Raw genomic sequence first — 72,089 nt, 5'->3', positions numbered from 1 at the left:
ATTTATTTATTTAAAAAATAAAAATAAACCCGTTTCTCTATAAAATATCAGCTCTTTATGACTTTCTTCCCTTATAAGAAAAGAGTATTCATTTTGCCATAAACAAATTTGTTTATTAAATAAAATAAAAATAAACTCTTTTTTCAATAAAAAACTAGTTCTTTATGACTTTCCTCCATTATAAGTTTTGATCTTAATCCCTAACTTTTGATGATTACAAAACAAATGAATGTTACTAATATCTTCTCAAAAGTTTTTTCAGAAATGAAACAAATCAGGTTCAGAGATTAAGCACATTTGGAAGGGACAAAGTATGCTGAAACTGTCGGACGCACAAAAGGACCATATCGGACGGCCGACAACCATTGAGTAACTTCGGACGCATGAAGAACTCACACTCAGACGTTCGAAGATAATAAGCTAAGTCTTCTATGATCACTGACCTCGATCGGACGCTGAATATGTCTCCACCGGACGTCCGATAGAAACAAGATGATTTCTCAAATCTCTTTGTTTGCTGTCGGACGCACAAAAAGCTTGCACCGGACGTCCGATAGAATTGAAGAAAATTTCTCAAACTCACTGCCTGCTGTCGGACGCAAAAAACAGGAGCACCGGACGTCCGATACTCCAACGGCTAGTTGACTTTTTAGCTACTTTCTATCCGTTGGAAGTGTTAATGAGGCACTTTCTTGGTCCTATATAAATAGTGGTTGGTCAGATATATCAAACAACTTTTGCACACTGAAGATATAAAAGATCTAGAGTGATTTTAGTGAGAAAATACTCTTCAAGGAAGATTTGTAATCTTAGTGGTGTGAGGTTCATTGTAAGCTTTTCATTCGTGAGTAAATACTTCATGAGTGTAGCTCTGTGAGGGTTGTCCTGAGGGATAGTAAAACGTCCTAACTTGACCGAGTGGAGTTCGGGGCAAGGAAGAGGTGAATCTTCCTTTGTACACAAAAGTGATTGTAATTCATCAATTTGAAGAAGTTTGTTTGAATTAATCTACAAGCTCAAGAGGAGTTGGGTAGTTAATTGGTTTGTAATTCTTTCCTTTTTATTTACTTATTGTTACATTTGTGATCTGTACATTGTTTATCTCTTCTACTTGGTTGTTTTCGATTCTTACAATTGGTATTAGAATTTGATCTCCTAGAGATTAAGCTCAAGCGGCTTAGGAGTAAAGATGACAACCAATAATGCCATATTTTTTAAAGTACATTCTATGATTAGACCACCTATGTTTAATTGGTCAAATTATTTGAGTTGGAAAGAAAGAATGATTATCTTTTTGCAATCTATTGATATTGAATTATGGTTTATTATTAGTGAAGGTCCATATGATGCCTCTCTTATAGATGAAAATACTCGTACATCTAGACCAAAAATAAGAAGTGAACTGACTGCTGCAGATAAAATTCATCTCACCTTAAATGCAAAGGCCATGAATATATTATTTTGTACTTTAGACTCAAATGAATCTATTAGAGTCAAGGGTTGCAAGTCAGCTAAAGAAATTTGGGACAAATTGAAAGATATTCATGAAGGTAGTGAGAATGTTAGAGAACAGAAAAAATCTATCTTGATTACTAAATATGAGTCGTTTAAGATGGAATCTCATGAAAATATTGATCAAATGTATTGTAGATTCAATGATCTTATTAAAGATTTAGAGGTTCTGGAAAAAGAATATACCTTAGGAGAGAAAAACAGAAAAATCTTGAATGCTCTGTCTAAAGATTGGGAAAGTAAAGTTACTGCCATTAAAGAAACTAAAGATCTAAATTCCTTACCCATTGAATCTCTTATTAATTCTCTAACATCTTATGAGCTGAACCTTAAGTCCAAAATGCAAGAGGAAGAGGATGCGAAAGTAAGAAGGAACATTGCTCTAAAGACATCTCATGATGAAGATAATTCAGCCTCCTTAAATGAAGATGACATGGAAGGTGATGACAGTGATATTGCACTCATCACGAAAAGTTTGAAGAGAATTCTCAACAAGAGGAGATTCAAAAAAGGAGGACCTAGTAAATCATTCCCAAATCAGTTCAACAACTCAATAAACAAAGGGAAGCTAGAGTTCAACAAAAAGCAAACTGATAATTGCTTTGAATGCGGTCAATCTGGACACAATGCAAGTGAGTGTCCAATGAAGAAGAGAAAAGGTGAAAGAAAACCCAGATTTAATAACTTCCAGTTCACCTGGAATGAATGCAACTCCGATGGTGAAATTGAAGAGGAAGAAGAATCTGCTCAATTGGATTTCATGACTATTGGAGATAATGAGGTAACATCTTCTAACTCTCAATTTGAAAGTGATGATGAAACTAATGATGATTTTGAATCTTTCATTATAAAATTGCATGATAGTTTGAAAGAATCTTATGCTAGAAACAAGGAATTAAAACATAAAATTAGTTTTCTTCTTTAAGACAATGCAAATCTTTTTCAACAAAACAAAAAGTTGAAAACTGAAAATGATTACTTCAAAAAGAGTGATACTGTTTTACACTTAGAGCTTGATAAAAAAACAAAGCTTTGTGAATTGTTCAAAAAGGAACAAGGTGATTTGAAAAGAAGAATGGATGGTCTAAATGAGTTGCTTAAACACAAGAAACAAGTCTGTTTTCAAAAGAATAGGTTGAATTCTAATTCCAATGAATTTGCTATTTATAAGAGAAGACAAATAAGATTTATTAAACCTGTTTATATAAATAATTCTTTGATTATGTGTAATTTTTGTTGTCAAAAAGGTCACATGAAAAATGATTGTTATGTGAGAAAAAACATGAGAAGATGCATGAAATGCATGTGGATAGTTAGACATGATGCTAACTCTAACAAGTAGGAAATATTGGTAAAATTGGTGAGATTCCTGTTTATAATGCTTTTCTGTAATTCTTATGAAGTTTCTGATGCTTTGAACTGAGTTTTTCTTGATATTTTTGAATATTACTAAATTTGTATGATGTCAAAAAGGGGAGAAAAGAACAATTCTGATCTAATGATGATTTGCTTTGTTAAACTCTCTGTGATATATTGACATATTGGTAATTGCTGAACTCTGGTATCATTTCTCTATTTTTTTTTGTTTGAAATATTAGATTTTCTGTTATTGTTGCTAGATTACGATATGATATTTTTACTCTCATTTTATGATGACAAAAAGGGGGAGAAATATGGATGCTATGTGTAAGGGGGAGTTATTTTGAGATTATAAATTTGGATGCAATGAGTGAGGGGGAGTTTATGCTCAATCTTTTTCTTTCTTCCATCCATTGTGTTTTGTCATCATCAAAAAGGGAGAGAATGTTGACCTTGATCCCTAACTTTTGATGATTACAAAACAAATAGATGTTACTAATATCTTCTTAAAGGTTTTTTCAGAAATGAAACAAATCAGGTTCAGATATTAAGCACATTTGGAAGGGACAAAGTATGCTGAAACTGTCGGACGCACAAAAGGACCATATCGGACGGCCGACAACCATTGAGTAATTTCGGACGCATGAAGAACTCACACTCAGACATCCAAAGATAATAAGCCAAGTCTTTTATGATCACTGACCTCGATCGGACGCTGAATATGTCTCCACCGGACGTCCGATAAAAACAAGATGATTTTTCAAATCTCTTTGTTTGCTGTCGGACGCACAAAAAACTTGCACCGGACGTCCGATAGAATTGAAAAAAATTTCTCAAACTCACTGTCTGCTGTCGGACGCAAAAAACAGGAGCACCGGAAGTCCGATACTCCAACGGCTAGTTGACTTTTCAATTACTTTCTATCCGTTGGAAGTGTTAATGAGGCACTTTTTTGGTCCTATATAAATAGTGGTTGGTCAGATACATCAAACAACTTTTGCACACTGAAGATACAAAAGATCTAGAGTGATTTTAGTGAGAAAATACTCTTCAAGGAAGATTTGTAGTCTTAGTGGTGTGAGGTTCATTGTAAACTTTTCATTTGTGAGTGAATACTTCATGAGTGTAACTCTGTGAGGGTTGTCCTAAGGGATAGTAAAACGTCCTACCTTGACCGAGTGGAGTTCGGGGCAAGGAGGAGGTGAACCTTCCTTTGTACACAAGAGTGATTGTAATTCATCAATTTGAAGAAACTTGTTTGAATTAATCTACAAGCTCAAGAGGAGTTGGGTAGTTAATTGGTTTGCAATTCTTTCTTTTTATTTACTTATTGTTACATTTGTGATCTGTACATTGTTTATCTCTTCTATTTGGTTGTTTTCGATCCTTACAATAAGAATATAGTACCCATTTTTCTAAAAAAATATTATTTATCGAATAAAATAAAAGTGAACCCGTTTTTTCAATAAAACACCAACTCTTTATAGTTTTCTTCTATTAGAAGAACAAAGTACCCATTTTTTCATAAATAAATTTATTTATTGGATGAAAAAATAAATATATTTTTCAATAAAATACCAATTCTTTATAGTTTTCCTCCGTTCACTACAACAAAAAAGGGTATTAGCGACAACAACTTTAGCAAGAAGTAGAGAGGTTGACGCTATTAAGAGGCTTATAGCAAGGAAAATGACAATACTTCACCAAAAATTGGAGCCATCATATACTCTGTGAGGACAAGAACTTTTTTCGGTTAAAATTCTGGCCAAAAGAAGTGCGGGAAAGCTTCCCTCCAAATACTGATTCTAGTGGGCCAAAGTTTCTATGTTATTGGTGAGAAATCATGGGTTTTTTTTGTGAAAATTTCAAAATTTTGCTCATTTCCAATTTTTAGCAGAGCCGCGCATTGAAAATTTTTTAACCATTCCCGGCACAGTACTTGTCAAGCCTAGCACCACATGAATTCCAAGTCTTCCATACTTGCAAGGCTACTTTCCCATATATTGTTCTCAAATCAGAGCCCTCGAAAGTTCAATCGCAACCTCCCCTACACCTTTCTCCTTTTATCTCTCTTTCCCTCTCTATCAATTTTCAGTTTTCCGTAGACATATGGTTCCTCTCTTCCTCTCTAGCATCTAGATCTAAATTTATACAATCATGGACACACTTTAAAGACCCTTCCGATGCAATGGCAGACTTCAAGGAAAAGCGATGGTGCAGGTTTTTTAAGCAGATATGTTATTTTCATCTCTGTTTTGTCAATTGCTTGTTTCTTGCATTTTTTGTCAATTTAACAATCGCAAGATAAACTTTTTAAAATTGTAGGCTTCTACCTCAGTGGATTAGAGTGAATGGGCATCTCAGTTGGAGTAGAGAAGGGGGTCTTACTGGAAGGCAAAATGAAAACGGCCCGTCAAAATTTCAGATCTAAGATTTTAGGTAGTCTCCAACATATTTTCATACTAGAATTCTTCCTTCCACGATTTGATTTTTTCCCTGCTTTGTTGTATTGTTCAATCTCCTCTCTTTACCACTCTCGTTTTCATTCCTCTGTACCTCTCATTGCCCAGCCCTAATTGTCCCCTTTTGTTGTCCCAAACCCCCTTTTGTTGTCCCAAACCCCCTAATTCTCTTACGCTGCAATGAAGAATGAATTAAATTCTAGCACTTGGAATTAATTTTTGCTATTTAGCTTTTAAGTTGCTATACTGAGTGATATTGGCTTGTGCTTCAGAGAACGACAAAGGCATTTTTTATGAAATCCTAGCGGGGCGCCTTGATTTCCAAAGCTCTCCCTGGCCTTCAATATCGTCTGGTGCAAAGGATCTTGTTAGGAAAATGTTAACAATGGATCCTCGGAAAAGGATCACCGCTGCTGAAGCCCTTGGTAAATAGTAAAAACTTTTGACCTTCAATATTATTATTTTCTATCCTTCTCAAGTCATTTGGCTCTGTTTACCTGTTGCTGTAAAGAAACTATTATATATTGTACAGAGAGTAAATAGCGTATGGAGTATAACACTCCATGTAGTGGCAGTAGTTAACACTGTGTGTATTGCGCTTCTTGGAAAGAAAATAGTATATAATGTTTACATCCTCCAAATAATTGCATACCTATAATTCAGATCATCATCTAAATTTGGCTAAACATATATGAACCAGAACATCAATGGCTCAAGGAAGGTGGTGAAGCATCAGATACGCCTATTGACAGTGTTGTGCAAATAAGGATGAAGCAATTTAGAGCAATGAACAAGCTGAAAAAGCTGGCTTTAAAGGTAATGAATCGATATGTAAATTTCTTTGGACAACGCGGTTTCCATAATGAACTAGTGAATACATTTGACAGTCATTCATAAGAGTACTTTCCCTTCTACAGTTGCTTTATGATTCCTCTTTCTAGAGTTATTGATAGCTGAAACATGAAATTACTGGAAGGTTATTGCAGAAAACCTTTCAGAAGAAGAAATCAAGGGGTTGAGACAAATGTTCAACAACATGGACATGGATAGAAGTGGTACCATTACTTATGAAGAGCTCAAAATTGGGTTATCTAGTTTGGGATCCAAGCTTTCAGAAGAAGAAATACAAGAATTGATGGAAGCTGTAAGCAACCCGCGACTATGGAGGAGGTTCCTTGTGTTAACTCACACATGGGGAACCAAAGGCTAATTTTCCATTTACTAAAATAATAGATGAATGTTGACTTGAACTCTAAGTGAGTGAATCTTTTAAAGCAATTAAAACATAACGTCTTTGATATATGTAGGCTAATGCAAGTTTAATTTATCTAACTACCAATGTAAATTTCTGTTTAATAATTTTTTTTCCATTGGACTTTGTAGGTTGATGGTGGATTGTAGTAAACCTGGCTATGAAGCTCTTACAAGCTACTTCGATTATGGACTTCACCAATTAATGCAAACATGATACTCATTGTATATCGGCACAGGGTCTATCTTAGCATTTGTTATCCTTGACAATTTTGGTTGTACATATTAAAGCCTAATTAGGATTTGATTTGAGTATCTTTGTGCTTTGTACTGTTGATAGTATTGGTTATAATATATTGTTGCTCGTTTTGTATTTGTAATGACAAATTGGTTTGTTATTTCATATAAAATTTTTGATATATCTCAATATTGACATTAATGATAACTCTTGCTAAAAAAATGGTTGAAAAAAAAAGTAGCAACTACAGCCACAAAACTGCTTTTGGCAACTTTCTTGCAAAAAAATCATCTAGCTGCATTTGATCGTCTTTGGTAAGGGGTCGATAGTTTCTAATTAAAGAAGTTACTTGTTTATGACAAAATGGGCACTCTTTTCTTATAATGGAGAAAAGTCATAAAGAGTTGATGTTTTATTGAAAAATGAGTTTATTTTTATTTTATCCGATAAACAAATTCCTTTTTGCCTTCAAAATGGGTACTCTGTTCTTATAATGGAGGAAAGTCATAAAGAGCCGGTGTTTTATTGAAAAAATGGGTTTATTTTTATTTTATCTGATAAATAAATTTGTTTATGGAAAAATGGGTATTCTGTTCCTAAAATGGAGGAAAGTCCTAAAGAGCCGGTCTTTTATTAAAAAACGGGTTTATTTTTATTTTATCCGATAAATAAATTTGTTTATGAAAAAATGGATACTCTGTTCTTATAATGGAGGAAAGCCATAAAGGGCTGGTCTTTTATTGAAAAATAGATTTATTTTTATTTTATCTGATAAATAAATTTATTTATGAGAAAATTGGTACTCTATTCTTATAATGGAGGAAAACTATAAAGAGCTGGTCTTTTATTAGAAAATGGATTTATTTGTATTTTATTCGATAAATAAATTTAGTTATGAAAAAATGGGTACTCTGTTCTTATAATATAGGAAAACCATAAAGAGCTGGTTTTTTATTAGAAAATGGATTTATTTTTATTTTATTCGATAAATAAATTTAGTTACGAAAAAATGGGTACTCTGTTCTTATAATGGAGGAAAGCCATAAAGAGCTGGTCTTTTTTGGGAAAGTGATACTTTACACAAAGTGACCGCGATTTGGTTTATGAAATAATCCCAAATAAAAATTTAGAATGAATTTATTTGTTTTGAAAGTTGTATAATGGTTGTTAAAATTTCAAAGATTGGCAAAAAAATTTTGGGGTTACAGAAAGGCAGAGCGAAGAAGGAGAAGAATTGAGTTTTTTGTCCGTTGCAATTGTTCCGTTAAAAATGGCTCTATTCGGTTTTACCCATTTTTTGTTGGGTAAAATCGTTGGTTCTAACGATTAATTCTTCATTTCCCGTCAATTGTCCTTAATTGGCCAAAATTACGAAACTTTGAGGATGCAATATGTTTGGGGTGAAACTTTGAGAATGAAATTGGCCAACCACCCAAACTTTGAGAATGAAAAGTGCATTTTTTCGTATAAGATATTTAATCAAATGTTATTTCTTGTCTTAATTTTAGTTATGACTATACTACATATTTATTAAATAGACATACCTTTATAATTAAAGTTAATATTTGATATTTTAGGATGCCATATATTTAAATAGATGAAAATTATTTTGAACATAACATATTAAAATAATTTTATTTATCAATCATTTTGGCCCTCCCTTCAAGGAAAAAATCTTGGTTTCGTCACTGCCTAGGAGGAAATGGGGGTCTATTGCTAACAAAAGATTGTGAAAATTTACCTTTATATCCTAATTATTTGAAAAAAAATCTAATGAACAAATTTTACAAAAGAAACCTTGTTTCTTACCAACAAATTAAGTAACTAATAAAATCACCTTTAATATTGCTTTAACATATTTAATTTATGTTAAATACAAATTTTACCAGTTTCTCTTTTGTAAAAATATAAGTATATTACTTTTTCAATTTTAACTACAAACATTTATGTATTTTATATAAATGTAGTGATTCAGAGTAAAATGGCCATAAATAGCTAGTATTTTGTTGATGTAATGCAAAAAAATCCATAAAGAGCTGGTATATTATGGGCGCAATCTTTTTTATTTTCAAATATTTAAAATTTGTTAAATGCAAAATCTACTAGTTTTCCTTTCGTAAAAGTATAAGTATAATACTTTTTCAATTTTAGTTACAAACATATAATGATTTAGAGTAAAATACCCATAAATAGTTAGTATTTTGTTGATGTAATGCAAAAAACTCATAAAGAGCTGGTATGTTATGGGCAAATATTTTTTACTTTCACATATTTAAAATTTGTTAAATATAAAATTTACTAGTTTCCCTTTAGTACGTAATATGCTTCCTCTTTGGTGGCCCCACGATAGCTTTGTTTAGTAATTAGTACTGCTTACGCTTCCTCACAAATGTTTTATTTTTAGATCCTTTATATTTATGTTAATTTCGTGACACCCCAACACATTTTGAGCTTATGTAGTAAACAATATTTCCAAACCCCGGTTATATGTCTCCACTTGCTTTTGTACAAATATTCCCTTCTTGGTCCATACATGTCAGGTTGCAACGTGCCACCTTCTTTGCCATATGCTTTACTTTTCACACCTGTCTTCAAATATCCGATTACACTACAGAATTTAACATTTTTTTATTGCTTCTTCTGAAGTTCTGCTACACCATATCTTCTGTGATTCTGTGAACAAGATAGCGTCTTAAAATATTCACACAAAAAGTTTGAAAAAAAAAATGTCCAGCCTGTTGTTTGTTGGCTCTGTTTGGATGGGAGTGTTTTTCAAATACAATAAAATTTTTTAAAAGATACTCTAAAAGGTAATCTAAAAATTAGTTTAAATTTTTAAAAAAATATTTCAAAAAATATTTTAAAAATTTTTCTACTCTTAAATATTCCAAAATATTTTCTGAAAATATCCCAAAATATAATCTAAAAACTCTGCTACAGCAAAATTTTTTAAAAACGCTCCAAAAAATAGCTAATCCAAGTTGTAGATCTGAACTCATCTAAACCAGATGGAAATATGATATTAGAGTGAAAAAAAGATACCATCCATAATGGACAGCACTCCGCATGAATACCAATCTGTATAAGGGTCCTCTAATCTATAGTTCCTGCTGCTGCTGCATGCTGCTGCTACTACTGCTGCTGCTACTACTACTACTTCTTTGTCCGTTATAGTGGACCAGCTCACTCACAAAAAGTCCTTGCATACACGATTCTTTGTATTTTCTCGTTAAACTTAATTTTGAATGAGTAGGTGCAAGATCGCCATCTATTGCCAGAGGTTTCATTTTGCTCTCAAGTGAGCGCTAAATTTTTCATTTTTTTAAATTAATTTTTTTTTGTTTAACTTAGCTTACCAGATAGATGGAATTTTTGCAGATTCAACAGATCTTTTGTTCCCAGAGTATTCATTCTCTCCAAAGTAAGTGCTGAATTTCCCTTCTTTTTTCTTTCACACATTATTTTTGGTTGAAATATATATGGCTGCCGTGTGGTCTTGACAATTTGGCCCCGTTTGGGCAAGTGAATTTTTTTTGTATTTATTTAAAACTTTACTATAATTTATTATAAAAGTTGTAGAAAAAATTTTTAAAGTGTGTAAATTTTTAAATATTTTGAAAAATATAGTTTAAAAATTTTAAAATTTTTTTGAAATTACTATAGTTAAAATTATTAAAAAATTTGTAACAGATAAACTTGACTAAAATTTTACTTGATTAAGCAACTAGTATACTAAGGGGCAGATACTTGTGTAGGTCTGATCTACGAGTTCAATTATAGATCGAACGGTTCAGAAAAAGCCACATCATAGCAATGATTTCCCTAGCCAAAATACTGTCTTCTCTCGGAAACCTTTATGGTAGGAAGCCTTTGACCATTCCTACGGTAGGCAACCCCTCAGAGTATGACACGTATATTTGTAAAATGAAGAGCTCACGGACCGTTATGTTGCAGTGGTAACACTCGTGGAGATAAATCAAACAAGATGTATACGGATGCAGCCTTTTTTCCCCTCCAATTCCTCCGTTCACTGTGCATTGTTTCCCCACTACTTTATTACATTTAAAAAATTGTGAAACTATAATTTTCTAATAAAATTAATAATAACATACCAACAATATATACCCATGACATAAATATACTAAGCAATTATAAAAATATTTAGAATTATATAGTTACTTTAGAAGTTGCTCCCAAACACCGTGCAACTAAATTTTTCATGCAAACTAACGATTGTACGAAAAAAAAGACTAATTAACGAAAATACAATCTCGAAAAATTTTTAATTCACAGTCACAATATGTGAATTCGTGATAAATACAAAAAAGTATGGTACTTTGATCATATAATGAAGGAAAGCCATAAAGAACAGGTCATTTACGGGAAAAGTTTTCATTAATAAAAATACCAGCTCTTCACGGCTTTCTTATCAGTCCTCCAACGTATGAGCAAAGTGCCAATAATTAAATTAGTAATTTTTTTGATTTATACATAATTAAATTTTTTTTTTTTTTGCATTTTCACAAAAAAACAAATGAAAATTTTTTATCAGAAAGCACAAAACTCAAATTAATTGGTCTAAAAGGGAAAGAAATAGCAGATATATACAGTACTTGTATTTTACGTTCGAAATGCTACAGTGCTGTTTTTGAAAAACACCTCCAAAAACATCTAATTCAAACGGAACCAATTTTCATTATTTAAAATATCAAATCTATGAATGTGTTTTAACTGTTATTTATTGATATCCTAAAGTATCATTTTCCCATCAAATACCAGCTCTTTAACATCTATTTTTCATAAATAAATTTATTTATCGGATAAAATAAAAATATACCCGTTTTCCAATAAATAGCTATTTCCAAGAAATAGCTGGTGTTTTATTGAAAACGAGTTTATTTTTATTTTATCCAATAAATAAATTTATTTATAGAAAAATGGGTACTCTGTTCTTATAATAGAGGAAAACCATAAAGAGCTGGTGTTTTATGGGAAAATGAGTACTCTGTTCTTATAATAGAGGGAAGCCATAAAGAGCTGGTGTTTTATTGGAAAACAAATATATTTGTATTTTATCCTATAAATAAATTTGTTTATGAAAAAATGGGTGTTAAAGAGCTGGTATTTGATCGAAAAATGATACTTTAGAATACCAATGGATAACAGTTAAAACGCATTCACAGATTTGGTATTTTAAATCACAGTCTTCATTATTTAAAATACCAAATCTGTGAATGTATTTTAACTGGGACCAGACCTAACAAATTGATATCCTAAAATATCATTTTTCATCAAATACCAGCTCTTTAACACGCATTTTTCCATAAACAAATTTATTTATCGGATAAAATAAAAATAAATCCGTTTTTCAATAAAACACCAGCTCTTTATGGCTTTCCTTTATTATAAGAACAGAGTATCCATTTTCTCATAAAACGCTAGCTCTTTATGGCTTTTCTCTATTATAAAAACAGAGTATCCATTTTTTCATAAATAAATTTATTTATCGGATAAAATAAAACTAAACCCGTTTTTAATAAAACACCAGCTATTTATTGGAAAACATGTATATTTTTATTTTATCCGATAAATAAATTTATTTATGAAAAAATAGGTGTTAAAGAGCTGGTATTTGATGGAAAAATGATACTTTAGAATACCAATGGATAACAGTTAAAACACATTCACAGATTTAGTATTTTAAATAAGGGAAAACAGTTCAAAATGTCCCTCACATTTTACAAAATAACTTTTTTCGCCCCCCGTTTTTAAAAATATAATTTTACGTCCCTTACAAATTCACATTTGTCAAATTTGGTCTTTATTTATGTTTTCGACTAGTTTTTTATCAGAATTCACCATGTGCCTTGCACATGATCATATTTTAAGGGCAAATTTGTCAAATCAAATGTTATATAATTCAATTCATAATCTCTCACATTTTATAAAATAAATTTTTTCGTCCTTCACATTTTTCAAAATGAATTTTTTCATCTTTTATTAATCAGGTATGTGAATAATTTTTTTTAAATCCATGTATATATTTATTTGATTTCACCTTAACAGTACGAATAGCATGTGAAATCAAATAGAGATATATTACACACTATTCATATTGCTCAAGTGAAATCAAATAGATATATACATGAGTTTAAAAAAATTGTTAATTTTTCACTTATATTCATTTTCTTTTACTCGAAATTTGAAAATAAAGAAGACATTTAATCCTAAATATTATCGAGTGTTTATATCGAATTAAATTTAGATAGAAAAAATAAACAAAAGAAAAGTATGACAAAAAGAAATAAGTGATTGACACTTTCAAATTTTAATACAATCACAAGGCAAGTAATTCAATTGTTGGTTTTAAAAGTGTCGAGTAGAAATTTCAGATTTAAACTGAAATTTGTTAGCACAATTATAGAATTCGATTTAAGACCCATTAATTAGATGATTTTATTATACAACTCAATAAATAAATTATTACCAAAAGAGAAATGTCACAAAAATTGAATAGGTTCAAATGATGAAATCATATAAATATATACATGGGTTTCAAACAAAATTATTAGTTTAAAACCCCTATATGTATCTATTGAATAGCATGTGTATAACTACGATTAGCATGTTTAGATGAAATCCAATAGAGATAAATTACATGTTATTCATACTGTTCAGGTAAAATCAAATAAACATATACGTGGGTTTATAGAAAAAAAGCTATTCGTATACATGATCAATGAGGGATGAAAAAATTCATTTTAAAAAATATGAGGGATGAAAAAATTCATTTTTTGAAATGTGAGGAACGAAGCAACTCATTTTGTAAAACGTTAGGGACGAAAAAATTCATTTTGTGAAATGTGAGGGACTATGAATCAGATTATGTAAAAATTTGATTTGATAATTTTGCCCTTAAAAAATGATCACATGCAAGTCACGTGGTAGGTTCCGACAAAAACTAGTCAGAAACCTAAGTAGGGACCAAATTTGGTCAATATGAATTTGTAAGGGATGTAAAATTACACTTTTAAAAGTGAGGGACGAAAAAAGTCATCTTGTAAAATGTAATGGACGTTTTGAACGATTTTTCCTTTAAATAATGAAGATTGGTTCCGTTTGAATTAGATGTTTTTGAGTGTGTTTTTCAAAAACAGCACTGTAGTATTTCGAACGTGAAATATAAGTACTATACATATCTGCTATTTCTTTCCCTTTTAGACCAATCATTTTGACTTTTGTGCTTTTGATAAAAAATTTTCATTTGTTTTTTGTGGAAATGCAAAAAAAAAATTTAATTATGTATAAATAAAAAAAATTACTAATTTAATTATTGGCACTTTGCTCATACGTTGGAGGACTGATAAGAAAGCCGTGAAGAGCTAGTATTTTTATTAATGAAAATTTTTCCTGTAAATGGCCTGCTCTTTATGGCTTTTCTTCATTATATAATCAAAGTACCATACTTTTTTTGTATTTATCACGAATTCACATATTGTGACTGTGAATTAAAATTTTTTCGAGATCGTCTTTTCATTAATTAGTCTTTTTTTTCGTACTATCGTTAGTTTGAATGAAAGATTTAGTTGCACGATGTTTGGGAGCAACTTCTAAAGTAACTATATAATCCTAATAATTTTTATAATTGTTTAGTATATTTATGTCATGGGTATATATTGTTGGTATGTTGTTATTAATTTTATTAAATTGTTTGGTATATTAGGTGCAGAAAATTTTAGTTTCATAATTTTTTAAATGTAATAAAGCAGTGGGGAAACAATGCACTGTGAACGGAGGAATTGGAGGAGAAAAAAGGCTGCATCCGAACATGTCTTGTTTGGTTTATTTCCATGCACGTTACTACTGCAACATTACGGTCCGTGAGCTCCTATTTTACAAATACACGTGTCATGCTCTGAAAAGCTGTCTATGGTAGGAAGGTTCCTACCATAAAGGTATCCGTCTTCTCTCTTTCTTGGCAGATCGATGATTCCAATCGCTGACTTTTCAACTCCATTGCCCACACTTCAACCCCAGTAGATCAGCCACTCCAACCATCGCCACCACCATTATCAAAAGCTCTTCCTTAGCTCCTCCCCCAAAATTATCACTGCTTCCTTTCCCTTCCTTCATGTGACCAGCCACACCCCCAATCAGTCTTTTAGCTTCCACAGCTCCATCCCCACTCCAAACCACCTCCACTACCACCACCATCAAGTTCCACTCCCTCAATCCTAGTGATCAGCTTTCTACCTACAACCTCCCAACCATTACTCCCACCATCAGGGACGGAGCCAGAAATTTATTTTTGGGGGGGCCGAAGTGTATTAAAAATTTTTTTTTGTGACGAAATAAATATATTTAATAAGTAAAATTTAGAATCAATAATTATAAAAATAATAAAAACATATAATTATATGGAGAATGATTAAAAATGGTAGCTCTGCAGGGAGGATCTGGGTATGTTCGAGGGGTACGATATCAGAATATGAGAGTAGATGACGTTTCAAATCCCATTATCATTGACCAATTCTACTGTGATTCGCCGACGCCTTGCCAGAACCAGGTATGATTCACCCTCTAGCTTCATGGTTTTCCAGAATAGCTGGTTAATTGGGAACCAGACGGACTTTGTATTTTCGGCTCTCTTTGGTGAATAAACTCTGAATGATACTAAAATTCGACCAAAAAAAAAAAAAGTGCAGGCAATTGTTTATCTACTCATCCTTAAAATATCCTGACAACGACTTTTTATATCCAGAGTTCTGCAGTTGAAATAAGTGAAATCATGTACAAGAACATTAGCGGGACTTCCAAAAGCAAAAACGCCATGAAATTTGCATGCAGCGACACGGTTCCTTGCAGCCACATTGTGCTGAACAACATCAACCTAGAATCTAGAGACTCATTGCAACTCTGCCATAGGGTTTGGGTATGGATACGTGCAACCCTCTGCGGAATGTCTGACCTCATCAGACAAAGAAAAAATCATCAAGCAGGAGCCTGAGCTTGCCCTCTGCGGAATGGCTGGGCTGGCCGCCGGAATCCCCTATATATAGGGGGTTTTCCGGCGGCTTGGGGGGGGGGGCTTAAGCCCCCACCAGCCCCCCCTTAAATCCGTGGCTGCCCACCATTATGAAGAAGACCCCTTCCATACCTCCTCTATTCTGCAACTGCTATCCCCACCCAAAAAACAAAATCGTCACTGCTCTTATTCTGCAACTACGAACACCACCGGCGCATCTTCTTAGTTGTCCTCCTCCCTGTCATAATTTTTTTTTTTGGGGTCAAAGCTCATGAGTTTTTTAAAGAAGTCCAGGTTGAGGAGCTTGAAATCTTACCAATAGAGTTGGGGAAAAGGCAGAGAGAATTCTTATTTGTAAATTTGTTGCAAATAGAATTTTAATTATAATGAAACTAGCATTTGAGAGGACGACGTGGTAAGATTTGAACCACTCGGTCTAGAATCTATCGGTGGATCGAGTTTGGTATGGTTTATTATCTAGTTTTGGTATGTTTTATTCATTTTTATAGCTAATTAACCAATTTATCTGTAAGAATTTCGCTTGGATATGAGCAAACAAGCATTGACATTTCAAGAAACAACTTTTGGTAATTTCAAAAGACAAATTTGCCAATAGAAATAACTCATGTATAGTTTGAATTCCTCTATAAATAGGGCATTTGTTGAGCATTTTTTACAACTTTGGAAAGCTATAAAAACTCCACAAAGATGTAGTCTTCATTAGAATTTTCTCAATTCATTAGTTAGGGTAGATTAGTATAGTTAGTGTAGTTTATCCTTCTTATACTTGTAACTAAAATTGGATGAAAATTAAGGAGCAAGATGAAGAGTTTGATTTCATATGACAAAGGTGATATCTCTTCTACTACTTTTTCTCTTGTATTTGATTTCATGTTTAGTTTTTATACAAGTTTGGGTTTGTATTTTAATATATCTTTCTAAAGTTCATGCCTTGGGTTTTGATTAAACTTTCTATGATTGTATTGTGTATATTATTTGGTTAGTTGATGCTTTTATTTTGAGCAAGTATTTAGAACTTTTGCTCCTCTAAATTGTGATTAACTTGGTATCATTAATTGTGATTATCTAAAAGTATTGTTTCTTCAATAAATATTAGGATTTAACACTAATTCAGGAAGTGTTAAATCTAAGGAGAGAGTAGAGGTGCACCTTTGTGACTTTAGTGATTTATTTCACGTAATTTCATAAAGGTAATGAACTCATAACTAACTTCATTACCGCTATAGTAGATATGGATTAGTTATAAGTATAATTAATTCACTATGAGAGTAGGTTTCATATGCATAAGGGAATTACGCCATAACTAATCAAGGTAGTAGTGCTCAATGATCCAAAAATTATACTTATATGAGTAGTGAGAGATACCATGGCTTAAGGAGTTTTAATTTGCTATTTTCTTGCACATTTTAGTTTAGTTTTATTTCCTTTAATTTGTTGACCATCTAAATAATAGAGAAAATTTAGTAGAGCCAGTAGTTGTTCATGTTCCCTTTGAATTCGACGCTTAATATTCTATACTTAATTCCAACCTGTATACTTGTAGAAAATTACGTGTGGGATATTTAGAATATTATAAATATGAAACTTGATAGTAGAATAAATTTAATTGTTATATGCATATCACATACTCATCAGCTTTATCGATTTTAGATTCAAACCAGTCAGACCAATCAATTCAGTCCAAGTTTATAAACATAGCATAATATAGGAGTGGGAATAAAGTTCGCTTTTTTAATCACCCCTTCCGCATAATATAAGGTATATATTAGCCGGTGTCACATTCATGGAAAAAAAGAAGAGAGAGAGAGAGTCAATGACAACCTAGACCCCTTAGGATCCATTTGTCTCACAATGTAAAAGTAGGAGTAGAACGTTGAATTAAAATCCTTATGATTCTATATAAATGTCTCTTCCAATTGGATCGAAGTTTGAGAATCTACTCTGTTAATGTTTATAAGGCTTTTCCTATATAATGCCTTAAGGTCACACAATAAACAAACTAATAAAGGATAGTCGATCCAACCCGTGAACTGCAATCCTATCAAAGAAGAAATTTATTAATTTGCTTGGTGGCATCGAAATTTTTTAAAATTCATATTGTCTGTTCAGGTTTTAATTTGGGAAAATCATTCAAAACGTTTTTCACATTTTATAAAATGACTTTTTTCATCTCTCACTTTTAAAAGTGTAATTTTACGTCACTTACAAATTCACATTGGTTAAATTTGGTCCTTATCTAGCTTTTCGACTAGTTTTTGGCCGAAAGATCATTTTTAGGGGTAAAATTATCAAATCAAAATTTACATAATCCAATCTATAGTTCTTTACGTTTCACAAAATGAATTGTTTTGCCCTTCACATTTCACAAAATAAATTTTTTCATCCCTCATTGACCATGTGTACGAATAGTTTTTTTTTAATCCAAATATATATTTATTTGATTTCACTTGAACAGTATGAATAGCATGTAATATATCTCTATTTGATTTCACCTAAACAAACTAATTATAGTTGTACACATATTATTCAATATATATGTATATGTATATGGGTTTAAATCTAACAATTTTGTTTTAAACCTGTATATATATATATATATATATATATATATATATGTATATCTATTCAATATTTGTATTTTTTTTTCTTTTGGTAATAATTCATTTATTGAGTTGTGTAATAAGACCATCTAATTAATCAGTGCTAATTTGAATTCTATAGTCATGCTAACAAATCGTTTTAAAATTTGAAAGTGTCAATCACTTACTTTTTTTTGTCATACTTTTCTTTTATTTTTTTGTCAAAAATTAATTCGATATGAACACTTGATAATATTTAGGATTAAATGTTTTCTTTGTTTTTAATTTTCCAGTAAAAGAAAAAAAGAACATGAGTGAAAAAATAACAAATTTTTTTAAACCCCTGTATATATCTATTTAATTTCATCTGAACAGTATGTTCAGGCGAAATCAAATAGAGATATATTACATGCTATTTGTATTGTTCAAGTGAAATCAAATAGATATATATATATATATATATGAATTTAAAAAAAAAAGTTATTCATACACATGATCAATGAGGGATGAAAAATTTTATTTTGTGAAATGTGAAGGACAAAAAAATTCATTTTGTGAAATGTAAAGGACTATGGATTGGACAATGTAAATTTTGATTTGATAATTTTACCCTTCAGGAATAATCATGTGCAAGGCATGTAGTGGATTATGATAAAAAACTAGTCAGAAATTTAGATAGGAACCAAATTTGAACATCGAAGTGTAATTCATGGGCAATCTGGAGTCACTTTTAGGGCGCAGTGAAATGAGGGATGATAATAGGTTTTTTTTTTTATGCAGATATTTGGAAATGGGGGGTGAGATTGTTAGGCCAACACTTACTGAAATGGTGATTACTGCCTGATCTAAACACAACTATTGATTCCGTCATGGAGAAGTTGGAGGATTTACCTGAGACCGTCTTCGAAGATGTAATCTATATTTTAAACTTCTAGAGAAATATCCTATGCTTTGCCACAATGCAAGGTGTTAAGCAGATGCACTTGATGGTTCTCCTGACTAATTCTAAATTTTTAGCTTTCATAACCGAACACCTTGGTCGTGTGTACATTTTTCTGGTATAAAACGCAAGTGCAATTATGTTTAATTTGAAATTTCTCAATTGGAACCGAAGATTAAGCTTATTAATCACCAATTCCTTGTACCTTCTGTCCGTGTCTTGAAAGCTTTAAAAGTGCTATCAAGGTCATCAGTTACTTCTGCTCTGGTGGACGAAAAGCAAATAATGGCAGAAATTGTTGATATTCTCCTAGGTATTTCTATGCCTCCACTAGTATGTTGTTATACCACTTTTACGCTCCTTGTGCAGGATTAAATGCTTACTTCACGAGGGAGTAAGGCTCTCCCCCACACCAAATCCTTGCGCGTCCTCAGGCAAACTCAAACTAGAAGACCTAAGCACAATACCCCCAACAACTAATTCAACTCTTCCATAAACATTGAAGTCATGCTACCCTCACAAAACAACTGTAGTACAACACTAGGTAAACAACTAAGAATCTCTTAACATAATAAATGCATTCAAGCACAAAACCAATCTAAGTGATAGACCTCACAGGTTAATCTCACTTTCTCAACCATATGCATAAGTCACGTTTCATTCAATAAAAATGCGCTATCATAAGCTTATAAAGGATCTAACTCTTCGTTACCTCAAAACATGCATAACATCAATCATAAGAACTTTAAATTTTTTGATGTAATAGGGCTCAAAGGTAAGATAGTTGGAAATTTAAGACAAATCTTAGAACTAGTGGCGAACAACACTAAACAATCCCTAACTGAAGGTAACTCCCAAGACTTCTCTGCAAATAGGATTCAATGAATTACACTTTGAAGCACCAAGTATATCTTTTGTGAACAAGAGGAGTCATGCTCCAACCATTAGCTACCTAATTGATAATAATAACTCACGGAAAACCCATAAAACCCCAAAGGAATACTAATTATGACAAAGGATATTCTTTTCTTATTTTTCTTTTTCTTCATTTTTTCTTTTATTTTTTTCCTTTTTATTTTTTTCTGGCTTTTTTTTTCATTTTTTAATTATTTTTTGGTATCCCTACCAAACTTTGAACTAATGTATGCCAATCGAAAGTAACAAGGTATGATGCATTAATGTACATTTTGAAACTTAAATTTTTTTTTTTTCGGTTGGGGGAGGGGGAACCTAAGGAAGGTATGATGCATTAATGTACATTTTGAAACTTAAATTTTTTTTTCGACAAATACAATTTTATAACCTATTCTACCATAATCTAGGGAGACCTAAGGAGGCTTGTGTTAGGGGCTAGTGGATATACAGATCCAACTAGACTAAGGGAGTGTTATAACACAACTCTTAGATTTTTTTTGCTCTAAGTATGGTTTGAATTCTCACCTATAGCACAAGGAGGGACTTAAGTCTCTCCCTGGTGGCCACTGAGCTTGGCTCAGTTGTTCATTTTGAAACTTAAAGGTATGGTTTATATCTTCTTATAGTACAATTGTACCATGCAAATGAATCGCAATTTGGTACAACATGTCCAAAACGTTGAAAAGCTGAATAATAGAAAAGAAATATTTCTTTTGCCTCTGCAATACTTTTAACTTTCCTTTTTATTAACTCTTTCTAATAATTCTAAAAACACTCTTGCAGGTTAAAGAAATCAGAAATTACAAAAATGCTAAGACTTTGATGTTCCAAAGAAAATTCCAAGAGGCGCAAGAAATAGCAAATTGGATTCGCTTAGATGATGTGTTTTTTGAGAATTTGAATAAAACTTTAATGCAATTTATTGCAGAATTTGTATAAAACTTTTGTGTATTTGAGTGTTTAGGGAATGTGTGAAATACTTTCTTATTTTAATTTTTCTTTCCTCTTGTTTCCTTTCTTTTCTATCTTCTTTTCCTCCCTCTCCTTCCCCTTTCCCAAACTGCCATTGGCGCCCATGCTGGCACCTCACACTCCCCACCTTTTTTCCTTTATTTGTTTTTTGCCTTTCCCTTTCTCACCCTCTCTCTCATCCTCCCTCTTTTCTCTTCTCCTCCTCCTTTCGTCTCCCCCTCGCTTGTCCTCCTTCCCCCCCTCCTAGCCCACCCTCTCTCCCTTCACTCTGCATCCTCCCCCACCCTCTCTCCCTCCCTTGTAGCCAAAAAAAAAAAAACTCTTAAATCATTTAACCAAAAAATACAAGAAAAAAAGAACAAAAACGAGTTACTACTCCACATAAGCAAAAAAAAAAAGAAAAAGAAAAAACTTTTCATGACAAGATGAAAACAAAATTAGCCCTTAAATCATTTTACCCAAAAAAATGGACAAAAAAGAAAAGAACCAAAACGGATTACTACTCCACATATGCGAGAGCCAATTGCTACCAATCTAACAGATATATACAAGTTGACATTTGACAAAAAAAAAAAATTGCTACCAATCTAAAAAAACTAAACAAGCAAAAAAAAAAAAAAAAAGGTTACTAAAGTAAAAAAGTTTAATAGTCCAAAGTAAAAGAAGTATCATGCACAATTGCAAAAAAGTAGGAATATTACAAATGCTGTGACGCAACTAAAATTTTTAAGTCTTTTGTTGTCATTTCTTCATTTATCTTAGGTGACGTTTGGTAAGAGAGTTTCGAAATGAAGAATTGAAATAAACTCCATAATTGTTGTTTGAATTACTATTATCGGAATTGGGATTTTGGAATCATATTTAAAAATTTGGAGTTCTCCAATTCCCTAGTAACTTGGAAGGTTTTAGATAAACCCCAAACCTGATTCCCGTTTAGAAATGGGGCTCGTCCTACCACTCGTTACAAAAATTAATATGTAATTATATACATATATATAATTATATATAAAATATATATTATAATTTTATGAAATTCGAACTCGAACTCTAATTCGATGAGTTCCAAATGTCAAGTTTGAGCTCGAGCTTAAAAAAAATAAAAAATAATTATTTTATTTTAAAAAAATAATTATTTTGTTTTTAAAAAATAAATAAAAATAATAATTTTTCTTAACAAATAATAAAATATAAGGGATATATATGTAATTTTACTATTAAAATAAAAAATATATATATAATCAAGTTCGCGAGCTAACGAACTTAGTATTAACACATAATAAAATAAAGGGATATATATGTAATTTTACTATTAAAAAAAAAAATATATATATATATATATATATATAATCAAACTCGCAAGTTAACGAACTTAATATTTTTGAGCTCGAGATCGAAGTTAGGGTCAAGTTCAGCTTTATTAGCTCGAGTTCGTGTGTGTCGATTCGTTTGCAGCTCTAGTGAAAATATCCTCAATTGAAATTTGTGTTTTCTAAATAAGAAATTGAAAAAGCCTTTAAAATTTGAAGGTCCTGCCCTCCTGCCCAAATAGCACTAATTATTCTGAGGCCCACGAAACGACTCGTGTTTCTTCGGTAATGGACGCGACAAAGGCTTGTTGAAAAGCACCACCGCCTCTCTCTGTTTGAAATGTGGAAAAGCAAAAGACAGCATCAATATTCTTGTGGGGCAAGAAAAGTGAAAAGCATAAATATTCTTCGCAAAAACAACCTCTGCTTTTTGTTTTGTGGGCAACACAGTGAAGGCCTGCTACTGTGAACTATCTCGTCTCAGACATTCAGTAGTAGTATATTTTTCAAAGAAATCCCACGCAGCGGTTTGTTAGGGTAGAGGCGAAGCTGGTTCCTGCCGGTTGCCGGAGCTTCTGCAGTCAATTTCTTCAAACAGAGCCGATTACGGTGCTCTTCAACAACAGGTATTTTTAAATTCAAGGAAATCAAAAAAGAAAAAGGAAATAAGTTGATTAATTATTCCATTTTCTCTGCTGTTTTTATATTCTGTATGTTGAAGGAATCATCGGTTGAGTTGATTCATTTTGGAGTCGGAAAAGATGATCTAACTCTGCTAAATCCACTGGTAGGATTTATTCTCATTTTTCATAGCAAGTCTCCTGTCTTCAACCCAAAATTGCACGCAAGAATCCTTGTAGTTCTTTCTTGTTTCACTAATGATCGCAATCTTCCCAAATTAGCCGATTAAGAAATTAGTAATACTCTGGGACCATAAGTCATATTATTGTTACTCTTTGAAATATATTTAGTTTTTGAAGACATCTGTTACTAATAGCTGGATAGATGGTTTCTTGTTTTTCTTGGAATCCTGTTTGACTTTTTTTTTTTTAAACTAAAAACATTTGTTACTCCACAAAGAATAATCTGTTGGCAACTTTTCTATTGGGTCTGGCTTATTTTTTTCTTTCCTTTTTTAGTAAGCTTTGGGTTCCTTTATTAGGAAGATCTGGGTTAATCCTTAAGCAATTTCCAATTTCAATTCATCTTAAAAGGAAAATTTTTTCAATAAAATTTTATTGCTATAATAACATCTAAAAGTTCTCCAAAAACCAATGTCTTTACATGGCGAAAGCTCGTTTGAATTGGGTCTAAATATAGGGATTTTTGTCCTAACAGGCATGGATACTTGTTAACATGCCAAAATTATATCTGACTTTCCATGTGAATACAATTATTGTACCTCCTGTATTTTATATACTTTTTCAAATTAACTATACTTTTTCTTTAAAATGGGTCTCAGATTTGGAAGTTGTTTAGTTCAATCTGATTGTTGTAGTTCTTACCTCTTTTGGTATAAAGTCGTTTAAAATGAGTGTAAACTTGAATTGTAAACTTATATAATGAAATTTGTATAAGATTCAATCCAAAACTGTCTAAGTTTATACCAATGTGCTAATGATTTCTTCAGGACAATTTTCGGTACTATTTCTTGGCAATTAAGACAAGAAATTTTAAAATATACCTACATGATCTTTTTAGGATAATTTACAACTAATCTCCTAATGTATACCCTAATTCTAACTTCATCCCATAACCTCATTTTTGTGTGTAATGAACCCTTCATTTTATTTGTCTTTCTTTATAACTACCGAAATACAAATTTGGCACAAAATCTAAAGTTTGGAAAAAATATATATAATATACATTAATTGTTAGTTGATGTGTTAGAACCCTAGAAGAATGCTTGTTAATTACACTTTTGTTTTGTAATACATTTACGATAATTTACCAACACCTTATAATCTGTCAGGATGCTCCTTGACCCGAGGAGTAGCTAGTGCCCGGCCGGTCATTTTACTAATGTCTCTTTTTGTAATAATGTAGCCAATAAAATAGATTATCACTATATTGGTCTCAACTCTTAACTCAATTGCCCCAAACAAATGCTATTTAATACACTTTTGGACATAAAAAAAGTTACCATAACACATTGAAAGTTTACACCCTTACTTACGAAATCTCCCAAACTTATGCTATTCTATTTTCTTACCCCTAAGTTTTAGGTATTTTTATCCCAAGTTTTAGACATGCAAACAAGTAATGGTTAGGAGAATTTAATACTTGTTCGATGCATAAAACATAGTTAATAATTTTGGAACAATACAAAATTTGTCAGCCATGGATCATGTGCATATATCAAGTGTACCTAGAATTGGAAATTGGAAGAAATGCAAAAAAGAAATCTCTATACTTTTTTTTTCGCAACGATAGGATTCCTATGTGAGTAGAAACTCTATCAAAAATGACCACTGAAAACTGTCACATATTATGACAAATTTTTGTGAGAGGCATGGGTCGAACCTCCCGCACCACCAAACCTTTGACGGCTGGACCAAAAGCCCAATGGCCTCTATACTTAATTGTACACAATTGTGTAATGGCAGCCATGGATCATGGAAAGTGACCCTTTTCAGTTTTAGCAAATTAGCTCAGGGTTGGAAATCTGTAAACTCAGAGGGACTATTGTTTTAATGGGAGTGTATGTATCTATTATTTTCCTGTTACTACTACTACTACTTTGTCTATTATAAGAGCATCACAATGGGTGCAATAGAAGTTGAAAAACACTCTATTACACCCATGCATTGTGTTCCATAGCATTGTGGGTATAACGAGTACTACACGAATGAAAGGCACTCAAAAGTTGTTGGGCCCATACTCAAAGCTTTCAACTGTCAAAATATTACCCATTTTATCCATTTTATTCAAAAGCTTTCAAAACGTCCATTTTGTCCATTTCGCAATGGTAAAACAAAATAATGGCTTCCTTCAAAAAAAAAAAAAAATAATGGCAACATTGAATGGTAATATTTTTTTTAGATTTCAATCATCAAAATTTTGTCCATTTGACCAATTATTCAAAGCAGCACCATGGGACCCATACTCAAAGCTTTCAATGATCAAAATATTTACCCATTTTGTCCATTTTATTCAAAAGCTTTACAGTCCATTTTGTCAAATTTGCAATGGTAAAACAAAATAAAGGCAGCATTGCAGCGGTAATATTTTCTAGATTTCAATCCTCAAAATTTTATCTATATATATTATTAATATTTTTTCAATTTCTCACTCTTCTATTCCATCTTTGCAACTGTAATATTTGGGAATGGTTCGAAGGCAATGATAATAAAAATTAATATTTATTATGTAATATTACTTCTAATGCAAATTATGTAACGGAGTTAAATTACTTAAATAGAGCGTGGTATTTGTTTAATGATTACTTAATTATTTTTTTTAAAATAACAATGTATTAATTTTGAGAGCCAAAAATAATGTGACTTTTATGAATTAATAACATTATTTTTCCAAAATAAAAATTTTGAAATGTAAAAATTTCACTAAAAGTTAATAAATTATTTCCCAAAAATAATGAAATTATTTCTAGAAAATAAATAAATTTATTTATTTATGGGACATGTATTGTGAATTACTAAAATAAATGTGTGATTTGATGTGGATTCATGCTATTATACTTTGTAGCGTGTAATCTATAATGAGTGATGTTGTAATGAAAGAAAGGCATAATAAAATGATGATGCAACAAATGGATTACACTCTTGTGGATGTCCTAGTGTAGCATTTCACATGCAAAAAGTCTTGCATATAAGAATTCTATTTATTTTGGTTGAAATCATCAGAATGTTCTTTTTTCTTTCTTAAACTTGATTTTGTATGGGTAGGTGTATGGTATACTGGGAATTGTTGCGTATTCACAAGATCACCAGCTATTGCCAGAGGTTTCACTTTCGCTCAAGTGAGTGCTGAATTTTATTTTATTTTTAGTTTAAAGTGTTTTTTTTTAATGTAGCTTCAGCATATAAATGGAATTTCTGCAGATTCAACCGGTCACCTGTTCCCAGAGAATTCACCCTCCAAAGTAAGTGCTGAATTTCTTTTTCTTTTTTTTTCACACATTATGTTTGGTTGAAATATATATGGTTTCCATGTGTTCTTGACATTTCTTCTGCTAGTATACTAGAGAGTGATCAATGTGTTCTTCCACTTAATGGTTGAAATATTTTTGGTTGACATTTCTTTTGCATATTCACTTAAGCCTGGGACGTACAGTTTCAGTTCAATAAAGCAATTTCCTCCCAACATCAAATTATGGAAAGAAACACTAGGAAATTAAGGATGAAATAAGAGGAAATTGTAGCTTTTTTATTTGACTTAGCATTAGATAAATGAATTTTTTATATATGAATACATGTATTCTTAAATTACTGCAGAAATTATGTGAACGCATTTCGTGTGATATCGTATGATGAGTAACTATGAAATTAATATGTCTCTGCACCTCCACAGTGTTTATCTTACAAGTAGGTTGTTGTTATTTCTCCACGGATGTAGGAAAAAAAATTTAGATGGTTTGCTGTCCCATATTATCTCAAATGAAAAAAGAAGTAAAATTGTTAGTCTTATTAACAAGTCTTTAAATTTGGAGAAGTTGCCAAGTTAAAATTTTTTTTTAAAAAAGATTAACAATATATAGGCTTGTGATCCTGATGTTCAGTGCAATGTAAGTTATTTAATCCCAAGAAGATTAATAAAATAGAGAACATGACATTTTGAAAACTTTCTAATTTTTCAAGGTCTCAAGAAAAATAGTTTAAACTGGGCCATATACAATTGTAATTCAACTCTAAATCCACAGGCCAATTTGCACTCCAAACACTTGGAATTGGGAGAAAACGAAAACTCCCTTAGTGTTTACAACGCTCTGCGTGCAACTAACATTTTTTCCTTTATCTCTTTTTAGCTAACTAACGATTCAGGAATTTGTTTCAAAAAAAGAAAGGTTCTATTTGAATTAGTTATTTTTGTGGGTGTTTTTCAAATATTTTTTTCTGTACCTGTATATATATAAAACTTTAGTGTAAATGTTTTTTAGGGTGTTTTTAGAGATATTTTTAGGAGGTTTTTTTAAAGTATTTTGGAATATTTTTAGAATTTACAATTTTTTTGGTATTTTTTAAAAGTTTACACCACCCACCACCACTACCATCACCCATCGCCACCACCCGTTACCTCCTCCTCCCTTCTCTCTCCGCTTCCTTTCTCCTTTGCCTCCTTTCTCTTCCTCTTTACTCCCTCCTCCTCCCTCTCCTTCTTCTTCTCTTTCCTTCTCACCCTCCTTCCTCATCCCCTCCCTTCCTTCGCCCCCTAGACCCCTCCTAAGGCCGCAATCAAAAGTCGCCACGGGAACTAAATTTTGCTAATTTAAATTTGTAAAGATGTAAAAATAACATTTTAAAAGTAAAAGACAAAAAAATTCATTGAACAAAATGTGAGGGGTGTTTGGAACAATTTTTCCTTAATTCATTAATATAAAATACAACAACCAAAGTAGGCATTTATTCAAAAACCAAGAATTATCTCGTGCTACATGCAAATTGCTTTACGTTGGCTCTGTTTGTCCCTTCTGACTTTATTTTGAGAATCTTTTCAGTTCTGCTATAAAAAAATGAAATAAAATTCAACAAAGAAGTGAAAGAAAAAGAACAGAAACTTATGTGCCTTTACACATAGGCAAAAGGAAAGAAGCATAAACTAATTCAATTGATAAAAGAGACGATAAATTTCAAGAGAGATCATAAATATTTCTCCAACATTTAAGCAATTATATTTCGAGATCAAGGCGGAATTTTATTGAGGAAGTCAAAGTTCGAATTCCAAGAAAAACTAGGCAATACATAAGTTGTTAAAGCAGTTGAAGGAAAAAAATAGTAAAAGAGAACGAGAAAAGCTTGCTATTTTTTTGGAACAGAGACTCAGTATTTAATACTCTCTCTATCCCATAAAAATAGGCTCACTTTCCTTTGTGCCCGTCCCAAATTATAAGCCTATTTCTTTTTTTAAAGAGTAGTTAGTTAGTTATTTTACTAACATACCCATATTTAATGTACATTATTATTATAGATTTTAGAATATATTTGTTACCTTCTAATGGCTCCAAATTAAAATGTTTGATTGTTTGTCAATTTTATTTTTGTTATTCATTTTAGTTAAACATGTAACATGAATTAGATTGTGATACGAAATATGGGCCGCTTATGGGCCATGTTTTGGGCTGCAAGAGATTGAATCTTTTAGTAATAGTTAGTAGTTTATTTTCTAGATTCCTATTTTATTTGCTAGGAATAAATTCGGTCCAAGACCTCATGTTGAGTTGGATCCGATTTATAGAGTCTAGGCTCACTATAACTTAAGTTGGTTAATTAGCTTTTATTGGGTTATGTTGGGCCAGCTTAAAGCTTTCATTGGATCAATTATAAGCTGACCATTAGATAGTGGATTTGAGTAGTGGAATCGGGCCAAAGGCCTAGCCTAGCCGAGTTAGGGTTTTGTCTTGTAAGGCTATATATAGCCTAGGTTTTCATTCATTAGGGGGGAGTTCAGATTTTATAAAATATTCGTGAGTTTATTCACTCTCTCTTGCCTCAAGAGAATTTCCTTTGAATACTTGAGAATTAATCTCAAGTTGTTCAACGAACTTATCAATCAAGTAGTCTCCTTGATTGTGGCGTTCTTCTATCTATACTTTTGGTTCACTAAAGTGGCTAGTCGTGGGTTAAGGAATCTCCTTAGTTCGTGGCTCGTGATTCTAGAAGGGTCAAAGTTCCGCCAATCATCCCAACAACTGGTTGTGTCTCTCATTGTGTCAAGTCCGATTATTTTCACACAAAAAAAAAAAAAAAAAATTTCTGTCCGCACAGTACTGTTCACCGTTACTGTTCACCGACACTGTTTACCGTTACTGTTCACCCGTTACTGTTCACCGACACTGTTCATCCGATTACAATCTGTCTAGCCTTGTTGTTTGGGTTATCCAACTTGTTTACTTGGTTTTCAAATCTGAATTTTGGCAAAACTTGTTGGAATTTTGTGAATCTTGAAGAGAACTTACAATAATCTTGAGCTTCTTGCATTCTTGATCACAATCTTGAAATTTCTGAAGTTCCTGACAACTTCCTTGAAAGTTCTTGAAAGATCTTGGAGTTCTTGGTAGTTATTATTTGTGGACTTCCTTGTTTTGTGTCGTGGTCGATAGTTGTAGTCAAGAAAAAAAAAACAGAAAACAAAAACGAAAAGAAAAAGAAAGAAAAGAGGAATCGGTTGGCAAGAAAAAAAAAAGGAAAGGAAAGAAAGTGGCAACCGAATTGTTTTGAATAGGAAACCAAATCTGATTTGTGCAATCGTTCTTGGAGTAGAATTTGGAAGTTACCAAAAGTTGTTTCAAGAAAATTACCAAAGGTTGTTTCAAGAAGGTTACCAAAAGTTGTTTCAAGAAGATTACCAAAAGTTGTTTCAAGAAGGTTACCAAAAGTTGTTCAAGAGGAAAAAGGATTTTTCAAAGGGTTTCCAAAAACTAACTTGTTTCCAAAATCAATTAGGAAACTAAGTAAAGCACTTGGATAACTCTTCGTACTCACTTGGACACTCTCTCTCCTACATTTTTAGGAAATTTTCCTAAACTCTCTCATCCATTTTTTTGGAAACTTTCCTAAATTCTCTCATCCGTTTTTTAGGAAACTCTCCTAAAATTCTCTCATCCATTTTTAGGACCTTTCCAGATTCTCATACACCACTTTTGGGGACAAACTTGGTTGACGTTTGGTTGAACTACTTGAGGGAAAATTCTGATTTCTTCAAGGGGGCAATCAAGGGATTTGAAAGTGAATGGTGAGATCATTAGAGTGTTTTTAAACACTTGAGCAAAACACGAGAGTGAGCAAAACACGTAAGGGAGCGAGTGAGGACTGTTCTACTAATTTTTGTTGAGTTTTGCAGGTAATAAAAGTATGAGACAAACGAATGCTCAACTGGAGCTTCACCATCTTGTGCCTAAAGGAGTAAATACTGTGGCATTGCGTGAGGTAACTGAGCAATTGGAAATCATCAAAGCTCAAAAAAATGATTGGTTTTATACACGTTGCCACATCAAGGATAAGGTTTGCAGCTTAGCCATTGATAAGGGTTGTGAAGTTAACCTCGCAAGTACTGTCTTGGTTGAGAAATTGAATCTTCCAACCATTGATCATCTTCGACCTTACAAGTTGCAAAGTGATAGTGGTGATATTTGGATTACTAAGCACACACTTGTTCCTTTTCGTATTGGTCAATACGTGGATGAGGTGTTGTGTGATGTGGTTCCCATTCAAGTGACGCATGTGCTGTTGGGACAATGGTGGATGTTTAATCGAGAAGTCAAATATGATGGATATACTAATAAGTATTCCTTCACATTTAATGGCCGTCGTACCAGGCTTGTGTCGCTTAACTCTAAGCAACTTTGTATTGATCTAGCATACATGAAGAGTGAGCATGAGCGTTATAGTATGAAGAAAGAGCTGGATGAGAGAATTGTGACTGAAGAGGTAAAATTCGAGGGAGTTGAAAAGGAGAAAGAGGTTGAGAATAATGAGGGGAAAAAGTTAGCTACTGAGCATGAGAAAGAGATTAAAAATTCTAAGAGTAAGCTGATTGTGAGAAAGGATGTGAGATCATATGTTTTTTCTAACGATCTTAACTCTACTTTGTTTAGTGTTTCTACTTTTATGCAGGTTAAGCAAGGAAAAATTGAGTTGATCTTGGCATGTTCTATGCCTAAATCCATTGGTGAATATCAAACTTTTCATGGAGTTTGCATCTTAAGTGTTGTATCTCTTTGTCATCCATTGATGTTCAACTTCAACCATGAGCCTGATTTGCTTGTTGGGAGGAATAATAAAGTTTCAAAGGGAGTTTCTATACTTGAAACTTGTTATAAACTTCCTTCTTATTTTGTTAGTGATAATTCTTTCCTCATTGGTCCAAATTCTAATTCCTTACAACCTGATTTTATTCTTCAATTTGAAGGTTCAAAAGCTGCCTATCTCGATCTTGCTCCTTTTGTACAAGATAGGCCATACCAACAACAACTTGCAATGAATTTTGTAACTTTGCAAAATCATGTCCGGGACTTTTCTAACCTGATTGAGCATCACTATGAAGATCCTTATCTTGTGAATGTGAATGGTAAGCTGTCAAGTGATTTTATACCTACAAATGCTAATCGTGTGATTTATTGTGTAGGTCCAAATTCGACCATTCATGACACAAGGATTATTAGAGAGCTTTGGAGTGGTTGGAGTCAAGCCTTGAATTTCCCATGGCAGATTGTGAGCATTTTCAAGCTTACCAAGAGACATGTGCACCGACTTGCAATAATCATGACGCATGCAAGTATCATTCATTCTAAGAGAGCCAATATGTGGAGATTTGAAGTTTCATTCTGCCAACTCTTGCAGTACCATTCATTTCCAAACACGATTTGAGGACAAATCTTTTTCAAGAGGAGGGGAATGATACGAAATATGGGCCGCTTATGGGCCATGTTTTGGGCTGCAAGAGATTGAATCTTTTAGTAATAGTTAGTAGTTTATTTTCTAGATTCCTATTTTATTTGCTAGGAATAAATTCGGTCCAAGACCTCATGTTGAGTTGGATCCGATTTATAGAGTCTAGGCTCACTATAACTTAAGTTGGTTAATTAGCTTTTATTGGGTTATGTTGGGCCAGCTTAAAGCTTTCATTGGATCAATTATAAGCTGACCATTAGATAGTGGATTTGAGTAGTGGAATCGGGCCAAAGGCCTAGCCTAGCCGAGTTAGGGTTTTGTCTTGTAAGGCTATATATAGCCTAGGTTTTCATTCATTAGGGGGGAGTTCAGATTTTATAAAATATATGTGAGTTATTTCACTCTCTCTTGCCTCAAGAGAATTTCCTTTGAATACTTGAGAATTAATCTCAAGCTGTTCATTGAACTTATCAATCAAGTAGTCTCCTTGATTGTGGCGTTCGTCTATCCATACTTTTGGTTCACTAAATTTGCTAGTCGTGGGTTAAGGAATCTCCTTAGTTCGTGGCTCGTGATTCTAGAAGGGTCAAAGTTCCGCAAAACATCCAAACTTGGTGTTTGTCTAGATCCGTCTCACATCAGATTGACTCTTGCATTAAGAAACTAAAGTGCTCTAAATTCAAAAAACAATATAGTAATACATGCCTTTTACTTTGAACGAATGATCTAATATTAATAAGGGGTATTTGAGGAAAGCATGAACAAAAAATAATTGTTATAACTACAATAACTAAGGCTCTGTTTGGATTGTCAATTTTTGCAAAAACTGTTTTTGTCTTTCAAAAACAACCAAGGCTCCATTTGGATATGCTGTTTTTGGGGATATTTTACAAAAACAGCACTATTCATTTTTTGGAAAACAATCAATGTTGTTTGGATTAGTTGTTTTTCAAAAACAAAGTGTTTTTGAAAAACAAGCGTGTATGGATTCACTGTTTTTGAAAAACAACATTTAATTTTTTTTCCTTCTGTGTTTGAAATATTGAATGCCATTTGCACTTAAACAATTATCAATTTTTTAATACATAGATGAGACATAAGTGTACAATTTATTGGGCGTACTATCTGAACAAATAATGGCAGGAGATGTTCTACTGGTGTTGATGATAGTACATCATATCGGCTATTGCTCTCCTACTTTAATTCCATTCAGCAATTCCTGCAGCCAACATATCTGGAGCTTGTGCTGCGGGCATTAGGTTGAAGGGGTTTATGTTATCTGCCAATGCTATATCTGCTTCTTCTTCAACAAAATATGCGTCATTTGGAACATACTCGCGCATGAAGTTATGCAAGGCACAACAAGCCAGGACAATATTATTTTGAGTAGCCATCATATACTTCTGCATGAGACCCTTAAGTATTGGAAACCGCTTCTTCAAGACGCCAAACGTACGTTCTATAATGTTTCTTAACGATGCATGCCGTTTGTTGAAGAGTGTCCTCACTGCCCGCTCTTGCGCGGTTCCCCGTGCATCTTTAAATGGAGCCATGAGTCCTGCGATATTCTGGTAAGTCACTGTAAGTCCTGGTGCAACCCAATGAGTACAAACAATTTCACAATGATGCACAAAGATATATCAAATTTAAGCACAATAAAGAAAACTTAATTAAAGAGAAAAGATAAGAAATGCAAACCAAATATCAATCCAATAGCCTCTTCAATAGATGGCGATGCTAACCAAGATGTACAAGTGAAGGCTCACTCCTTCCTCACCCCAAACACTCTTTGGTTGAGCCAAGGAGTTTTACAACTATTCTAGTTAACCCTCAACAACCTACACTTGAAAGATCACTCACCCAATTAAGAACTATTTTATACAAATGAGGCAACCTTCACCAAGGTTTTACCACTTCAAGTGATAGGTTCACCTTCACCAAGGTTTTACTCCTCCTAGAGAGTAACCTTCACTTGAGCAACCTCACAACCCAACTTCCCAACCCCTTATACAACCAACAAAGAATCTTTCTACTCAAAAATCTCACTTGTAAGCTTGTATTTTGTGTTGGCAAAAGTCCATTGTCTTCTTGTGCTTTGGGGTGTTTATAGAAGGTGAGAAATGGCTCCAAAAGGCTCTCCAACGGTCAAATATTAAATGCTGTCAAAACTAGCCGTTGGCCTGTCGGACGTCCGAACCACCTGTCGGACGTCCGAACCCTGCGTCCAAACCACCTGTCGGACGTCCGAACCCTGCGTCCGAACGTCGTCCAGAGAGTTATCAAATCTTCGTGGAATTTTTAGGACGTCCGATGAAATCGATGTGCGTCCGAGGCGTGCGTCCGATCCTTCCGGACGTCCGATGCTTCCTCACGAGCGTCCGACAGAGTTTCCTTCTTGATGTTCTTCATCCTTTCGGACGTCCGATAGCTTCCTTTCGGACGTCCCACATGAGTGCCCTGTTTTTGCTTCTTCTTTTGTGCCACAAGAATCTGTTCTAACAAATTGCTCACATAAAAATATTAGCCCAAATCTACATTTTGGTTTGTTAATCATCAAAACCAAGGATTGATCGACCAAGGTCAACAATCTCCCCCTTTTTGATGATGACAAACAAAATGAAGATTTCTTTTATCAAATAAGTTCAATTAAAGCTCCCCCTTAGAAAGTGCCAACATACAAAGAAATTTCAATAAATCCTACTCCCCCTTTTGGCATCAATCAAAAAAAAAACAAACTCCCCCTTTATTTTTCAAATCAAGACCATATTGAATATCAAAATTTTCAAAAGTACTTACAACCATTTAGCACTTCTTGGATCAAATCTTCATGATGTACCTAAATATGAGAAATTTCATTTGGTACCCTTTCTTTATAGGGTCCTTGGGAGTTAATACGACATGATCTAGCAATCCACATGGATTTCATGTCATTTTCTCATATTTTTCTTTACATAGCAATCATTTTGCATATGTCCAAATTTGCAACAAAAGTGACACATGATAGAAGTATTTTGCACATAGGTGGATTTAATGCAACTAATTTTCTTACTTCTTATCATAGCAAACTTATTTGTGCCTTGAAAAGATTTGCTTTCTTTTATTTGAGAAAACTTTTGTTTTTCATTTTGGAGAAACTCGTTCAAGTCATTAATTCTTTTCTTTAACAAATTTTGTTCCTCCAACATTTTTTCATAAAACTTTGTTTTCTCTTCCAACTTCTTTTTCAAATTATTTTTGCAATCAAAAACACTTTTTTGATTTTTTAAATCATCATTTTCCATTCTCAAACATTTGTTTTCTTGAAAAAGTTTGGAGTTTTCTTCCAACAAATCATTTATTTTTGTTTTCAAATCTTTATTTTTAGCATAAGATTTTCTCAAACTTTTATGCATTTTAATCATAAGAATTTTTACATCATCATCTTCATTATCTTCATCACAAGAAGAGTGATAAGAATTTACCTCATCTTCTCCAAAGGCCATTAGTGCCATTTGTGCCAACTCTTCTTTTTCTCTTTTTGAATTGCATTCATCCCATGTAATTTTGCAATCTCCTCTTGAACTTCTCTTGTTGAAGATCTTCTTGAAACTTTTGATGTGAGGAGTTATATCATTGTCCACTTCCATGTTTTCATTACCCATGAAGGATGGGTTATCCCCCACTTGAGATGCTTTAAAAGCTATGCCTCTCTTATACATTCTTGCATTTTCTTCCTCTTGCACTTTGAATTTCAGCTTTAATTCATAAGAGGTTAGGGAATTCACAAGAGATTCAATGGACATAGAATTTAAATCCTTTGCCTCTTCTATAGCATTTATTTTGTTTTCCCATTCTTTTGGTAAGGCATTCAAAATCTTTCTATTTTTCTCACCCAAAGAATATTCTTTTCCAAGCAATTTAAGATCTTGAATAATGTCACAAAATCTACTACACATCTTATCAACATTTTCAAGAGGATGCATTTTGAAAAATTCATATTGAGAAACAAGCAAAGATTTCTTTTGTTCTTTAATATCTTGGTTACCTTCATGAAATACACACAATTTATCCCAAATATCTTTAGCTGATTTACAACCTTTAATCCTACTAGATTCATTTACATCTAATGCATTGTACAATATACACATGGCCTTGGCATTCAAAGAAAGGTATCTCTTGTCTTTTTCATTCAATTCTTGTCTAGTCTTTAATCTACTCAAATTAGTGGTAGAGTCAATTATTCTGGCTTCATAAGGACCATCTTCTACCACATATCATAATTCAATATAAACAGATTGTAAGAAAATCATCATTCTTTGTTTCCACATGCTAAAATGAGAACCATTAAACATAGGTGGTCTATCAATAGATTGCCCTTCTAAAAAAGAAACTTTTATGGTTGCCATGATCTTTACTCTGAGCGGTTCAGCTTGATCAAAAGAGACCAAGCTCTGATACCAATTGTAAGTCCTGGTGCAACCCAATGAGTACAAACAATTTCACAATGATGCACAAAGATATATCAAATTTAAGCACAATAAAGAAAACTTAATTAAAGAGAAAAGATAAGAAATGCAAACCAAATATCAATCCAATAGCCTCTTCAATAGATGGCGATGCTAACCAAGATGTACAAGTGAAGGCTCACTCCTTCCTCACCCCAAACACTCTTTGGTTGAGCCAAGGAATTTTACAACTATTCTAGTTAACCCTCAACAACCTACACTTGAAAGATCACTCACCCAATTAAGAACTATTTTATACAAATGAGGCAACCTTCACCAAGGTTTTACCACTTCAAGTGATAGGTTCACCTTCACCAAGGTTTTACTCCTCCTAGAGAGTAACCTTCACTTGAGCAACCTCACAACCCAACTTCCCAACCCCTTATACAACCAACAAAGAATCTTTCTACTCAAAAATCTCACTTGTAAGCTTGTATTTTGTGTTGGCAAAAGTCCATTGTCTTCTTGTGCTTTGGGGTGTTTATAGAAGGTGAGAAATGACTCCAAAAGGCTCTCCAACGGTCAAATATTAAATGCTGTCAAAACTAGCCGTTGGCCTGTCGGACGTTCAAACCACCTGTCGGACGTCCGAACTCTGCGTCCAAACCACCTGTCGGACGTCCGAACCCTGCGTCCGAACGTCGTCCAGAGAGTTATCAAATCTTCGTGGAATTTTTAGGACGTCCGATGAAATCGATGTGCGTCCGAGGCGTGCGTCCGATCCTTCCGGACGTCCGATGCTTCCTCACGAGCGTCCGACAGAGTTTCCTTCTTGATGTTCTTCATCCTTTCGGACGTCCCACATGAGTGCCCTGTTTTTGCTTCTTCTTTTGTGCCACAAGAATCTGTTCTAACAAATTGCTCACATAAAAACATTAGCCCAAATCTACATTTTGGTTTGATAATCATCAAAACCAAGGATTGATTGACCAAGGTCAACAGTCGCGTCCACCGCGTAATACTTCCCTAGCATAATGAAATTATATTTAAAACTCATTGAAGACGCAATGAGAAAAGGAATTATTTGATTTAATCTGGACTAACCTGCTGGTGGCCACGGAAAGGCACAATTAGGATCTTGTATGACTTCTTATAAGATTCTAGAATCGTGTGCGCTACCCTTCCACCCTACCCTGACATAAGTGAATCTCATGTTGTGATCACACACGGTTAGAACGTTTTGTGATAAGCTACCATGCCTGTTCCGGTAACGTTCCCTGTCTTCGGCTGTACACCAGGCCGAAACGCGTGTTCCGTCAATCACTCCAACGCAATACTAATAAAAAAAAAAAATCTTCCCATAAGTTGGTCACAGCTGTTAGGCATAATGAAATAATAATTTCACAGAGTAGCTCATAATCTTAAACCAGGGCTAGAACAAAGCACTATTATGTATTCTTGGATGGGTTATGTGATAATCCACCGGTCGGACCAGGTCGCGTCCCAATCGAATGAGAGATCTAAGGCAGCGTCGTAGATGGCGGTCCGTTGTCTCGGGAGAATGTTGGAATCTCTCGGCAAGCGCCCTATGTCGCTCATTATGATTCAAACACAGCAGGCATATAGCAACGGACTCATGAATTCCCACCCGTTGTGTCGGGTGGGCCACCCAATAGCCCCTCTGAACCAACAAATCACACAATTGGAGGAAAATGGGAGCTTCCATTCAAAGGTTGTCGAATATTCTGTCTTGATGGCCGTTTATCAGCTGTATAACATATTGAGCACCCGACTGTGCACCATCTCGAATTCTTCGCCGCTGCCCTAAGTTGATGTACGGGTCGAATAAGGCCAATCCAGCAAGGATAAAGGCAGCGAAGGCCAACATGAGCTCCTCATAGTCCGAATCATCAGATGAGTCCCCACCATTCACATAACCATCATACTCCATTTCGTGTAATTTGTGCAACTGCGTCGGGCGTGAATCTAAAAAAAAAAAGAGGCCGTGATATCATTCAAGACCAATCTTAATTTGCCTACATTGAGCAGGAAATATAAACTCAACATGTACATGGACCAAAATTAGGCAAAAATCTATTACATGCGATTTTCGGTAAGACAAGAGGATAACTTCTTGAAATAAGTCGAGGCTATCCGCCAACCAATTTATAGCCAACAAGTTGAGGGATCAAGCAGAAGTTTTGCATCTTACATAAAAAAAAGAATCTTACATCTTCTTCAAGTAGGTCACGTATTCTTGAAAAGAATTGTTGAAGTAAGTCATATTCTTGAAAAGAGTTGTTGACGTAAGTTATATTCCCTACCTAAAAGTTGCTCTAAAAATGACCATCATACCTAAAAGTTGCTATTTTGCTTCCAAAAGTTGCTCTTTTCTTGTCCCTTACTTCAATTACCTTACATCTTTTTCAAGTAAGTCATGAATTCTTAAAAGATTTATTAAAGTAAGTCAATTTCTTAAAATAAGTCTTATTCTTTATTCGAAACTTTAGGCCAAGTAAGGAACGTTGTCCCTTATTTGAATTACCTCATATAATTCTTGAAGTAAGTCACACAATTGAAAAGAGTTGTTGAAGTTAGACATATTCTTGAAATAAGTTCTTATTCTTTACTATAAACTGTAGGCCAAGTAAGGAACGTTGTCCGTTACATCTTCCTTACTATCCAACTCTTGAAATTTTTCTGAATAAGTAAAATTAGGAATCGTACGTACTGTTGAAATAATAGTGCGCTACCTAACAGAGAAAAAACTAACTAATCTGGACTCAAGCAGAATGTTGTTGAAGTAACGGATAAACTTTCTTGAAGGCAATTATTTGCATATTCAAAAAGTATCATATTCTTGAACCTGTTGCTGAAGTAATACATTCTTGAAAGTAAGGTTTAGGCCAAGTAAGGAAAAAACTCCCTTACGTATTCCTGACATTCCAACAACCTGCATGGGTGAAACTATCACTCTTAATAAGTAGTCATATCAGACATAGCAATAGCCAAACCAATACATTTCCTGAAACGACTACGTCGTTGGACTGCACTTTTTTTTTTTCAGGAAATGTACTGGTTTGGCTATTGCTATGTCTGATATGACTACTTATTAAGAGTGAAACTGAAACGACTACGTCGTTGGACTGCACTTTTTTTTTTTCAGGAAATGTACTGGTTTGGCTATTGCTATGTCTGATATGACTACTTATTAAGAGTGATAGTTTCACCCATGCAGGTTGTTGGAATGTCAGGAATACGTAAGGGAGTTTTTTCCTTACTTGGCCTAAACCTTACTTTCAAGAATGTATTACTTCAGCAACAGGTTCAAGAATATGATACTTTTTGAATATGCAAATAATTGCCTTCAAGAAAGTTTATCCGTTACTTCAACAACATTCTGCTTGAGTCCAGATTAGTTAGTTTTTTCTCTGTTAGGTAACGCACTATTATTTCAACAGTACGTACGATTCCTAATTTTACTTATTCAGAAAAATTTCAAGAGTTGGATAGTAAGGAAGATGTAACGGACAACGTTCCTTACTTGGCCTACAGTTTATAGTAAAGAATAAGGACTTATTTCAAGAATATGTCTAACTTCAACAACTCTTTTCAATTGTGTGACTTACTTCAAGAATTATATGAGGTAATTCAAGTAAGGGACAACGTTCCTTACTTGGTCTAAAGTTTCGAATAAAGAATAAGACTTATTTTAAGAAATTGACTTACTTCAACAAATCTTTTAAGAATTCATGACTTACTTGAAGAAGATGTAAGGTAATTGAAGTAAGGGACAAGAAAAGAGCAACTTTTGGAAGGAAAATAGCAACTTTTAGGTATGATGGTCATTTTTAGAGCAACTTTTAGGTAGGGAATATGACTTACTTCAACAACTCTTTTCAAGAATATGACTTACTTCAACAATTCTTTTCAAGAATATGACTTACTTGAAGAAGATGTAAGATTCTTTTTCTTATGTAAGATGCAAAATTTCTTCTTGATCCCTCAACTTGTTGGCTATAAATTGGTTGGCGGATAGCCTCGACTTATTTCAAGAAGTTATCCTCTTATCTTACCGAAAATCGCATGTAATAGATTTTTGCCTAATTTTGGTCCATGTACATGTTGAGTTTTATATTTCCTGCTCAATATAGGCAAATTAAGATTGGTCTTGAATGATATCACGACCTCCTTTTTTTTTTCAGATTCACGCCCGACACAGTTGCACAGATTACACGAAATGGAGTATGATGGTTATGTGAATGGTGGGGACTCATCTGATGATTCGGACGACGAGAAGCTCATGTTGGCCTTCGCTACCTTTATCCTTGCTGGATTGACCTTATTCGACCCGTACATCAACTCAGGGCAGCGGCGAAGAATTCGAGATGGTGTACAGTCGGGTGCTCAATATGTTATACAGCTGATAAACGGCCATCGAGACAGAATATTTGACAACCTTCGAATGGAAGATCCCCTTTTCCTCCAATTGTGTGACTTGTTGGTTCAGAGGGGCTATTGGGTGGCCCACCCGACACAACGGGTAGGGATTCATGAGTCCGTTGCTATATGCCTGCTATGTTTGAGTCATAATGAGCGACATAGGATGCTTGCCGAGAGATTCCAACATTCTCCCGAGACAACGGACCACCATCTACGACGCTGCCTTAGATCTCTCGTTCGATTGGGACGCGACCTAGTCCGACCGGTGGATTATCACATAACCCATCCAAGAATACAAAACAGTGCTTTGTTCTGGCCCTGGTTTAAGGTTATGAGCTACTCTGTGAAATTACTATTTCATTATGCCTAACAGCTGTGACCAACTTATGGGAAGATTTTTTTTTTTATTATTAGGATTGCGTTGGAGCGATTGACGGAACACACGTTTCGGCCTGATGTACAGCCGAAGACAGGGAACGTTACCGGAACAGGCATGGTAGCTTATCACAAAACGTTCTAGCCGTGTGTGATCACAACATGAGATTCACTTATGTCAGGGTAGGGTGGGAGGGTAGCGCACACGATTCTAGAATCTTACAAGAAGTCATACAAGATCCTAATTGTGCCTTTCCGTGGCCACCAGTAGATTAGTCTAGATTAAATCACATAATTCCTTTCCTCATTGCGTCTTCAATGAGTTTTAAATATAATTTCATTATACCAGGGAAGTATTATGCGGTGGACGCGGCTTACTAGAATATCACAGGACTCATGGCTCCATTTAAAGGTGCACGGGGAATCGCGCAAGAGCGGGCAATGAGGACACTCTTCAACAAACGGCATGCATCGTTAAGAAACATTATAGAACGCACGTTTGGCGTCTTGAAGAAGTGGTTTCCAATATTTAAGGGCCCCACGCAGAAGCATATGATGGCTACTCAAAATAATATTGTCCTGGCTTGTTGTGCCTTGCACAACTTCATACCCGAGTATGTTCCAAATGATGCATATTTTGTTGAAGAAGAAGCAGATATAGCATTAGCAGATAACATAAACCCCTTCAACCCAATGCCCGCAGCACAAGCTCCAGATATGTCGGCTGTAGGAATTGCTGAATGGAATGAAAGTAGGAAAGCAATAGCTGATATGATGTACTATCATCAACACCAGTAGAACATCTTCTGTCATTATTTGTTCAGATAGTACGCCCAATAAATTGTACGCTTATGTCTCATCTATGTATTAAAAAATTGATAATTGTTTAAGTGCAAATGGCATTCAGTATTTTAAACACAGAGGGAAAAAAAATTAAATGTTATTTTTCAAAAATAGTGAATCCAATGATGGAGCCAAGGGGGGCAGAAAGGGGCCATGGCCCCCCCTAAGTTTTGAGAATTTTAATTCATAATATATAAATATGTGTGTAAAATAAAATTGGCCCCTCCTAAATTTTTACAATTTTAGTTTATATTATGAGAGTTGATATATATATATATATATATATATATATAGATATATATGAATTAGTCTTCTTTGAATGGAACGGCTTGCAAGTTTTAATTTGCCATGAATGTCCATATGCCTGTTACATTCATTGTTTGGCTCATAGGCTTCAATTTGCTTTAGTTGCAGCTTCTAGAGAAGTAGCTTCTGTTCACCAATTCTTCTCCAATTTAGTTTTCATTATCAACATTGTTACTATATCTAGCAAATGTAATGATAATGATGAATTAAAGGAGGCTCAAGCAATTGAAGTTGCTACTAAGATTGCTAATGGTGAACTTGAAACTGGAAGGGAGCTTAATCAAATTGGCACTTTAAAACGAGTTGGAGATACTCGTTGGGGTTCTCATTTGGATTCTATTTCTAGTTTACTGAAAATGTTCAATCCTACTTGTATGGTTTTAAGTAACATTGCAGTAGATGGAGGTTCATACTCTCAACGTGGAGATGCAAATTTTGTTTTGAATCAGTTGTTATCTTTTAAGTTTGTTTTCACTTTGCATCTTATGAAAGACATTGTGGAAATTACTCATCTTTTTTGTATAGCATTGCAACATAAATCTCAAGATATTTTGAATGCAATGTATCTTGTCTCAAGCACAACAAAGCTACTGAAGAATTTTCGAGATTCGGGATGGGATGATTTCTTGGTGACAGTTAAATTATTTTTTGAGCAACATCAAATTGATATCCCATGTATGAATGCTCAATATATTGCAAGACGTGGTAGATCTCGAAATCATCATGATGAGATTAATGTGGAGCATTATTATCAAATGGATATATTTCTTGCAACAATTGATTATCAATTGCAAGAATTACATAGCAGGTTTAATGATCATACCGTGGAATTGTTTGTTTTGAACACTGCTTTAGATCCTAGAAATGGATTTATGCTGTTCAAGATTGATGATATTTGTAAACTTGCAAAGAAGTTCTATCCGAATGATTTTATGGAGCAAGAACTAGTGCATCTAAGAATAGAACTTCAACATTTTGAACTCGACATTCCAAATCATCCTGAATTGCAAGAATTATTTGGTATTCATGAGTTATGTCAAGACTTGGTGAACACAAGAAAATCAGTGATATATTCTCTTATTGATAGATTGATTAGACTTGTTCTTACTCTTCCTGTATCAACTGCAATTACAGAGTGTGCATTTTCAATTATGAAAATAATCCAGACAAAGCTCCAAAACGAGATGGAAGATAATTTCTTGAATGATTGTCTAACTGTGTATATAGAAAAGGAAGTTACTAAAAAATTTAGCAGTGATTCAATCATAGATGAATTTAGTTCTAGGAAAGAGCGTAGAGCTCAATTTACTTCTAAGAAAAGATGTTGAAATTTCAAAGTATCTTAACATAACTTTTATCTTTTTTCAATTGAAAATAGTTACATTTATATTACATGGTTATATATATATATATATATATATATATATATATATATATTGCATAGGTGACATATTGGAGCATCTTCTCATAATGTGCAAATTGGATGGTTTGTAATGTTATAAGATATTTAATCAAAGGTTATCTTTTTTGTTAATTTTTGTTATGACTGTACCACATATTTATGAATAGACGTATCTTTATAATTAAATTTAATATTTGATATTTTTAGATGTCATATATTTAAATAGAAGAAAATTATTTTGAACATAATATATTAAGATAATTTATTAGGAAAAAATTTTGGCTCCAAAAAAAAAAATTCCTGGCTCCGTCACTGAGTGAATCCATACACGCTTGTTTTTCAAAAACACTCTGTTTTTGAAAAATAACTAATCCAAACAACATTGATTGTTTTCCAATAAATGAATAGTGCTGTTTTTGTAAAATACCCCCAAAAACACATATCCAAACGGAGCCTTTGTATTTTCGTTGAAATCATCATCTTCCTCCGGATGTTCCCCTTTTTTGACCTTAAACTTTTGAATGAGTAAGTGCAACATAGCATATTCACAAGATCACTGGCTTCATCATACTCACAAGATCACTGGTGCAAGTAGCTACTGCCAGAAGTTTCATTTTCTCTCAAGTATGTGCTGAATTCTGTATTTTTTTAATTTAATGTTTTTTTTAAAACGTAGCTTCACCACATAAATGAAATTTCTGCAGATTCAACAGATCACCTGTTCCCAGAGTATTAATTCATTCTCGCCAAAGTAAGTGCTGAATTTCTTTTTCTTTTTTTTTCACACATTATTTTTGGTTGAAGCATATATGGCTTCCATGTGTTCTTGGCATTTCTGCTGCTAGTATTCTAGAGGGTGATGAATGTATTCTTCCACTTAATGGTTGAAATATTTTTGGTTGAAATATATATGACATTCCTTTTGCATATTCACTTAGGCCTGGGGTGTACAATTTCCGTTTAGTAAAGCAATTTCTTCCCAATCTCATAGTACGGAAAGAAACACGAGGAAATTAAGGATGAAATAGGAGGAAAATCCAGCTTTTATTAGTTGACTCAGCATTAGATAAAGAAATTTTGATATGAATGCATGTATTGGTAAAATTACTGTAGTAATTATGTGAACGCGTTTCATGTGATATGATATGATATGATGAGTAACTATGAAATTAATATGAAAAAAAACTATGAGATTGATATGTTTCTTCACCTCCACAAGGTTTATTTTACGAGTAGGTTGTTATTGTTTCTCAGTGGATGTGGAAAACAAAAATGAAAAAAAAATTGATTTAGATGGTTTACTTCAGGTGTTAAACTTCAACAAACTCTATACTTAATTATCTATCTATATTACGTGTAATAATTTGTCATACAATTGACGAGAGAAATAATTAATTATCCAGAGTAATTGATGCAGAAACCATTACATGAATGTTATAATCTCACTGCTCTTGTGACTGCAAATTTGAGTTTGAAATGGGAGAAATCTTACTTCAATTTGGTCATAACAAAAGTAAGCTACCGAATTGGTACACACGTGCCTACTAACAGTGGACCGGTTTGGTCTTTCAAGGGACAAAGATTATAACTTCTCTCTTGATCTTGGAACTACTGAAGTTGCTGGGAAAGTGTGGTCTCACTTATTTATTCTTTTTATTACTTCAGAAGTTCTGCTGCACCATACCTTCTGTGAAAAGAAGATACCATAATGGAGATCCCCTCCAGGAGGAGTAGCAACGGTTGCTTTGATTTTACTTTAGATGATTATCTGCAGTCGGATCACATCTCCTGCAGCAGTAGCACTAGCTGCTTTGATCTTGCTTTAGATTGTCTAGCCAAGTTTGACAAGTTCTACTTTTACTGGGACATCAAAAACCTGAAGAAAAGGGTAAGATTATTGAAAACCTTTTATCTATGTGTCAAAAAGTGTTGGAGGAGGAGGAGGAACTGTGAAGCGCTTTTGGAGCATGATCAGGAGGACAAGGGTAATATTATGTCTGAGAGTTTGAGACTTAATATTATTTGCTCCAGAATTCAAGATGTGGCTATCAGGATGGTTCAGGATCTTCAGTCTGCTTATCTTCTATACAAACATTCTGGTGAGTCAGGTCCTGACATCTTACAAAGTGCGCTAACCAGATCCAGGAAAAATATCATGTTGTTTCTTGAGACAGATATCAAGAAATCATACATCATCATCTTCTCCGACTATTACTCACTGGGAGATCCTCAACTAGTCATGGATCTTATTTCGTTCCTTTTAGAGACTCTAGAGGATCTTTTCAATTTAAACGGGAGAAGCTAATGGATACCATTAGACAGAAGCTAATGCTCTTAAGGAATCTCATTGGCTTTGTGACAATGCGAGGTGTTGAGTCTACTCAATTGATAGATCTCTTAACTCTTGTGGCCATTGTGGCAGCACGCCTGATTTCTGTTTGTCGGTTTGACAGAGGTGATGAACAAGTGTTCAATCAAATGGAATCTGAAATTTCTCTGCTGATACACGAGAAGATAAATGCTCATGACCCTCAAGTCCGAGAAACTTACATACAGGTCCTGATGGCTTCAAAGAATCAATCAAGATTATCTGCTTTAGTCCATGAGGAGAATGAGTATCCAGTGGTAGCCCAATTTATTGATTCTCTCCAAGACTATCTTGTGGATCTACTAGGATCTTATGCAAGTTTTCAGGTATCAGTGAAGGACCAAATGCTAAAACTCCATTGGGGAGTAAGCTGCCTGAGAATCCTTCTTAAACAGGGGGAGAAACTAGGTGATGAAATAAAGGATCTTATTGGAGTTATGGTCTGTGATACAGGAATTATGATCTTCTCTATTTTTGTCAATGAAATCAAAGAAGGCTTGCCCAAGGAAACAGAGCTTGGGCTGTTTCATTTTCACAATGTTCTCAAGTGTATGATGGCAGAGGTTGCACACAATTATCCACTAACATCACCATATTCATCATCTAATTATCCTAGATCCAATGAGTTGGGCTGTATGGATTTTTTCCTAGAAAATCTCAAGGAACTACCAAGGTGTGATGAGGCTGAGAATTCAATTGTCTTCCCATTGGATAGAATCCAAATGGTCCAGGAAGATCTCATATTCTTGAGATCTTTCCTGGAGAATATCAAGGATCAGCGCTATCATGATGGAAAACTTCAAGCTTTCTGGAGTCATGTTATGGAGGCTACTTACAAGGCAGAGTTACTGATTGACTCAACACTTATTGGTGATAAATGTGAAGATTCTTTGGATGCTGTTGCTAGAGATATCAATCTTCTGAAGATTGAGAGCCTAGAGATCCATAATGGTCAACCGCAGAGAGTTAACAAGATATCCACTCACATACCACCACAACTTATTGCTGCCATACACAATAAAGATCTGGTGGGTCATGAGGACGAGGCAAGAATTATCATTCTTCGACTTATGAGAGGATCAATGCAGTTGGATGTTGTTCCCATCGTGGGTATGGCTGGGGTTGGTAAGATCACATTAGCCAATAAAGTTTATACTGCTGCTTCAGTCAGGTCACATTTCCATGTTTGTGGCTGGTGTTGTGTTTCTCAAGCGTATAGCATGCACGGTTTGTTAGTTCAACTTTTGTGTAGTATTTCTTCTAAGAGCTCTGACAAATATCTTGAGATGGATGAAAAAAATTTGGCTGATACGCTAATGCAAGTTTTGATGAGAACTAGATATCTCCTTGTTTTGGATGATTTGTGAGATGTTGAGGCATGGAATTTGTTGGAAAGATTATTTCCGAATGATGCCAATGGAAGCAGGATTCTCTTTACCAGTAGATTTCAGGATTTGTCTTTGCAAATCAAACATGCTAGCGTGTCTTTCCATCTCCGCTATCTTACTGATGAAGAGAGTTGGACCTTGCTACAAAAAAAGCTATTTGGTAAAGAAGGTTGTCCTCCAAAATTAAGAGAAGTGGGATTTCAAATAGCAAAAGCTTGCAGCGGCTTACCCCTTACAGTTGTCCTTGTTGCTGGAATTCTAGCTAATACTGAGCAAAATAGGTGGGAAGAAGTTGCAAAAAGTCTTCTAAGTCCCATTGTCCTTGACAGTGAATACATCATGAAGACACTTGAGATGAGTTATAGTCACTTACTGGATTATTTGAATCCACGCCTTCTATACTTTGCTGCATTTCAAGAAGATGAGGTTATTAATGTCCGAAGATTGTTATGGCTTTGGATCTCTGAAGGATTCGTGCAACTGACTGAAGGAAAAAGGTTAGAGGAAGTGGCTTACGACTACTTGATGGCTCTAATTAATAGCAGTTTAGTTATAGTTACCAGACAAAGAACTATGGGTGGTGCCAAAGCCTGCCAAATTCATGATTTGGTACATGAGTTTTGTGTGGAAAAAGCCAAAGAACAAGGTTTTCTGCATATTATTGATAGTTGGATAGACCCTTTTAGTCTTACTAGACCATGCAACCACCACCGAGTTTGTGTTCACAATACCAGGGAATTGAAGACTTGGGAGTCGATGCTAATTTTTCCCAATTTGCGCTGTTTGATCTTGTTTGGACGCGATCACTTTGAAGAGGAGGATTTGGGGATTTTGTTACCTAAACTTCTTAGAGTGTTAGATTTGGGGGATTTGAACTTTCGTAAATCATTTCCCATGGAAGTAGTGCTGCTGGTTCACTTAAGATACCTGGTGCTTAATAAAGTAACATTGATCCCATCTGCAATAGCCAACCTCTCAAGGTTAGAAACTCATATTGTAAAATATCCGTTTACCGAAATTGTTCTGCCGGATACTATTTGGAAGATTAGGACATTGAGTTATCTACGTACTACACATAGGACTCGTGGTTTCATTTTTACAGATGGAAATCTTGAAGTATCCCCATATTTAGATCATTTAGACACTTTAAACCTTGCCATTGATCCCTCCTCTCAAAGCTTGCAAAAGATCCTGACAAAGTTACCAAGCATCCGCAGGCTGAAATGTATGAGACCCTACAAGTCAAGAGAAGCTACCAGAAATTGCAACGAGATTCTTGTGTTTGACTGTATGAGTCAACTAGAATCACTTCACTTGATTGATTTTCAGGGATATGGATTTAAATTCCCGTTGAATTTGAAGAAGTTGGCTCTTTCACGGAATAGTCAGCCATGGAATGAAATCTCGACAATTGGAATGTTGCCCAATCTTGAAGTGCTTAAATTACTCGAGGACTCCTTTGTCGGAGAAGAATGGGAAATGAAAGAAGGGGAGTTCCTTAACCTCCGAGTCTTGGAACTGTCCTGCTTGGACATTGGCAACTGGACTGCATCTTCTGATCATTTTCCCCATCTTGAGAAATTGGCTGTGCACCAGTGTAAGAAGCTGGAAGAGATCCCTTTTTGTCTTGGGGAATGCCTAACTCTTGAAATTATTGAAGTGAAAGGGTGTCGCAAGTCTGTCACATATTCTGTAAAGCAAATTCAGCAAGAACAGATGGATATGGAAAATGAGGTTCTAAAGATCATAATTGGAGATCGCTATGAAGAAGAGTCGAATTCCTCAGAAGCAGAGTCAATTCTCTCAGAAGAAGAGTCAAATTTCACAGAAGTAGAGTCAATTCCCTCAGAAGCAGAGGAGATTTCCTCAGGATGAGAGTTTATTTCCTCTCATCGCACTTGATCTGTGTGGGAGTGAACGTACAGTGGGATTCCAGTCATCAGGTTCAGGTAAAATTGTATTTGCATATGCTGATTCAATTCAATTATATAATGATTCAATGTCTCTTTTTCAGCTGTTTATATGTTGAATCAGTTCATTGATATTTTAATTCATTTATATCTCAAAGCAATTTCTGGAGGCCTCCAAATTCTTCTGTTTGAACCCGATGATGCTATATACTTTCTGATTGCCGTGGCAAACACACTCACGCACAATCTGTTTCAATATTGAATAATGTTTGTTTAAGGATTTATAACCCAAATTTGTGAAATCCTCTTCCATGCATATATGCGAGATACACTTTTCTGCTCCCACTTTGTGTATCTAAGTAATACAGGAGTGTAAGTTGCTTCTGTTTTTCCTCAGTAAAAACCATAACTCAACTGATTGATATGTTGAAACATACTGTAGTTCGTGTTACTTTTCAAAAAGGAAAGGCATAGGACCCAGTTGTAAAATTGTGTCAATACTTGACCTTTATAAGTTGCATAACATTGTTATATGAGAAGCATGTGTCATTGAAATAGCTTTAAATATCTGAAAACATGTCTTTCTTCACTGCAATATGCTGAAGTACAAACATTTTTATTCTTCACTATGCAATATTTTTGAAGTCTGGAGGAAACCATTTTTCTTAAACATTTTTATGTTGTTTCATGTTTTATTTTCCATTTTAAGTGGTAAATTGCTCGAACTGATCAAAATGACAAATCAGAGAAACCAGATGACCTTTTTTGTTGGATGTTCTGTATACCTCTTCATTCAACTGATGTAATACTGCAATTATTCCTTCTTCCAGAGCAGATTTGGTGTAAAGATTGAAGCATTCATGTCTCTTCTTGATTTGGTGTAGATATAGTTGTATGCGTATGTTAAATTAGTTCAATGGTATATAATTACTCATGTCACTTCTTCATCTGTACATACGTTGAATCAATTGGATGATATAATAACTCATGTTTATTAAAGCAATTTCTGGAGCTTCCAAATTATTTGGTTTGAAATTGATGCAGCTGTATTACTTTTTGTCATTGCAGGAGCAAGCACAGTCATGCATTCTATCAATCCAACATTATATCCATCATAATCTGTTTGTAAAATATACGCCATGTTCTTCTCTGGTTTGATGTTTATTAGTGTTTATACTTTATGATCCATCATAATCTGTTTGTAAAATGTTCTACATGTTCTTTTCTGGTTAGATGTTGATCTTCTTCAATGCTGCTACGGATTGAAATGATCCTCAAAACCACCAGACAAAAAGCATGTATGCGAGATTTACTTTTCTTTTCCTTTCATGTGTTTCCTAAGACAATCTTGAGATTTTGACTTGCTTCTGTTTATCTTAGATAAAACTCTCACGCAACAAATACTTAGTGTAGACCCAAAAAAAAAAAAGATGTAATTTGTGTTACTTTTTAATAGAGAAAGTGCATAGTAACAAAATGGTAAATTTGTGTGAACGTGATTATATTTTCATGTGTAACAAGATCTGGCGAACGAATACAAAGGTCAAACATTTTGTCATTGAGGAATAAAAGGAGGATATTTATTAGCCGTACATGTTTCTTTGCATTCTTCAACTTAGCAATCATTTTTCGGAAGTCTAAAGAGAGTAATTTTTCTTGGACTCTTTTCTACGCTGTTTTATCTTTTATTTTCCGATTAATGTGATTAATTGTTCAAAGTTCAAACAGGTAAAAATGACAAATCAAAGAAGCTGGATGACGTTTTCTGCTGAGCAATCCATATACTTCTTCATTTTACTGATTTAGCACTTCAGCTTTTGCAGAGAGGATCTCGTTAATTTTTAATGCACTCTGACCTCACGTGTCAAAATTCTATCTTTAAGAAAATAGTTTTGATGAATGTGATCTCCCCTCCATATTATTTTTAAAAGATCAGATTGCTTTTCAGATATTCCATGCAAATACCATGTAACTTGTTTAATATTAGGAGATTTAGGGTCTGTTTGTTTGGGTGGAAAACATTTTCCAGAAAACATTTTCCACGTTTTCCAATGTTTGGTAACCAAATAATTGGGGAAAATAATTTCAGACGGAAAATAAATTACATCCATCGATGGAAAATAACTTCCTTAGCCTCTCTTGTGAAGTTATTTTCCGCAGCCTTCCTTTCAGCCTCGCAAGGCTTACTTGACAATACCTTTCATTCCTGGCATCTCATCAGGTAAACTACTCCGGCATCTCTCTCTCTCTCTCTCTGTCTCCGTCTCTCTCTCTCTTTCTCTCTCTCTCTCTCCCCTCTCTCTCATTTTTTTTCCCTTTCATTCCCGAAGAACCCCCATTCCCGTTTCCTCCGGCGTCGGTCCTCAGTGGCGATCACCTCCTCCGGCGACACTATCTCGTCTTCATTACAGGTTTTTTTAACTCTCAATTTCTCGTCTTCACGCACAAACACCTTCACTGCGTCTGTATGTACAGTTGCACACAAATTTCCTTTGTTTCCTTTCGAAGTTGGATTTGAATGAATTTTTGTGGGTTGCTTTTGTTTTAGTTTGTTCTTACCTGATTAGGGTTACATTTGGTTTGATTGATGCTAATGAATCAATTTGGCTGCTGAATTTTGGGGGTTTTGTGATTCTAGGAATCTGATTATTAATTTCACTGGCTTTTCTCTATTGGGAACTTGAACTTGCAATTCCGACTATCCTTAAAGATTTGGGGTGGAGAGTTGCTTGAAATTGTGTTAAATATGTTACAGATAATTTCTTCATGCAGAATATGAGATTATTTTTACCCGTTAAAAAGTTGATGGTAGGCTATAAGTGTTAATATACAAAGTATTAGTGTTAAAGTGTTATTGAGGTCCAACTTCAGGGGAGAAAGTGTTATTAATTGAATAATGCAACATTGCCATGAGAATGATTTTGATTAATCTCATTTATTGCAAAGGAGAAATTGCAAAGTGTCTACTTTTACAGCAAAAGTGTGAGAAAATGTGGGTGCTGAACCCTGTCAGATTTGCAAGGGAACATATATCCTAATTTTGATCTTGAGTGTTCCAGTAAAGTTGTTTCCTGAAGTGTCCAGCATTATTTAATTAGTCACCATTTGTATTTGTAATTGTTGATTTGACTCTACTTGTAGTGGATTTAATCAAATAATGGTATTAGAACTATTGGATTCAAAAGAAAAGCACATTGGTAGACTTACTTCCCAACGAACTTTTTTTTTTTTTTTTCCAAAAGAAAAGCACATCGGTAGACCAAGTGCTAGCCTATTCCTTTTGAACACAAGCAGGGCAGCTTCCCAAGTCATGAGATTCCAAGACACTTCTGTCTGCTATGTTTCTAATTTACCAACTACAGTCTCCAGTCCATCCTTCCACCTCTAACCCCGGCCACAATGCACCAACCAACTTCTTGGCAGCTTGGAGAAGTGGCAGCTGCTTTGAACAAAATTAGTGCAAACAAGCTTGATGTTAACCAACTACATGAAGAGATTTATGAAGATAGAAGGCTATAGCGAAGAATTTCTGGACTTGGTATTCGAGCATTTGGTGCAAAATGAGAAGCTAGGAAAAGCATTTATGGCGAAGAGTCAAAGACTTCGTTTGATTTCTCTTGAGAGGTTCAAGAAAGATTGGGGCGTCGAATAAAGTACGTGAACTGAATTATGCAATTGCCTTGTCATAATAATTAGTTTGTAGGATTCTACACGCTTATGGTAATGTGTTTATAATGAAGCCTGTTATTTGCTTGCTTTTTCTTGTTTGTTTAGCTGATCCAGAATGATATTCTTCTTTTTTAAGACTCTGTAATAATGGTTATATAATAGTCGAGGATTTATGGAGTGTTGAGATTGAAAATTATGGTTCTAATACGGATTGTCGAAAGTCTGAGAGCCCCAAGGTCGTTCTTGTCTCTCTGTCTGATTTTTGTTTGTTGCGTGCAAGCTTTTTGCTAGAAGCTTGTTGGTAGGTGAAGGTGGTGTTTGCAATTTTCTTCATTTTGTTACTCAGAATGGTTGCCTAGTATTCCATTTAAGTGCTCATTGGTAATTCCATCAGAGAAGTTATTATTTGGTAACTTAATTCTGAGTGCTGTCATGGTGGCTTTGGGATGGCGCAATGGAAATTTCTGCTTGTTTAATTGTAATTATTATTTTGGTGGCTTTGGGATATGGCTTTATTTTTATGAAAAGTCACTTACCCGTCTGTGTTTTACATTTTGCAGAGGGTGATGCTGTATATATGAAGATGGCTATCATGTGTTTGGCCTTATTAGAGCCAGGAAAGAGATTGCATGTGTTAACTTTAGTTTGAGTAATTAGTTGGGTAGTTTAGCCCATTTCTCTTGTAATCAGATATGCAGGGCTGATGTTTCATTGTCTAATTATCAAATTTGGTTGGATTCTTGGAATTGTATTACGAGTGTGACACTTATTATGGATGCTAGAATTGCTAATTATCTTATGATGCAGGTTGTATAATACAGCTAGTTTTCGTTTGATTTTTAACTCTTCTTTCCCAACCAATTCATTAGTAACATAAATAATTTCATTTAAGAATTCACGGTGTAATATGAATAAATATTTTATAGAAATGATTATATGATTATAATGGATAGAAACTAAAATTAACTTGTAATGAAATAAATGTTTTGAGCGTAGAAAAATATTTGCAACATATCAGAAAATATTTCATTGACAAACCAAACACCGGAAAATTATGAAAAAAGGAATTTGGAAAATATTTTCACTTAATAACCAAACACTGGAAAATTATGGGGAAGAAAGTGATTTTTCAGGAAAATAACTTCGATGGAAAATATTTTCCCTAGGAAAATATTTTCAGTCCAACCAAACGGACCCTTAGAAAATAGAGAAAACCATATTCTGGCACAACCAAAGTCCACATGGAAACAATTACATGAATTTTATTTTTTTACCCTTCCACTCCTCTATAGACCTAACTGTGGGCACCGGATTCGATTTCTAAACTTGACAATCAAGTACACTCCGAAAACTTCTCTTGACTATTGGGTCAACCCAAATGGTTCGAAGACTATTGGATGGCAAAAAAAAAAAAGAATTGTTGCTATGGGAGCCGACATTATCTTTCTTCCATTCCAATGATCGTAATCCAAAATTCCAAGTAGCGTTTCCAATGTTTTGTTTTCCAAATTGAGGAAACAAATGAATTTTGAACAAAGGAATTGGAATACAGGTTGGACTGAGAGATTAAGAATAAGCTACTGGAAGTCTGGATGATGCACTGCTGGAGTGGACTTTGAATAAAAACTAAATTGGTGACTTCATATCACCTAATTTTATAAGTTAAAAACTTGGCTTTTAATATGAATTTGAAATCCAAAGGAAATAAAATTCTGTCCAAATTGCCAATGAAATTTGGACCTGTAATATGAAATTTCAATCTACCCAATGTAGGAACACACCTTATAGAAGTCCTACAACAGTTATTCAAAATGACATTTTAAAAAGTACTCATTTCGACGATTAGTTCATGTATATTTCTATGTAGAAAAAGAAATCGTTACGCTCCCCAAGATTAATAGGATTACAATTCATCATCTGAAAATCATGTAGACATGCAGTAGAAAAAGATATCACAAGATTTGTCGGTATAGGCTATTATTAGAAGAAAAAATTATGATTGCATTATAAATACATTTTTTCAATTATGTTTTTATTGAATGACTTTTCATTTAAATACATCAAATAACAAAAAGTGTTAAAAGGTTATTTCAAAAAACATTTTCAAATAATTTCATATCAAAACTCACCTACTTGTTAGTAATCTTCCATCCAAACACACTTCTTGAGTGAACGTTAAGATGATTATAAATGTATTTGGCTAATGGGGGTGCTACTTCTTGAGTGAACACACCTTATACACTTCTTGTTTGTTTGGGCTTTCTTTCATTTTTGAATGTCCGATTTTGTGCTTTGACATGTGTTAAACTTGATTTTGACACCTACCTTGACTATCAATAAAAAAATTAATGATTTGAACTAATATTTTACAAGAAAAATGATTTAGGATAGGTATCTTGTCAAATGGAAAAAGGAGAAAAACAAATCAAAAAAGATTGAGAAGCAATAATGCCTGTCGGATGAAAAGATCAAATGCATAGCACAATATCGGACTTTCAACAATCAATGATTATTTACCAGACTTGTCGGTAGTGTTTTCAGAATCGGACCGGATCGGCCGGTTGGATCATGAACCGGACATGTTACCGGTTCGGTCTAGTGTTAAAGCCGCAAAGTAATAAAAAATCGTTGAAAATCGTTTGAACCGTTAAAAACCGTTCGAACGTAAACCGGCGATTTTTTAAAATTTTCAAATATGTACCCAAATTTCAAACCAATAATAAGAATGGAGCTCTTGGGATTTGAACCTAGGTCTTCACAATCACAACAAAGGCTTGCTACTACTGGACCACGTTCACAGGACAAACTTTTTCTTGTGTACAATTCTACTTATCTTAAGTTAAAAACTAAAATCTAATTAAACAAAAGGAAACCCTAGCACTAAGACACGGACACCAAACAAAGCCTTTTGCTTTTGCTTCCCTTATCCTCGATTCTCTGTCTCTGCTTCTTCTCCTTTTTTTTTTCATTTTTTCCTTTGTAACCTTTCCACCTCCAAATCAAATACCCATAACAAAATCTTTCTCAAGTCTTCCCCATTATCATCAAATCATAATCTTAGTTGATTTATAAGCAAGTTGGAAGCTTCAACTTTCATAAGAGTTTTTTCATTTTGATGAGTTTAATTTTTTTCCCTTTCAAGATTTTTGTTTTCTATTTCTATTTGCAAATGATTCAGTACAAATATTTGAAAAATTTTATCAAAAGAAAAATTTCAACTAGTCCATGACAAAGATGCTGTTTGTCTTGTGAAAATTGTATTATCTACTATTATAATTTTACAATTTTTTGGAGTTTCATGTATAACTTTTAGAAAATTTATTATTATCTCAATTTAAATTTAGTTTTAAATTATGTTGGTAAATGCATTTTAGGGACTTAAGTTATCAATAATCATGTTAGACTGTACATCAGCTATCAAATTCAAGTGTAGAGTGTAGACCCATGAAATACTTAGCATTGAAGTTACAAAAAAAAAAAGAAAGAACCGATGACTGATCGAACCGCGAACCGACCTCCTTTCCGATTCACTGGCCGGTCCGAGTTTAAAAACATTGCCTGTCAGGCGATAAATACAACTATAGGATGTCCGAAAGACAAAGCTAAACATGACACACCGATCGGACACTCGTCTCCCAATTGGCCATCCGACACAAATAAAGATGGAAATTCAAACATTCGGTTTCTGTCAGATGCAAGACTGTTGGACGCAGCATTAAAGGATCGACCATCCAAAATGAAAAATTCACTTGAAAGCCATCGGACGATGACTCAAGAATCGGATGTCCGACGGGCTTAACATCTAGTTTCTTCACCATTTAATGCTTGACCGTTGAAACTCATTTTAACACCAATTTTCTCCACCTATATAAGGTGCAATGGTTGGAACTTGTAATAATTTTTGTCTACATTGAATACAAGTCCTCAAGAGTAAATTTAGTTAAAAAATACTCTATCTCTCTCCTTGTATTTAATTGTATCTTGTATAATTTTTCAATTGTGAGTGATCATTCAATTTGTAGTCTTGTGACGGTTGAATTGGACAAGTTGTAAAACATTTTGCCTCAACCAAAGGGAGTTTGGGGTGAGCATGGAATGCGCCTTCCATTGTACATGATTGGTTTGCTTCACCAAATTGAAGAAACTCAATAGTGGACTCAACTCCAAATTTGTGTCAAAACTTGGGAGTGTATTTGGTTTGTTTAACTCTTTCCTAATTCTAAGAGCTCCTTTCATTATTTGCTTGCGTGATTTTAAATTGGTTCATTTTGTTCAAATTTCTTGATTGTTGCTTGAGAAACTTGTGTGATCACTTAGACAACTTGGAAAATTTAAATTAAGCTAAAGTGCGTTTAATTTTGAATTGCTTTATAATCAACCTAATTCATTCCCTTTTTAAGTTGCTCAGGCCTTATAACTTATATTATAATTTCTTCTAGTTTTTGATATAGCTTTTGTTTTTTTCTTCTTGTATTTCGTATATTTCCCCCTTTTTATGTTCGATAAAAAGAAAGTTATAAAATTAACAAAATAGGATATTATCTATAAAAAAACAATTAAGAAAGAATATAAAAATTTGAAGAAATTTAGGTTTTAGTAATAATTTTGGCATTTACAGATTACTTTACGTACGGATGTATAGATGCGGTCCACAAACTTACAAAGTCTTCATGGACCACTATGAAAGCATCACATAGCGTAACTAGCTCTTTTAAGAGGTAATTAATTACTTTACCAAGTCTTGTCTTGGCAATATAAAGCTTGAGGTCTTCTGTTATGCAGTTCTATGTCACAGTTTGTTACGCAACTTCTTAAAGTGACAAGTATCCGATCAAGAGCGAGGATTTAAAACTTGAATTATTATTTATTATTGCATAGGACATGTGTCAATCAAATAGATAGTATAACAAAAAGGTTGTACGACATTATAACATTCGTTTACTACATGCTGGTAATGTCAATTTTGGTTTTTCTTTTTCCGAATGCTTTTAAGTTTCAGTTCCAAGAACCTAAAAAGGATTAGTTCACTTATCATATTACATTGTTACCGTACAACATTTCTTTACTTTTCAATTATAGATTCACTTAATTTACAAAATCTCTCAGCAAAAACACACCACCGATGTGCAATGTACGTTCTCAAATACTTTTATTAATTAAACATACAAATTATTGCGGCCTTGCTGAACCAAATAGTTATAAATTTAAGCTCGATTTAGTAACTTGATCAAATTTTAGTTACTTGTTAGAGACCTAGAAAGTTTACCGCAACATTTCTTGGCAATTAAAACAAGAAATTTTGAAAAATACCTACCTGATCATTTTAAGGTAATTTACAACTAATCTCCTAATATAGATACCTTAATTCTCACTTTATCCTAACTTTTTTTTTTTGGGTGATAAACTCGTCTTTTTTTTTTTGTCTTATAATAACTCTATTACCACTAAAATACAAATTTGGTCCAAAATCTAAATTTTGAAAAATGTATATACAATATTTTTTTTTCTCAGGTGATGTGTTAGAGCCATAGAACTCAATCAATTACACTTTTATTTTGAAGTACATTTTACGATAATTTGTAATAAGAATCATAATCTGGCGGAAGCTTAATACCTTATCAGGATGCTTCTTGTTCAACATAGAGCTTGTGCTTTGCCGACTTTTTTCCATCACTTTCTCATCTATCAACACCACTTTCTCCTATGAGGACTAACTCCACTTGGCACTCCCAAATTTGTATCCCTTTTCCACCTTACACCTCAAAATTTAATTTTGGATGCTTTACATCCTAAACTTTAAACACTTTGTATCGTAAATTATCAAATTTATAGCGTTTAAATCCAATCAATAACAATGTTAACAAAATTAACGCTATAAAGGACCCTATAAATCAATAATAATATTCTAAACCTGATTAAAATGAGTCAAGGTATTACTGTTAGAACAAAACGATACATTTTCATTAGTTTACACCGTTCTTTTATCTGTTAATTTTGTTAATGATATAAGTAATTGGGATCATAAAAATCAATGGTAATGTGTTGAAAATGGTCAAAATGAGTCAAGGGATCATAGCTAGAACAAAATGGTATATTATCATCAGTTTTTATCTTGTTAATTCTACTAACATTGTCATTGATTGGATTTAAATGGAACAAACTTAAGAGTTTAGAATGCAAAATATCCAAAATTAAGAGTTTAAAGTTCAAAATGTCCAAAATTAAAATTTATGATGCAAAGTAGAAAAGTAGTACAAGTTTGATTTTACCAAGTGGAGTTAATCCCACCAATAATGCAGCCAATAGCATAGATCACTTCTCTAATTGTCTCAACTCAACAACTACTTAAACATGTCAGTATTCTCCTTAAAAAGAATATCACTATTCCAATAATGCAGCAGAGTAGATTTAGACCCTCCAATAATGCAACCAATGATAAAGCTCAATAATATGGGGTCTTGTGATATTTATCACTATCAAGCTGCACCGCGCGTGCCCAAACAAAGAAAAAAGTGCCTCGCCGGACATGTATACATGAAAAAAGAGTCTTGATGGCAATGTGAGGCCGTTGTTAGAAAGTTATAGAAATTTGATGTTTGGACTATAAGTTTTTGTAATAGGCATGAGCACTAGTTAGACCCTAAATTGCATCTAACTTATTATCTAAATACACACAATCACAATTATTCCATTATCTGCATGTCAACACTTTTCCAGATTAAAACTCCTTTTTTAAAAACTAATACATGAGACCCCTCTTAACTACGGTCCATTGGGCACTAATTGATTTTTGATACACGACCAGTGTATATACTATCAGTATTGAATAAATGATAATTATGTAAAATTTAAATTTAAAATCTAACTTTACATATTTGTCATAAATTTAATGTTGATAGTATGTATGTCTCTGTATAGATACATATAGCTAACTAGCCAGATTTAGAGTTCAAAAAAGTTATTGCAGCTTGTGATTGCTTAGTTGATCTTCACCACTTGATGTTGTAAAAATATTCAACGTGAAAAATCCACTTATGATCATACCTCAAGCTTTCCTCTTTCTGTCATTCCAGTTTTCCAACTGTTTCCTCGCTCTATATATCCACCGGACAACAAATAAGAAGGTTATTTATGGTTTTTTCGCTTCAATTCCACACTTTAGTTTGCTACTTTACTTCTCATTTTTTCCTTTTCTTAAGCACATTTCTATCCTTAATATGCCAATTAAAATTGCTGTCGTGTTTCATGGATTGACAGTTGTTTACTTGACGCAATCTAGATTATTTTGACAAGTGAATAAAGAAAATCTATAAAAAAAAATACTTTTTAGTATTTATGCAACATAAATCAAAATGAATTCGTGTTAAAAAATGATGATAATGATGTGAAAAAAATGACGTAATTCAAGCATAAACAAAAAAAAAAAAAGAGAATAGAATAATCCAGGACAGCACATATTTCCATTCTCAGATACACATTTAAGATGCAAATACTCTCACGTATTAGTTGAGAGATTTTATAAGTCCAATCATCAATGTTACACATCAAGCGTAATATTTTGCTTCAACCTCTAATATGACACTGATCATGGTTAATGTGAAAACATTGAAGAAACAAAAGGTGAACGATAGGAAATCACTATTTTAAGAAAAGGGTGAGTAATTTTATGTACTTGGCCATCAAGTTTCAAATACATCATGCTAACTTTTTATACTTTTACATTTTTTTTTTATGGCAAACCCCGTACATGGGGGAGACTGACACCGCCCCTAAAATTTTATTAATAAATTAAATCAAGTGCCAAGGAGCGGGATATAGGCCCAAACCTCCAACATTACGGGTCCGTTTGTTTCGGGTGAAAATGTTTTCCAGGAAAATTTTTTCCTAATTTCCCGTGTTTGGTTGCACAAAAGTTACTGAAAACATTTTTCTATGTAAAATATTTTCACTCATCTTATGGAAAACAACTTCCCTTTCAAACTTAGTGAGGTTGTTTTCCGAAATGCATGCATCTCGCCTGTAGTATGTTCCAAACTTACTGAAAATATCTTATAGTATGTTCTTTTTTTTTTTAGTGTAAACAGGAGGATTCGAACCCAAGACCTCTTCCTTACACTCCCTCCCCCGTACCACCCAACCCAACCCAACCCTCCCCCTAGTATATTCAAAATAAAAAAAAAACCTCATCCTACTCATCCTATGCTAGTAATTAATTATGTATAATAGGGACATTCTTTTCTAGAGAAACTTTCAGCAGTGAGAGTGCAAGATATATGTCACAATAAGCATTGCATGTGATTGATATTTGACACTAAATGGCCAGCAATTTGTTTATTGCTTAAGGAGATATTTTTTATTCATATATACATTTCTCCAAGATTTTTTTAAGTTAAACAACGAGATAAATTTTCTTATTTTGCATGGGAAGAAGTATGTAGTTATAATGTATAGAAAATAAAGATAGAGATAAAAGTGAAAATATTTCAAAAGTTAAACAAACACCAGAAAAATGAAGTAAGAAAATATTTTCAATAAACTAACCAAACACCTGAAAATGATGAAAGGAAAATGATTTTCATAGAAAATTACTTCCACGAAAAATATTTTCCCAAGGAAAACATTTTACTTCCAATCAAACAGACCCTACATGAAAAACAAGACACAATAAATGATGAAAAAATAACAAGGTATGATGCACTAAAGTACATTTTGAAACTTAAAGTTGTGGTTTATATCTTCTTATAGGGCAATTGTATCATGCAAATGAATTGCAATTACATATGACATATCCAAAATGTAGGAAAGCTGAGTAAAAGGAAAAAATTTTCATGACATTTTGCCTTCGCAATATTTATGACTTTCCTTTTTTTTTAAACTCTTCATAATAATTACCTATAAACACTCTAGCAAGTTTTAAAAAAAAAAAAATCAGAAACTGCAAAAATGACGAGACTTTAATGTTTCAAAGAAAATTTCAGGAGGCACTAGAAATAGCAAATTGGGTCCGTTTGGATGATGTGTTTTTCCGGAAATTTGAATAAAACTTTAATATAGTTTATTATAGAATTTGTATAAAAACTTTTGTGTATTTGAATGTTTAGAGAATATGTGAAAAACTTTCATATTTTTATTTTTCTTTCTTTCTTCTTCTTCGTCCTTCTCCTTTCGCCTCCCCTAATCGCCACTAGCATTGTTGCCAGCACCTCATTCTCCCCACCATTTTATCTTCTTTTTTTTATTCTTTCTTTTCGTATTTCTCTTCCTCTCATCCTCTCTCTTTCCCCTCCTCCCTGCCTCCCTCCCTTCCTCCTCCTTTCCTCCCCACATATCCTCCTCCTTCCCCCCTTTCCCTGCCGCCCCCTCTCCCTTCTATCCCTTCACCTTGCCCCCTCCCCTTCCCTCTACCTGACAGCAAGAAAAAAAATTAACTCTTAAATCATTTAACCAAAAATATATAGAAAAAAGAACCAAAACAGGTTACTACTCCACATAAGCAAAAAAAAAAAAAAAAAAAATCAACCTTTTTATGACTAGATGACAAAAAAAAAAAAGCCCTCAAATCATTTAACCCAAAAAAAAGGACAAAAAGAAAAGAGCCAAAACGGATTACTACTCCACATGCATAAGAGAGAGCCAATTGCCACCAATCAAACAAAAAAAAAAAAAAGGTTACTAAAGTAAACAAGTTCAATAGTCCAAACTAAAAGAAGTATCATGCACAGTTGCAAAAAAGTAGGAATGTTACAAATGCTATGAGCCCGCTAAAATTTCTAAGTCTTTTGTTGTCATTTCTTCTTATCTCTTATTTCCATACTTTGGTGAGTATTTAACATATTTAAAAGTAATGACTGAGAAAGTTATATTCAGCGTATGTGGTGTTGTTATAATCCTTTGCCAAAAAAAAATCATGGTGGAGATATTATTATAACTTTCAATTGTGTTTTCTAAATAAGAAATTGAAAAAACCTTTAATATTGTGAAGGTCCTGCCCAAATAGCAGTAATTATTACTGAGGCCCACAGAGCGCCTCATGCTTCCGCATCCGCGGTAATGGGCGACAAAGGCTTGTCGAAAAACAAAAGAGAGCATCATTGTGGGGCAAGAACAGTGAAAAGCATAATCTTCGCAAAACAACCTCTCTGTTTTTTCGTTTTGTGGGCAAGAAAGTGAAGGCCTGCTACTGTGAACTATCTCGTCTCTGACTTTCACTTTCAGTGGTGACTCACACAAATCTGCTTGTATTGTTGTAGTATATTTTTCAAAGAAATCCCCCGAAAATTTGCATTTATTTTGATAAATTTTCTGAGATTAAACTACAGGAGTGAAGTAAGCAGCGGATTGTTAGGGTAGTGGCGAAGCTGCTTCCTGCCGGTTGCCGGAGCTTCTGCAGTCAATTTCTTCAAACAGAGCTGATTACGGTGCTCATCAGCAACAGGTATTTTTAAATCAAAAAAGAAAAAAAAAGAACCAGAATAAGTTAATCAGTTATTCCATTTCCCCTGCTCTTTATATTTTCTGTATGTTGAAGGAATCATCGGTTGAGTTGATTCATTTTGGAGTCTGAAAGATGATCTAACTCTGCTAATTTTGGTCTTGGTCTGGAATAAATCAGTATAGATGTAAAAATTATTTAATCAGACCGCGTGAATAATGTATAACTGTAAAAGTAATTATAGAAAAAAGCTTCTAAACTTTTTTTTTTTTTTTCTTAGGGCTCCTTCTCAATTAGAGGCAAATAGCTAATGATGCAATATTTTTTCTCTAAATAAATTTACTACCTTTTCGTACAAATTGGTATTAATTAAAAGCAGAAATTCTACAATTGAAACACCTTTAGATTTTCGCCTAGAATAAGTCAAATTAGATGGGCATCCTAACGCAGCAAATTTGGTAATCAAAATATAGATTTTCTAATTAAAGTATCTAATAAGAACTCATAGAAACGAAAGCTTAAACTGAAGTGCCTCGTATGTTTTCTAGCTTTCTGACTTGGAAATTTGATAAATGTATCCGGTAGAGAAATTTGATAAATGTGTTGCTAAATGTCTATAGTAATGACTTGGGGAACTTTTTTCAGCCCAAGAATAGCCAATTTTAGATTACTCTTAAGAAGTTCAACACCTTGATAGATAGAGTAATAGATTAGATAAAATAAAAAAGTCAAATTTAGATAATTGTATAAAAATCTCATAACACTTAAATTCTATAATCTCTCCATTACTCTGCCAAATTAACTTTTAAATGGAACTTCATCAATTTAATTGTAATGACATGCACATACTAACTTATCTCACATACATTTGCCACAAAGGATGAAAAAAACATTTAAAGAATAATCAATTTAATTGTAGGATTGATTTTCATTTTTCATAGCAAGTCTCCTGTCTTCAACCAGAAATTGCACGCAAGAATCCTTGTAGTTCTTTCTTCTTTCACTAATGATTGCAATCTTCCCAAATTAGCCGATTATTATTATTTTTTTTTGGTCGGCAACGGTAGATGTCCTATAACCTAATCTAGGGGAAAGGGGGTAAGGGGAGATGGTCAACTAAGACCAGCCACATATTGTGGCAAATTTGAGGGAAGCAGGGGTTCTACCCCTGACCTCCAGCATCACCAAAGAGGGTGATGACCATTGGATCAAATGGCCAGTAGCAAATTAGCCGATTAAGAAATTAGGAATACTCTAGGACCATACGTCATAATAGTGTTACTCTTTGAAATGTATTTAGTTTCTGAAGACAGGAGGGAAAAACAAAAAAAAAGAAAAAGAATGGAAACATCTGTTACTAATAGCTGGATGGATGGTTTCTTATTTTTCTTGGAATCCTGTTTGACTTTTTTTTCAAAAAAACTAAAAACATTTGTTACTCCACAAATAATAATCTGTTGGGAACTTTTCTGTTGGGTCTGTCTTATTTTTTTCTTTCCTTTTTTTTTTTTAGTAAGCTCTGGGTTAATTTTAAAGAGTCAGCTTTAAGCAACTTCCAGTTTCAATTCATCTTAAAAGGAAAATTATTTTAATAAAATTTTATTGCTATAATAACATCTAATAGTTCTCCAAAAATCTAATGTCTTTACATGGCAGAACCTCATTTATATGGATTTTTTTTACCTAACAGGCATGGATACTCGATAACATGCCAAAATTATATCTAACCTTCAATATGAATACATACAATCACAATTATACACTTTTCAAATTAACTATGCTTGTTTTAATTAAAACTTTAACATATGAGACTCCTCTTAGCACGCATTCAATGTGCACTGATTGGGCAAAACTTACTTATATATGTAACGATAGGATCATGGGTCTCACTATTGGAAGTTGTTTAGTTCAATCTAATTGGTGTAGTTCTTATCTCTTTTGGTGCAAAATCGTTTAAAATTGGTGTAAACTCGAATTTCTAAAAATTGTATAAAATTCAAACCAAAACTGTATAACTTTATACCAATGTGCTAATGATATCTTTAGGACAATTTACTGTAAAATTTGTTGGCAATTAAGACAAGAAATTTTAAAACATAACTACATGATCTTTTTAGGGTAAGTTACAACTAATCTCCTAATGTATACCTTAATTCTAACTTTATCCCATAACTTTTTTTGTGTGTAATGAACCCTTAATTTTTTTTTTTTTTTGTCTTTCTTTATAACTACTGAAATACAAATTTGGCACAAAATCTGAAGTTTGGAAAATGTACATATAATATACATTAATTGTTAGTTGATGTGTTAGAACCCTAGAAGAATGCTTGTTAATTACACTTTTGTTTTGTAATACATTTACGATAATTTACCGACACCTTATAATCTGTTAGGATGCTCCTGGACCCAATGAATAGCTAGTGCCCGGCCGGTCATTTTACTAATGTCTCTTTTTGTAATAATGTAACCAATAAAATAGATTATCACTATATTGGTCTCAACTCAATTGCCCCAAACAAATGCTATTTAATACACTTTTGGACATAAAAAAAGTTACCATAACACATTGAAAGTTTACACCCTTACTTACTAAATCTCCCAAACTTATGCTATTCTATTTTCTTACCCCTAAGTTTTAGGTATTTTTATCCCAAGTTTTAGACATGCAACAAGTAATGGTTAGGAGAATTTAGTACTTGTCCAATGCATAAAATACAGTAAAACCTCTATAAATTAATAATTTTGAAACTATACAAATTCTATTAATTTAAAGAGGTATTAATTAATTGATAAATTAATAATTTATTAATTTATTGAACGTACTTACAATTTAAAGAAACACTCATTTAATCAACTAAAGTTTTATTTGATTTTATAAAAGTATGAATTATTCTATTAATAAAAGGAAACTAAAAGTCTAAGGAATATAAACCAATCAAGTTCATGGGTCTCAAGTTTAGAAGAAATTGTTGCTAGCATCACTGAAATTCTTGCTAATGATGAAGCTCAAGATGATATAGTAGCTTGGGAGTCTGTTACGTGGAATGAAGCACTCAAAATATCAATAACTCTTCATAATTCCTCATTGCAATATGAGAATTCAAGTCCAAAACTTTAGATGCAATAAAAAATAATTAAGGATGAGATTCAGGTAGATTTAAATTTTAAGAAAGAAACAATAATAAACTCATATTTTAGGAAAATATGATATGTAATTTTAGTGACTTATTAATTTATAATATGAATGGGACCAAAGAGTTGTATAAGTTTTTTCAAAAAATTTTATTGTCTTATTATTTTATCAGAATTATTAATTTAGCTCATAGTCCAGGTTGGGACCGAGAAAAATTATTATTTAATGTAGATTATTAATTTATCGAGTATTAATTTATAGAAGTCTTGTTGTATGATGTATAAATTATACAAGGGAAAATGACTTGTTTCATCTCTTGCATTTTGGTGAAAATCTTTTTTTTGTCCATCACCTTTAAAATGAAACAAACTTGTCATTCACAATCTAAAAGCAAAGCAAATTAGTGTTAAAATGATAACCTGATACAGATTTCAAAAGTAAAATTGGAGTATCACTTTAGTTTCTTCCAAATTTAGGCTATTTAGCTACACTTGATATGCACATAATGTTTAGTCAACATAAACAAATAATTCTTTCTAAAAAAATTCAAAATTTTTGAGAAAATGAAGGCAACATAATAATTCCCTCTTTTTTTTTTATAATAACTCATAAATCTGGCCTAAACATTAATTTTTTTGAAAATATACTATATTAATACCAATAATACAATGTTCGTTAATTTTTAATGATGTGTTAGTGCCCCAAACTAGTGTTGGTTAATACACTTCTTACTAGAGAGAAGAGTTTGTTTTTGATGTTATAATTTTTAATTTTTTTTAGAGACAATGGTTTTTTTATTACGTTATCATTTTAAATTTTTTCCTTTTTTATAATGACTTAATATTATCTTCTCAAAAAAATTTTATTTTTTTAAAGGGAGGGTTTATTTTTTATGTTATAATTTTATATTTTCCCAACTTAATATCGTGTGCATATCAAGTGTACCTAGAATTGGAAACTGGAAGAAATGAAAAAAAAAAAAAAATCTCTGTACTTAATTGTACACAATTGTGTAATGGCAGCCATGGATCACGAAAAGTGACCCTTCGGTTTTAACAAAGTAGCTCAGGATTGGAAAGCTTTAAACTCAAAGTATCTATTGTTTACTATGCATTGTGTCTCGTATCATTGTGGGAGTACAATGAGTATTGCATGTATAACCAGTATTCACACAAAAGAGGCGCTCAAAAGCTATTGGACCCATACTCAAAGCTTTCAACCGTCAGAATATTACCCATTTTGTCCATTTTATTCAAAAGCTTTCCAACGGTCCGTTTCGTCCAATTTACAAAGGTAAAACAAAATAATGGCAGCATTGCAACGGTAATATTTTTTGAGATTTCAATCCTCAAAATTTTGTCAATTTGACCAATTATTCAAAGTAGTAGCATGGGACCCATACTCAGAGCTTTCAATGGTCAATAACTTTTTGTCCATTTTATTCAAAAGATTTAAGGTCCATTTTGTCCATTTTGCAACAGTAAAACAAAATAATGGCACCATTGCAACGGTAATATCTGTCTTGATTTCAATCCTCAAAATTTTATCCATAAATATTGTTAATATTTTTTCAATTTCTCACTCTCCTATTCCATCATGGCAACAGTAATATTTATTTGGGAGTGGTTCGAAGGCAATGATGATGAAAATTAGTATTTATTATGTAATCTTACTTCTACTTCAATTGATTTAAGTTATGTAATGGAGTTAAATTAATTAAATAGAGCATCATTATTAATTGAGTTATGATGATTATGATTTATTTACATTTTAAGTGTTGGGTATTTGTTTAATGATTACTTAATTATTTTTTTGAAAATAACGATGCATTAATTTTGAGATCAAAAAAATATGTATTATTTTCATGAATTAATAATATTATTTTTCCAAAATAAAAAAATTTGAAAAGTAAAAATTTCACCAAAAGTTAATAAATTATTTTTCAAAAATAATGAAATTACTTTTTAGAAAATAAATTTATTTATTTACGGGATATGTATTGTGGATTATTAAAATAAATGTGTGATTTGATGTGGGTTCATGCTATTATACTACGTAGAGTGTAATCTATACTGAGTGATGCTATAATGAAAGAAAGGGATAATAAAACGATGATCAAAAAAATGGACTACACTCTTGTGGATGTCCTAGTTTACCATTTTACGTGCAAAAAATCTTGCATATAAGAATTCTTTTTTTTTTGGTTGAAATCATCATAATGTTCTTTTTTCTTTCTTAAACTTGATGTTGTGTGGGTAGGTGCATGATATACTGGGAATTTTTGCGTATTCACAAGATCACCCACTATTGCCAGAGGTTTCACTTTCGCTCAAGTGAGTGCTGAATTATGTTTTTTCTTTTTTAATTTAATTTTTTTTTTGAATGTAGCTTCACCATATAAATGGAATTTCTGCAGATTCAACAGATCACCTGTTCCCAGAGTATTCATTCTCTCCAAAGTAAGTGCTGAATTTCTTTTTCTTTTTTTTTTCACACATTATTCTTGGTTGAAATATATATGGCTTCCATGTGTTCTTGACACTTTTTTCTGCTAGTATATACTAAGGCTGATGAATGTATTCTTCCACTTAATGGTTGAAATATATATAACATTTCTTTTGCATATTCACTTAAGCCTTGGACGTACAGTTTCAGTTTAATAAAGCAATTTCCTCCCAACCTCATAGTATGGAAAGAAACACTACGAAATTAAGGATGAAATAAGAGGAAATTCCAGCTTTTTTATTTGACTCAGCATTAGATAAATGAATTTTTTATATGAATACATGTATTCTTAAATTACTGCAGCAATTATGTGAACGCATTTCATGTGATATTGTATGATGAGTAACTATGAAATTAATATGTTTCTTCACCTCCACAGGTTGTTGTTATTTCTCGATGGATGTAGAAAAAAAAAAGGATTTAGATGGTTTACTGTCTCATATTATCTCACATGAAAAAAGAAGTAAAATTGTCAGTCTTATTAACAAGTTTTTAAATTTGGAGAAGTTGCCAAGTTAAAAATTAAAAAAAAAACAAATACATTAACAATATATAGGCCTGTGATCTCGTTCTACATGCAAATTTATTTTATGTTGGCTCTGTTTGTCCCTTTTGACTTTATTTCGAGAATTTTTTTTCAGCTCTGCTATAAAAAATTGAAATAAAATTCAACAAAGAAGTGAAAGAAAAAGAACAGAAACTTATGTGCCTTTACACATAGGCAAAAGGAAAGAAGCATAAACTAATTCAATTGATAAAAGAGACGATAAATTTCAGGAGAGATCCTAAATATTTCTCCAACATTTAAGCAATTATATTTGGAGATCAAGGCGAAATTTTATTGAGGAAGTCAAAGTTCGAATTCCAAGAAAAACTAGACAATAGATAAGTTGTTAAAGCAGTTGAAGGAAAAAAAAATAGTACAAGAGAACGAGAAAAACTTGGTATTTTTTTGCAACAGAAGCTCAGTATTTAATACTCCCTCTATCCTATAAAAATAGGCTCACTTTCCTTTGTGCCTATCCCAAATTATAAGCCTATATCCTTTTTAAAGAGTAGTTAGTTTGTTATTTTACTAACATACCCATATTTAATGTACATTATTATTATAGATTTTAGAATATATTTGTTGCCTTCTAATGGCTCCAAATTAAAATGTTTGATTGTTTGTCAATTTTATTTTTGTTATTCATTTTAGTTAAACATGTAACATGAATTAGATTGACTCTTGCATTAAGAAACTAAAGTGCTCTAAATTCCAAAAACAATATAGTAATACATGCCTTTTACTTTGAACGAATGATCTAATATTAATAAGGGGTATTTGAGGAAAGCATGAACAAAAAATAATTGTTATAACTACAATAACTAAATTTTTTAATCTGCGTGAGGGAAGAAATAGACCTATCTTTATGGGACAAAGGGAGTATACAATCAAAGAATGCAGCCCAAGTGGAACTAAGTATTATTGTAAAAGGCTAAAAGCACAACTTAAATGTGTCCATTCAGTTGTTAAACTTCAAAAAACTCTAATCTATCTATAATAAGTGTAATAATTTGTCTTACATAATAATTTGTCATACAATTGTCGAGAGACATAATTAATTATTCAGAATAATTAATGCAGAAACCATTACATGAATGTCGTAGTCTCACTGGTCATGTGACTGCAAAATTGAGCTTGAAAATATAGTCATAAAAATTGAGGAGGAACCGTGACTGAAATTCAATTTGGTCATAAAAAAAGTAAGCGACCAAATTGGTACACAGATGGTCACTAACAAAGGACTATATTGATCAATACCTTATTGTCAAGGGACGAAAATGATAACTTATCTGTTGATCTTGGTCTTTGTCTTCTTTTGGCACCACTAAAGTAGCTCACTTGGGATCCTCGGTGACAAAGTTTTCTATGCCAAGTGTAGCTGGGGAAGTGTAGTCACACTTATTTAACTTTTTATTACTTCTGCTGCACGATGTCTTCTATGAACAAAATAGCGTCTCACAATATTAACACAAAAAGTTAAAAAAAAAAGGTCCTGCCGGTTGTTTGTTGGCTATTTTGTTAGATGAGAAAGTCGTAGATCCTGAACTAATTTTATTCAGTGGCTAAACCAGCTGGAAGTCAGATACCAGAAGGAAAAGAAGATACCATAATGGAGATTCCCTGCAGCAGTAACACCAGTTTCTTTGATTTTGCTTTAGATGACTATCTGCGGTCGCATCACATGTCCTCCAGCACTAGCACTAGTTGCTTTGATCTTGCTTTAGATTTTCTATGCAAGCTTGAGAAGTCCGTCGATTTCCGGCTCTTCGATATCACGGATCTGAAGGAAAACATAAGATTCTTGAAAACCTTTTTTCTGTATGTCAAGAAGTATAGGAGGAGGAACCGTGAAGCGCTTTTGGATAATGATCAGGACGACATGGGTAAAACGATTTTGGAGCATGATCAGGAGGACAAGGGTAAAGCGCTTTTAGAACATGATCCGGAAGACACGGGTAATATTTTGTCTGAAAGTTTGTCACATAGTACTATTTGCTTCGGAATTCAAGGTATGGTTATTAAGATGGTTCATGATCTTCAGTCTGCTTATCTTTTATACGAAGGTTCTGATGAGTCAGATAGAAAGCAAATAGTATTAAGTGCGACATCCAGATCCTTGGAAAATATTTGGTCATTTCTTAAGACAGATATCATGGAATCATGCACCATCTTCTTCGACTATTACACACCGGAAGAT

The 72,089-nt window shown here is 33.3% G+C and overlaps 4 protein-coding genes across 6 annotated transcripts in view; all 4 read left to right on the top strand.

The window, feature by feature from the left end:
- Positions 1–19,316: 19,316 nt before the first annotated feature.
- Positions 19,317–33,240, top strand: LOC113777340. Its single transcript, XM_027322373.1, has 6 exons — positions 19,317–19,358; positions 23,118–23,207; positions 26,487–26,560; positions 26,643–26,683; positions 31,882–32,095; positions 33,237–33,240. The coding sequence occupies exons 1-6, from the start codon at positions 19,317–19,319 to the stop codon at positions 33,238–33,240; spliced, it is 465 nt and encodes a 154-aa protein (XP_027178174.1).
- Positions 33,241–41,785: 8,545 nt separating this feature from the next.
- Positions 41,786–43,866, top strand: LOC113777339. Its single transcript, XM_027322372.1, has 2 exons — positions 41,786–42,165; positions 42,624–43,866. The coding sequence occupies exons 1-2, from the start codon at positions 41,786–41,788 to the stop codon at positions 43,864–43,866; spliced, it is 1,623 nt and encodes a 540-aa protein (XP_027178173.1).
- A 2,023-nt stretch (positions 43,867–45,889) lies between these two features.
- LOC113777558 (putative late blight resistance protein homolog R1B-16) lies at positions 45,890–51,510 on the top strand. 3 transcript variants are annotated; one of them, XM_027322679.1, is made up of 2 exons: positions 45,890–49,645; positions 50,675–50,933. In XM_027322679.1, the coding sequence occupies exon 1, from the start codon at positions 48,036–48,038 to the stop codon at positions 49,569–49,571; it is 1,536 nt and encodes a 511-aa protein (XP_027178480.1). In that variant the 5' UTR covers positions 45,890–48,035; the 3' UTR covers positions 49,572–49,645; positions 50,675–50,933. The 3 variants fall into 2 exon arrangements, with proteins under 3 accessions (XP_027178481.1, XP_027178480.1, XP_027178482.1); XM_027322680.1 differs by lacking the exon at positions 50,675–50,933 and adding an exon at positions 51,335–51,510.
- A 19,991-nt stretch (positions 51,511–71,501) lies between these two features.
- Positions 71,502–72,089, top strand: part of LOC113777338 (putative late blight resistance protein homolog R1B-17) — a 2,488-nt gene continuing 1,900 nt past the window's right edge. Inside the window, exon 1 of the mRNA XM_027322371.1 lies at positions 71,502–72,089. This exon is cut by the window's right edge and continues 1,767 nt beyond it. Coding sequence (XP_027178172.1) covers positions 71,502–72,089 — 588 coding nt within the window.

The sequence above is a fragment of the Coffea eugenioides genome, chromosome 7 (genome assembly GCF_003713205.1).
Source record: "Coffea eugenioides isolate CCC68of chromosome 7, Ceug_1.0, whole genome shotgun sequence".
Taxonomy (NCBI): Eukaryota; Viridiplantae; Streptophyta; class Magnoliopsida; order Gentianales; family Rubiaceae; genus Coffea; species Coffea eugenioides.
The sequence above is the reverse complement of the archived record's forward strand: the minus strand, read 5'-3'. Positions and strand labels throughout refer to the sequence as shown.

Excerpts from the sequence above, each read along its gene's own strand:
- LOC113777558 (XM_027322680.1), top strand. The coding sequence starts at position 48,036 with ATGAAGACACTTGAGATGAGTTATAGTCACTTACTGGATTATTTGAAT.
- LOC113777339 (XM_027322372.1), top strand. The coding sequence starts at position 41,786 with ATGGCTCCATTTAAAGGTGCACGGGGAATCGCGCAAGAGCGGGCAATG. Across the intron at positions 42,166-42,623 it reads AAAGCAATAGCTGATATGAT|GCTTCAATTTGCTTTAGTTG; the intron begins GTACTATCATCA and ends TTTGGCTCATAG.
- LOC113777340 (XM_027322373.1), top strand. The coding sequence starts at position 19,317 with ATGGAGAAGTTGGAGGATTTACCTGAGACCGTCTTCGAAGAT. Across the intron at positions 19,359-23,117 it reads CTGAGACCGTCTTCGAAGAT|GGTAGAGGCGAAGCTGGTTC; the intron begins GTAATCTATATT and ends GCGGTTTGTTAG. Across the intron at positions 26,684-31,881 it reads CAGAGAATTCACCCTCCAAA|GTCCAAATTCGACCATTCAT; the intron begins GTAAGTGCTGAA and ends TTTATTGTGTAG.